A 69038-nucleotide genomic window follows, 5' to 3' on the forward strand; every position below is an offset into this window, starting at 1 on the left:
ACTCCATAAGTTTGATGGAGGGACCAAAGCTGAAAAAAGTTGGAAATGTATTGGATAAACTCTATCTTTCTCCACATCAGCCACACATGCAGGGCTTCAGTGACAAATAATCAAATTCAAAACAAAAAACTAAACCTGCAAATTAATCTCAGCCAGAGAGTTTAATGAAAATGCATTTCTGGGTTTGAAGCACTGTTTCAATGTTCTCTCTGTCTCTATACAATATGCTAATTCAAGTATTATTTGCATATAATATGTTACAAATGTCAACACCTAGTAATTATAGGATACTCTGACTTTCCAATATAAAATAAATAATCTTTGGGGTACCTTCATTTTGGAATATAATAACTTCTAGTTTTTTTTTTTTTTTTTTTTTTTTTTTTTTTTTTTTTTTTTTTTTTGGGTGATAAAGTTCCAAACTTCTTTTAGCCACTAACGTAATTGTTTATATACTACTGTTCTTGATGCTATTACCAACAATCAGTGCCGAAAGTGTTTTTAATAAATTTATATATTTATAAAGATCATGATCATGTTACGGACATTCTAGGAGATTATGGATTGTCATATTACAGAGAGGGTGGGGTGGTGATGGGGCGATGCTGCTTGCAACTTGTTTATAGCACATAGGGTCAGCATCAAGCAAATCATCGGAGGCATTTTTCTTATCCAAACAAATATCTAAAGGAACTTCCTCTTTCTTATCCGTTATATGTGTGTTTCTATTTTGTTTTTCCTTTTCTAGATTAAACAATTAGATCGACCACCCTCTCTTTTGCCCTTTATAAATAGGCTGATCCAATCCCATAATCCCACCATAACCAACGCTGCAAAGCCAATTCACACAGAAACAAACTTCCCAAGTTCCAAACTTCCACTCTGCAGTCTGCTTAATTAATTCCTTAGTATAGAAGCAAAGCCTTTTTTGTTTTTTTTTGGTTGTTGGTTGAAAATGGATACCATTAGAGACTTGGCATCAGAGAAGGCTGTGGTGGTTTTCACAAAGAGTTCATGTTCTATATGCCACAGCGTGAAGATGCTGCTGTATGATCTTGGAGCCAGCCCTGCAATCCATGAACTCGACCGCAATGCCAATGGGAGGGAAATGGAGTGGGCTTTAAGAGAGCTGGGGTGCAATCCTGCTGTCCCTGCTGTGTTCATTGGTGGAAAGCTTGTAGCTCGCTCCGCTAAAGATATCATATCCCTCCAGGTTAATGGATCTCTCAAACAAATGCTGAAAGATGCAAGAGCCATTTGGTTATAGTAATACAAGAACTAATACCAAAGAACACAAGGCTGCATATCAGTTTTTATGTCAAATATATACATACATATAAACATATATATATATATATATATATAAAGTATGTGGTCCGATACCATGTTCACAAATTTGTTGCTTCAGGCTTTGTTTTTACTCAACTTCCTGGCAACAAAATATGAAATGTACTTGACTGTATTGAATATAGCTAGTGTTACGAGATCTCTTAGTTATATGTTTCAATGAAAATGCATTACAAGTACTTTTAATTCCCTACGACCTTCAGAATCAGCAGTGAGTGAAGCTTCAATGAAATATCAAGTTTTTTGTATATCTGATATATTTGAATAAAGTAGGAAGCTTTGCTTTTTGTAGTGATCAGTTCAGATTGAATTTCCAACAGAAAACTTACCCACTTCCTCTATCAGAACCAAGAATCATATGAGGGAACTATCCCTTTAATTTCCACTATCTAAGGGTGGTATTATAGTGATCATATATAGCAGAATAATGCTTTAGATATTAAATCCAATTTTATTGTAGTTTTATAGGGGATTATAACAAGGCAGCAATCCAAGTTATGCTCAAGAATCACTTGGCTGCATGACGTGTTAAAGTTTACATGAGAGAATCAAATTGAAAGGTTCTGATAAGCTTTCTTGCTTTGTCAGACGTTAGTTTTTGACCTCTTATCTAAAGAAGTGCCAGCCTTACACTTGGCCACTTAATTTGACAACCACCAAGTAAATACTAAATATTATAAGCGAAGTGCCATTATTGCAGAGAAAAAGAAAACAAGAATGTTGGCATAAGTTTTTTTATGCTTCCATTTGGCTTTTATTCCTCCAAATCCAGAAGGCCAAAAAAGTATGTCTGTATTACTTTTCATGCAGATAAAGGATGAACTTGAAATATCCAATGTGCATAAGATACGTGTATATATATATACACATAGAGATCCTTTATCATAGCGCCAGGAAACCTATGTTTTATGTACATTATATATACATTGTTATGTATTCATGATTTTGTAGCTTACTGCAAAGAAGAATCATAGGCATTAGGCAGAATCTACTGCTGATGAATTTTTGCATTTGTAAATGGCTGTTGAAAGGAAGTGGGGTATTGAATGATATCATATATTCAAAGGGAGAAAATTAAAATATATGTTCTCTTGGAAAAAGATGTGCTCTCAATTCTCATGCTCATGCGCACATGAAGTGCCTGTTTGAACTACAGCAACTCGGTTGTTATACAAGATTAGTAATAGTACGTGGGGGTATAAAAAAAAAGAAAAAAAAAAGAAAAAAAGAGACTAATAAACAAATAGCATTACAAAGTTGGACAAGATTCTGATAGGGATGTCTAAACCTCATCACTCAAACATCTAAAGACCACTTTATTAAGAAGTAACCAAACACAAACTCGCGTAGGTCATAATTTCGTGTTTAGTTCCATTTAGTCCTAAAAGCTATCATTCTTGAAAGCTGGACTCAGTATGTAAACCAATAGAACAAGATAGATAGTTAACATCCTTCTCACCAAAGGACAGTATCCTCTCACAATCATTCAATCTTTTACAAATTGTTGGTGGTGGGGGTGTTGCCCCAAATCTCTATTGATCATAGGTGTGATAGGTGAAACATAACTATGAGCCTTTTCTAAGAGCCCGTTGACATGGGCCGAGAAGAGAGAAAAGAAGAGAAGCTTTTACAGAACATCAGATAATAAAATTGCACAATGAAAGCCACACAGCCAAAAGAGCAAAAGTGACGTGCACGTGCTTGTGAATATGAGAGGGAATCCTCCAAGATGGTGGGTGAAACATAAGGAATTGCAGCGCCGAAAGCCACTGTCTCATTGGCTGTCTTTCTGCACAAGGATTCAAAGATGGTGATTTTGAGAATCTTGCATGAATTGACCAGCCTTAAAAAAAAAGAATTTTTCTCACTTTTGTCGTTGTTGTGTCCATTAAGAGAGTATTCTTGTTTCCATAAAAACAGATATTCTGAAGGCAAAGAAATGTGGAAAGGCTTACGTATTCATAAATCACTTGTATCCATTTCAACCCTTGGATCATACTTTGATTCTTCCATCTAACAGAAACTAAATAGAAGTCCACATATATGATGGTTACATTTACATTCACTAAAGAGTTAGAGAGTGTGTAATCTATATGCAGAAAATACCTTTGACAACTTGTGCAGCCTATTAGAAACTGTAGTCTCTGTCATACAAAATTGCTTTATGATCAATATGAGCATCTAAATGAATGAAACGCATCATTTTTTGAATGTTCTTCTTCAAATAAAAGCAGTTCAATTTATTCTATATGAATAGGCTAGAAATGAGAGCTCAACTTCAAAACAAACCTAAATCTTCGAAACCTTCTCTTTTCCAACTCTCCTTCTCATATAATTCATACTCAGAATTTATTGACAAGTTGTAACTAGCTAGATATATAATTGGTTGTGACTAGTAATATTTGATCAATACTCTTTCAAATATATGGTAGTGCATATGAATATATGATAATATAAGTTAGTGGTACTGGTATTGGAACAGTCTCAGAGCATCATTATTATGATCCATTCAAGTTGCAATTATCGGAAGAAACAAGAAGAACCATCTTCCAAGCTACAGGCCTGTAATCAGAGCCCCATATGATGGAATTGGAGAAACAGCTAGAATAATTTTTATAGAAGAGAGTCCTCATACGAAGAGTTTCCTAGAACTGTTTTTATTTTCTCAGATGCTAAAGCTGAAAGCATTTCAGATTTGGGAGCAAGTGTACTCAAGGGATATAAATGGACATTGGTATTGGCTGAAAATGTCGAGGAATTTAGATAATGTTTCCTGAAAAGTAAAAAGCACCCCATTTTGCGTGTAATTGGAGCAGAAAATGTTCCTGGAAAACAACTTTTTTTTTTTTAAATCTTAATGGAAAACAATTTTTTTGGGTTTTTTTGATGAATATAACAACAAATTAGCAAAGAATATGGAATTCCCTTTACATATATAGAAATATGGAATTTCCATATCATACAAACAATTTTGAAGAAATTGGTGATCTTATTAATTTTACTTGATTCAATTGAAATGCTGTTTTGTCTCCAAAATATTGAAATTCTCGTTTCTGAAGAAGTTATATATTGAGGTACTATTTTTTTTTTTTTTTTTTTTTTTTTGGGTGTGTGTGTGTGTGTGTGTGTGTGTGTGTGTATTCAAATATAGCAGCAAAAATATGGTTGAAGATAATTTTGATTGTCTTATATAAAGAGGAAAATATGAAGAAAGAAGGTAACAACTTCTCTAATATCCTTCAAACTTGTGTCTCTCTATGGTGTTTCATCACTATATATGCACTATTGTTGGTTCATCACTATATATCGACATCCTTTGAAATGATGTTGTATTGTGTCATCACTTCTGTGTTTCTCTCTTCCACCCCAAAAAAAAAAAAAAAAAAAAAAAAAAAAAACTCTCTTTCTTTTTATAATGGTAAACCAGATAGAAGCAAAGAGAAAAAATAGAAAAGACCGAAAATTCAAAATTTATATTTTTGAAAACAAACAATAACACTTTTAAAACCAACATACCTTATATACGTTATACGTTATGAACTTGTCTATCTCTGGATGCGAATGAGAGAATTGCTCGTTGCCTCCACCTCTACCTCTGATGAACTTGTCAATCTCTGCAGAGAGGTATTGCAAAAGTAATTGTTACCCATCACCTACACCTAATCACCTCCATTTGAACTTAATATCTATTCTTGTGACTATAAGGGATGCACATCAAAGCAGATAGATCATGGTAACAGAGAAAAAAATGCTTTTATACAAATTGCTAAGTTACTAATAAATGATCCGCCAGTAAGTCAATCCCCACAAATATATTTCTTTCCTCCTTTTCTGAGCCCTCAAATATAACAATGTGATCGAGCAGATAGTAAAAAACTTGCACAAACTAATATTTGACACAGTCAAGTCACTCCTATATCATACCATTGCAAAATAGGCTGTTGGTAGCGTCATTTAGGGTACGAAATCAATGCATTTTTTTTTTTTTTTTTTGGGGCATATAGCTCATACACACAGTTTAGAGTTCTATAAAATGAAAGTTTAAAAGATAAATACGAGTAAAAGATCTATGGAGAAAGTAGTACAAGTGTATAGAAGAAAGTAAAGGAAGAAAATGGTGAAAGGTGTGAGATGAGATTAGAGTAAAGAGAGAAACTGAAGAGAGTATAGATAGAGAAGATGGTAAGGGAAAAAGCAAAGAGAAGGTAGAGTGGATCAAAGTAAGAGATCGAATATGGGAAGGAAAAGAGAAAATGGGAAGAGAAGAAGTGGAGAAAGAGAGTAGGGGAAGGGTTTTTTTGTTTTTTTTGTTTTTGTTTTTGTTTTTTGTTTTTTGTTTTTTGTTTTGTTTTATTTTGGCTTAAAAGGATAATATGAATTCAATTGCAATAATTTACTTAATTTCATCTTGTCTTTATTTCTAGCCTTCACTATTAGAATACAAATATAATTCCACCACCGGAATGTGTGAACAATGTTGGGGTGGCTTCATATTAAATAGTCTCATTTCAGTAGATTATCTGAGCATTATTGAACTGAAACCAAAGACTAACAGAAGCAAATTTGCACTCAATTTCCTGTGGGTCACATAAAATCTATACGAATGAGCTTTGATCAAATGAACGGCCACTAAAGTACCAATAAAAAAGTGCGTCCTCAAAAGCCTCCTTGAAGTTACAAAAAATGCCTATTGGAGGAAGGGAAAATGACAACTTTAGTATTAGAAATAGACTCTCAAGCAAGCCATTGTATATTTTGCAATCTTGGTAAACTTTTAACATCTAACATCATTGATCAAACAAGTAATAGGGGAACGAAAAAAACTTCCATAATCCTGCTCTTCCAACGCAATTGCATATCAAGACACAATAAACCCAGTCATTTCTCAACATCAAGTCGCTTTTATTAGCTCTTACAAGAACAGGACACTAGTCAAACAATGGTCTTTATAATATCTTGAATTTATATTTAACATACAGAGAAACACTGCTAAATAAAATATATTTCAGTTATAGCCTTAACAGTATTTGGAAACCTCCTCAAGCTCCTCCAATCCATGTGCAAAAGAATCACTTGGCTGCATGAAGTGTCAAACCTTACAGGAGAGAATCAAATTGAAAGGTTCAGATCAGCTTTCTGGCTTTTTTTAGAGGTCAGTTTTGACCTCTTATCTAACAAGTGACAGTATCACACTTGGCAATTTAATTTGGCAACAGCCAAATAAATACTAAAATATCATAGGCCAAACCATTGGTGCCATTTATTATTGCAGAGAAAGGAAGATAAAAAAAATGTTGGCATAAGTTTTTTATGCTTCCCTTTAGCTTTTATTCCTCCAAATCCAGAAGGCCAAAAAAGTTGTCCTGCATCACCTTTTATGCATATAAAGGATGAAATTGAAATATTAAATGTGCATAAGATACATAGAAACCTATTTTGTATGAAATTGAAATATTAAATGTGCATAAGATACATAGAAACCTATTTTGTATGTATCATATATATTCATGATTTATTATGGGCAGCATTGTGCAGAATCTACTGCTGATGAATCTTTGTACTTTGTAATGGCTGTTGAAAGAAGAGGGATTGAATCTAATACTCAAAAGGGGGAAACAAAAATATATGCTCTTTTGGAAAGAGATGTGCTCTCACTCTCATGCTCATGCACATATGAAGTGCTTGTTTGAAGCACATCAACCCTGTTTTTATGTGTGATATTGATGTAGAAATAGCGCTACAAAGTTGGACAAGATCCTCATAGGGAGATCAAGTCTGAAAGTTGTAGGATTACAAAACTTTCAACCTCTCCACTCAAAGCCCTAAACACCCTTTATGAAGTAACAACTAATATACAACCTGTTTGGGCTATGATTTTGTGTTTAGTTTCACTAATTCCCAAAAGCCATAGTTTTCGAAGGAATCGACTCAACTATGTATATCAATCAAACACAATAGATAGTTATCATCCTTCTCACTAATGGACAGTTTCACAATCATCTACAAGAAGATCCTTTAAAAATTTTTGGCGGTGGGGGTGCTGCCTTGATTCTTAAATCGATCATAGGTGTGCTGGTTATACATAAATATGAGCCTTTTTTTAAAAATCCCATTGACATGGGCCAATAAGAAAAAAAGGAAGAGAAGCTGTTGCAGAACATCAAATATAAAATGTTCAATGAAAGCTACACGGTAAAAGAGCAAAAGTGACAAGCATGTGCGTGTGAATATAAGAAGGAATCCTCCAAGATGGTGGGTGCAACATAAGGAATTGCAAGCACCGAAAGCCATCTTTCCCATTCGTTATCTTTCTCTATAAGGATTCAAAGAACGTGATTGTGAGAATCTTGCATGAATTGACCAGCCTTAAAAGAATTTTTACCAGCCTTAAAAGAATTTTTTTCACTTTTGTATGTTGTGTCCAGGAAGAGAGAGTATTCTTGTTTCCATAGAAACAGATCTTCAGATGGAGAAGAAATGGTGGCAAGGCTGTACACGTATTTCGTAAATCAGTTGTATCCATCCCACCCTTGGATCATACTTTTCATTCTTCTATCTAATGGAAACTAAACAGAAGTCCACATATCAGATGGTTATCTTTACATTCACTCCAGAGATAGAGAATGTGTAATGTGCATGCAGAAAACACCTTTGACAACTTGTGCAGCCTATTAGAAACAGTAGTCTCTGTCACAAAAAGTTGCTTTAACAATATGAGCATCTAAATGAAAGCACATTGTCTTTTGAATGTTCTTGTTCAAACTAAAGCAGTCCAACCTATTCTGTCCCTATAAATAGGCCAGAGATGAGAACTCAACTTCAAACTAACTTAAATCTCCAAATCCTTCTCTTTTTCAACACTACTTCTCATATAATTCATACTCAGTTCAAACCATTGGGTCGAATTCAATTGGTTTGGATTCGATCTGATGGTTTTGAGGTTCTTTTAGTGAAGTATTCCAAGTTAATCCTCCAAGAAGTATTTTTTTATTTAGCCATCTCATTTCCTTTTTGGTTTACTACTTTCTTTTTCTCTTTAAGAAGGTATTTTAGCCACGCACCAAGCAGATATTCCTAAGCAAAGCAAAGATTGTTGAGATGGACAAGGTAATGAGATTGGCCTCAGAGAAAGGAGTAGTGATCTTTAGCAAGACTTCATGTTGCCTGTCTTATGCAGTCAACATTTTATTTCAAGAACTGGGTGTGAGCCCTGTGGTTCATGAGCTTGACCAGGACCCTGAAGGAAGAGAAATGGAGAAAGCCCTTATGAGGTTGGGCTGTAATGGACCTATACCAGCTGTTTTCATTGATGGGAAGCTTGTGGGATCCACCAATGAAGTCATGTCCCTACACCTAAGCGGCAAGCTGATTCCTCAGCTTAAGCCTTATCAGAATTTATCTTAAATTAGATGAAATCCAATTATCATGGTGGACAAATAAATTGGCTCAAAATTAGTAGCTTAGTGTGAGCTCTCTGTATTGAAAGTCTATATATATAGATATGTTTTTAAATATATAGCGTTTAATCTGTCAAAGTACCATGTAGCATTGAATTAGCTATAGCATGTAATCTGTTTCTGTTTTCTATTCTTAATGAAGTTTGCTTTATATACTTTGTGTTTTTAACTGTTGGATACAGTGACTGTGTGTGTATATAAAAATATTTAATTTGGACAATATGATTCTGGAACCTGCACTGTACTTCTGTTGAACATATTATATTCCTTGCAATTTTTTTAGCTTTTTAGTGTACTAATGTCTAAATATGAATCATACATTTATCTGAAGAATAGATTCTAAATGTTGCATCATTGTCATAAGCATTTAATAATCACAAAATGCTATCCATCAATCACCCCCGCATAAGAAAATTTATTAAAAAAAGATCTGAAGAATAAGATTCAAGTGGGATGATCACCATAGCATTCCAATGAACATGTAACAAATGTTTTATAGATCCTTATACCTGTCAATCATGTACAAGATCCTGTTCTCAAACTGTATCAGAAAATTATAAAACTCTCTGAAAATTCGAAACCTTATCAACTAAAATATTATGAATTTTGAAAACAATAAGAAGAAAAGAAAAAGAAAAAGACTCAGATAAATTTCAAAACATTCCAGGAAGGACAGAATATTGAGATTTTAACTTTTGATATTTTGGTTGCCTCCCTCCATATGAAAAAAAATTTGAAAGGAAAGTTGGTTTGATTTTTCTAGGTGGTTTGGATTCTTCAACTTTATCTTGGATAAAGAAAGGCATAACATTCTTTCCTTTTTGGCCTTTTTTCCATTGAATTTTATTCTCTTGTTTGCCTCCTCCCATCGATGGTAAGGCATAACATTCTTTCCTTTTTGGCCTTTTTTCCATTGAATTTTATTCTCTTGTTTGCCTCCTCCCATCGATGGTCTAGTTTTTGGTAGTCAGTGTCAATCCCATCATATAAAAACTTAAAAAGCTCCACATATCAGGAAAAGCTTCCCTTTTGACTATATTCCTTTCCCCACAGCCAAACATCTTTTTCCCATTTCAATCATTTATAGCTGCCGCTATTTACCATTTAAACACTGCTTCATCACTTGACCTTGGCTTTGATCTCAATCAAAATCGAAAGTAAGAAAAAAAGAATATATTCATTCAAGCATCAATATTAAAAACCTTGCACCTTGTGACCACAAAATATAAGGTGTAGAATCATCAGCCAATTGTTATTAGTTGCTTCATGATTTTGAACAACTTTTATTAAACAAATTTCAATCTTTAAGAACGAAAATATTACCATAACATGAACTGTAACAACATGATTGTAAAGTTTACTTACTTGACCATCAATAGCAGTTATAAAAGTTTGTATTTAAAACTGCTTCATCTTATATGTTAAGATGGATTTGCTTGTAGTAAACCAAACCCAATTAGCACTTAATTTTGAAGAACATATATGATAAATAGAATATCTTAAAGTCTAAGAAAAATCTGTAGTGGGTTGAGCCATTGATGCATATATTAAGAACAGGACCACTTAATGGCCCCATTGCCACCTGATCTCGAAAGGGGAATTGGTCCACACCCTCTCTCAGTGTCTCTCATGCTAGTCCAATATTATGTGATGCAGGGTTGACAATTCATCTTGGATTTGAACCAGTTGGGATAATGACCTCCCTCAAGAAATATTAGAGAAGGAAATATGAATGAGAAGTGAAACCAAAGCTAGGAGATGACTGTGAAGAGATTCCTTCAATGGAGAAAGGAGACAAAGCACATGAGAGTTAATTTATAAAGGAGAGAAGCCAAATCATCTAGGTGAAGCTGACTGAATAATCAAAAAACACAATAACAATACTAATTGTCGGCTTCTACTGATCGATCTCCATCAATCTTAATCCATAATTTTTACAAACAAAGAACAAAAACTTAAAAAAGACTTTCAACAATATATCCTGATATCTTCATTGTTTCATTCATGGAGGACTGAAGTAGAAGCAACTTGGACAGTGTCGTTATATGCATTTTGTAGTCTTTCTGGCAATGGAAAAGTAAATGTATATGGTAAAAATTGCCATGTTAATGGTGTTATATAATATGTATAGAATTCATCATATTCCGAGAGTCGAATGAATGGTAAAAGAACAATTAGTAGTATGAATACCTTGGGACTTTGTCTCTGTAATTTTTGGCCTTCTAACATTGGTTTTCATGTTCTTAGCTAGAATTGGATTCTCACCACCTTCCAGCAGCAACAAGTTGGACATTAAGTTTTGGATATGCTCCTGCGGAGCATGCCGCATAAATATTCTGACAATATTGTTTTTGAAGGCAGAGTTTAGAATCCATTAAGAAAAAAAAACGAAAATGAAAATGTGAAGGGATTTCAATTTTCATTTATTTGGTCAAAGAAAATGTTGTGGAATCCATTAATACAAACATAGGGTCACAGTGAATCAGTAATGGATGGTGCAACCGTGCAAGGATTTGACCACGAATCCATTACTTGTAGAATCCATATTAAGGCATGTTGCTCATTGGCACATATCAAGTGGGATTCGTTTGGGTTTTTAGGATCGGATATTGCATTGGCTTTGACATTAGGGGTGGGTATGGATTAGGTTAGTTCGGTTTTTTACTACAGTATAATCAAATACATATTTTTCTATTTACCTAATAAAAAATACAATCCAAACCATTAAAACTTTAAATCCAAACCAAATCAAACTCTTTATGATCGATTTGATTTGGATTCATTAATCAGTTTGAAATTTATTAGTTTATAAATATACACTATAAATTAAAAGTCTTCCAAACATAAAATATAAATAATAAATTGTAGTTATCCAAACATAAAATATTATTAGAATAATCCAACATAAAATAAAATATAAAATTACAATCTATATATATGCAATCTATAATATTTAGCAATACTCATCAATGTTAGAAAAAAAACACTCTTTAATGGAAAATAAAGAAGAAAAGGTAGCAAACGATATGCATCGTACACTTCGTCAAGTGACAAACATTAATAATCATCATCTCACTCCTACAAAATTAAATTAAAATTGTTAGAATAAATAATGTACAATAATACATTCATCAAAATTCTAATACTCAAGAGTCAATGCTTAATTCTTTTTTTTTTTTTTAATCTTAAAACTTTGATAAATCATAAATCAATTAACTTTGACAAGTTCATCAATTTCATTTGGAATAGGGGATATGTTAAAAAAAATTAAAAATCAGTGTATAGAAAAAAAATCTATATATAAATATATAATTTTTTAATCATATAATATAGGATTTTGGTTGGATTGGATTTATATTTTCAACCTAATAACTGATTTAATTCAAGCAATTTATGATATTTTGAATCCAATCTAATCCAATTTATATAAAATTCATTCGAAATTGCTAAAAATAAATTGAATTAATCGGTTTAGAGGGGTTGGATTTTGGATTTTATCCATCCCTACTTTGAAACCCTCTCCTGCTTACCTTGACAGAGAGGAACAAATAGAGATGACAGGGTATTTTCAGAGCCCATGTGCTATATGTTGCTGTTATTGGTGATTTAGTCATTGGAGGAGAAAGATTCAATCTTTTATTTATATATATATATATATATATATATTATTTATGTATACATATATATAATACCCATTTAGTTCTATAATCTTACCGTTATACTAAGGTCCTTAATATACATATATATGAGTTGGAATTTCTTTCTTTGCCAATTAATATATTCTTGTTTTATGCCTTGCCTGAAATTCTTTTTATCAAGCTCCTTGAGAAGTTAGCCTTTTTTTTTTCTTTCTTTTTTTGTTTCTTTTAATTGCTAAAACCTTTAGAAGTTACCTTGTGTCTTTGATATTTAGGTATTTATGCATATATGAGGGACAAGTGTGGTTCAAAATGCAGCTTCATCTGACTAATACACTCCTTACACATGCTTTGCTTTTTTATATGCGAAGTTTCTTTTAAGTTTTGAAGCTTCTAAGGTAGGGGGATTTAGCCCTAAGTTGTGCCTCTTATAAAACTGTTTGGGATTACAGTTTTGTTTTATTTTTTATTTTTCTGAGATTATTAGTGCATCTAAATTTGGGGGGAAAAAAAAAGAATTATTTATAATGCCCTAAAATTTTAACATCATTATGAGTGCACTTAAGATTGGCTCATCTTAAGAAAAAAAACAAAAATGTAAAAAGTTTGGCTCATCTTTAAGCAATAATTCCTGAGTTCATATATTCAATACCCTAATAAAAAATTAAAAAATAAAATATTTATCACGTTTACAATATATTTTAAATTAAATGGATGATATCTACTTCGTTGTAAATAATCACCATAATTATTACCACTGCCACTTGATGATAACTTTATTATGATTGTAACCAAAAAAGAAAAAAAAAAAACATTACTATTTATTATAATTATTAGGGAATGTCATTAAAAAGAAAAAACAAAAAAAAATTCCTCGTAGAAATCCTTTTTTACTTGTGTAAACAAGTTTTCTAGGACGTCCAAGAAGCAAAGATTTTTATATATTATGGACCTTCTCTACCTGCTAGCCGCCATAATTAAACAGATAAAAGAAAAGTAAAACTTAGAAAGAAAGAAGAAGAAGAATAAGCCCAAAAAAAATAAAAAAAGGTTTGCGAAACAAATAAAAGAATCACGGACGACTCTTTCTCTGTGCGATCGAGCACGCTGACATGGTTGAGCTAAACCCTAGCGACGGTTGTGCATTTCTCTCTGAGCTTTGACCCAAATTCCCTATTTCCAATGGCTTCTTGATCAGGTACCTCTTTCTCTCTCTCTCTCTCTCTCTCTCTCTCTCTCTCTCTCTCTATGTGTGCAATGTCTGTAAATTCTCCTTGCCATTTATTTCTATTCGTTTCGAATTTCGTCTCCTTAATGCTCTTCCTCGTCATAAGAAGCACAATCGAAGATTATGTAAATAATTATTTTCGTTTCGCTGCTGTTTAGTTAATTCTGGTTCTGTACCAGTGAATTTCTAATCCTGATCTGTTTTATAAAATAGAGATGGAGAGTTTTTTTTTTTTTTTTTTTGGTAGTTTCGCATTTTCTTTTTAGATTGTTTGGTAGTTTGAAGATTCTACTTGTTGCTTTCAATCTTTTTGGAACTGATTTTTTTTTTTTTGTTTTTTCTTTTTTTTTGCTTTTTGTTGTTTTCGATAGCGGTACGAGCTGAAGCAGTTTGGTCATATGATGTTCTTAGTTTGTTCGATTGGTTCTCCAGCCATAGAGTCAGATGTACAGCTATTGCATGTTTCTGCACAGGAAGATCTTTTTGGCATATTCGGAGAGGCTAGTATTTGATTTTTTTTAATAGCATTTTCATATTTAGATTTTTTACCTTGCTGATTTTGATCTTAGAGATTTTTAAGTTTTGTTACCGATGGATTTTAGGAATGGTTTATTTCGTCTATTGATTGTTGTCAGCTGTTGCTTACAAAATTTCTGCAAAATGACAGAGAACAAAAGCTTGGAGTCTTTACATGTATAAATATATAGTTATTATGAGATTAAGGCTGTAAACTATTCTATTATAATTTATCATTGAGTGCGTACTTTGGCCTGTTGTTTCAATTTTTTTTCTGAGGTAACATAAGGATTTGCTGCTTCTTCCTTGTGTTTTTTTGCTTTATCCTCTTTCCACGCCACAAAGTTGTATTAGAATGGCTCACTTTGCAGGTGGGTAGCACAAGATTGAATTCTTGGGCTGGAAGTGTTGTTTTGGTATCGGTTGGATTTTCCAAGTTTGGAGAAGGAGGATAAACGCTATCATGGCTGATGGAGAGCAGAAACTTGAGCTTAAATTCCGCATTTATGATGGAACAGATATATGCCATGGTATTTATGCACCATCTGCAACAGTTGCAACTCTTAAGCAAATACTAGTAGCAGAATGGCCCCAAGGTTATTCACATATTTCTGTAATTTCACTCTATCACTTGTATTTGTATTTTCCACTGAATTTCATGAGTAGTATAAATTGTCAGTATTCAGGCTCAATGGACTTGGACTTAGTTGTATGAATTGATTTACACTTTTTGAACTGATGATGATTTAATATCTTTTCCAGTGTTTGCATTTGGATTTTCACTTTCAATTTCTGTTTTTAGACTCTATTACCAACGTACCATGTATCAGAGTGCTGCCTGTGTATGTGGCTAATTCCTGTGTGTCACTGGCTCCATGCATGGATTGATGTATGTTTGGTAGTGTTGACAAGATATATTTATAAAATAATCATATTGACTGTATGTCGGGCACATAGTAAACACTGAGAGCAGTTAGTTCCAGAAACTCGTTGAATATGGTTTTTCTTTTAATTATTATGTGCTTTTTTTTTATTTTTTTTATTTATCACACTTACATTTTGGTAGTTGTTATTGTAGCATTCGGAAAATTTTTCAGCTGCATGTATGTATTCATGCCATGACTATGTATCATCATGGAATTTAATTGCTTTTGACTTCTCTTGTTACAACAATATTATCTAATGGAGCCTTTTATCTACAGATAAAGCGACCATACCCAAGTCGGTAAATGATGTAAAACTCATACATGCTGGTAGAATTTTAAAGAATAGTGAGACGCTGGCTGACTCCCAAATGACATTCAGTAACCTGTCTGGTGAGGTTAATACCGTGCATGTGGTGGTACAGCCCGCTATATCTAAAAAGAAAACAGGTTTGTCAAATTCTTATCTTTGGATGCTTGTACGGGGATCACATAATTTCAGGGGTAAATTATTTGAAATTGCCACGGGCACAACAATTTGACTAGCACTATTTTAAAGTATAAAGTGTGCTTATGCCAATTTCCATAGGGAGAGAGCCAGCATTTAAACACTCAAGAGTTTCTTTGTTGAGTTTACCTATTGTGGTGCTATCAAGTATGAAATCCCATAATTTTTCCTGTGAAAATGGGACATTATGTAGCTGTGTTACCATTCAATTTATAGCGGCATAATATTCAGATTCTAGTTTTTCTATGTTTGGCTTTGCATGGGTTTCAAATAGCGATTGAATTCTTTTTTTGTCGGCTTGCTGCATAGATAAACAGGAGGAGGAGCAAAAGTTGAAGTCATGTCCGTGTACCATCCTCTAATCCAGGGAAGCGCAAGACTTTATGGATTATGGCTGCCATTACAGATAGATCACATTTTCTCACCCTTTTCTTCTTTTGGGTTGTATTTTCCCTCAAATCTGCAAGGGAAATATTAACTTTATGCAGCGTCTCCCATAATGGGATTGCTTCTACTGTTTGCTCATTTTTATTTATTTATTTATTTATTTATTTTTTGTGATTCGTTCAAGTGAAATCAATATGTCAACAAAGATCAACCTTTTATTTTCTCCGCCTGAACTTGTTACTTTCTGGAGCACTTAATAGCCCTCATTTACTTCCAAATGGCGTAGGATGCTGTAAAATATATATCTTTTTGGTTTCTATTTATTTGATCAGCCAATGCTTTTGAGATGGTTAGCTGTTGTTGGATGATCAAAACTTTGCTTATTCAGCGTTTTAGTACAATTGAATTGAAAAGAAAAATCTATAATTGAATTGATGTGGTTCTATTTCTATATACACTTTGTTGAATTTCCAAATTTAACCCACAAAAAAAAAAAAAAAACCAAAAAAAACAAAGATCCCTTATTAGTTTTTTTTTCAAAAACAGGAAAAAAAAAACTCTGAAAAAAAAAAGAAGGTAAATTTACATAAAAGGTTCATGTAAACAGAAGGGCAATATATATTCTCCTTCATTAATCTAATTAATAAATCTACCATCAAGTGGTACCGTAGGGAAAGAAATCCACTAATTATTCTACCTCCATGCCTGCTGGTTCTCTTTTATTTTTTTTTTTTTGATAGAATCCTATACCTGCTGGTTCTTATGGTCTTAGAAGGCGGTATGCTGCATGGTGCAAAATTTCTGACCCCACACCTATACTAAGGTGACATCTTTTTGTTATTACCAAAAAAAAATCTAATTAATAAATTAAAACGCTAATAAAAAAATTTTCTTGAAAAGGAAAATTACTTTTTTAATAAAATATAATAGTTTAATAAATATTATATATTTTATGCGTAGACATAGATTTTGTTTTTTATTTTTTTGGGTGAATTATGCGAAGACGTTGATGGAACTTGAAGAGTACCACCGACTCCGACGCAATTATTGGGTTTGTTTTGTGGAGGCGGAATTGGTCTGAATAAAATAAATTGCTGCGATTACATTACAGATAAACCAAAACCACGCCAAACCCACCACCAATGGAATCAGATTCAGCTTCTCATAACAAACAAGATTTTGGAAAGTTTGAATACGGGTACAAATTATAAAAAAGAAGACTCTTAATACTTTCTTCTTCTTCTTTTTTTCTTGTATTCTCTCTCTCTTTCTCTGGTTTTATTTGTTTCATACGCAGACGGCTTTCTTGTTTTATTTTTGCATTGTTTTGGTTTTCTTATTATAATGGGGTGGTGGTATATAATTATTTAAATTATAGATGCGAGCACTATAGGAGACGATGCAAAATTCGTGCCCCTTGCTGTGACCAGATATTATCCTGCCGCCACTGCCATAACGAGGCCACGGTCTCTCTCTCTCTCTCTCTCTCACCACCTCTTATTTACACATACGCGTATACATAAGAATTTTTATTTTTTTTTAATCTATTCAACCGTATATATAATTGGCTTTCGAAATTTTGAGGTTTTTTTTTTTTTGTTTTTTTGATGTTTAGTTATTATTTTGTGAATTGCAGAGCTCTCTGAGCAATCCCAAAGAGAGGCATGAAATTGACAGGATATTAAGCAAGTATGTTCACGGCCCAATTTGTGTGACATTGTCATTTATATTGCTAACTTCGATGAACCTCATACTTTGTTTGTTTCAGGTTGTATGTTCAATTTGCAATACTGAACAACAGGTTTGATTTTCACCATCTGGATGAATTTTTTGTCCTCGCTTGTTCACTTTATGAAACATTGCAAGTGGGTTTGTGGAGATTTAACATTATTTGTTGGTTTTCCAGGTTGCTCAGATTTGTTCTAATTGTGGTGTCAAAATGGGAGAATATTTTTGTGGCATTTGCAAGTTCTATGATGATGATGTAAATATCCTAGAATATTTGGATGTTTCCTTTGTTTTTAGTAGATTTTCATATTTTCATATTTTCTCTTTTTTTTTTTTTTCTTTTTTTTCTTTTTTTTTTTTTTTTGTTTTTTGGGACCAAATTCAGAGTTTAACGTAAGGTACTAATCGTAAAAATGAAAATTGCAGACACAAAAAATGCAGTTTCATTGTGATGAGTGCGGAATTTGTAGGTTAGTGAACTCATTTTATGTCAATTCGTTTTGTATCTGTCTCCAGTTGATGTTTGTTGTATGTATAAATTTATTATGTCAAATTGTATCATCTGTTCAAGTGTAATATGATTTTCAGAGTTGGTGGACGAGAGAAGTTCTTTCACTGTCAGAAGTGTGCTATGCCCTGTTGCTACCTTGCTGTAAATTCTGTACTGTTAGCGGTGTTCATTACAGTTTGATATCATTTTCAGTATACTTCTTGAAGCATCCCATATGCTGATGAAAAAAATGACAATTTAGATGTTGAGGATGACCTTTTGGATATATATTTATACATAAAGCTAGAGCTGAAAGAATGCATTTTTAGCTGAGCTACCTTGAAAATTGCTCTTCCCCCCCCCCTTGGTTTCATGGTATTGCTTTTCTTTGGGTCTTCTTAAAAGGGGCAGGGGTGGGGTTCCCTTGATGAAGCTTCTTTGCCTTCTCTGATAATGCTGCTAGTGTATAGGTTCTTGCTACTCTTTGAACCTGCGTGATAATCACTCGTGTGTAGAAAACTCTATGAAGAATTTTTGCCCTGTCTGTTATGAGGTTTGTGATCCCACATTCACTATATACTCCTTTTTTTCCCCCCTTTTTTTCTTTTTCTTTTTTTTTTTTTTTAAAAAGGAGAAAAAATTATGAGAAATGCTATGATCTGACAACTTGTTTTTTCTTCTAACAGTATCTTTTTGACTCAATCAAAAACACAAGAATTTTGAAGTGTGGACACACAATGCATGAGGAATGCTTCTGTCAAATGCGTGACCAAAATCAGTTTAGTTTCACTTGTTTCTGAAATCACTCTATTTATTTAAGCTCTAGTGATTCGAATAGCTGTGAAGCGTTTGTAATTTTTGTTGGATACCTCTTCCAGATATCGTTGCCCATTTTGCTGCAAGACGATGCTTGACATGTCTGCAGTATGGAGATTGTTGGATGAGGAGGCATGTTTCTTTCTGCTTTTTCTCGTTTCCCTTTCTTTTGGCATTCTATTTCATGTAAAATCCATATTCTGTGATTGATGTAATTATATCTACTGCCTCAAATCACTAGAACCGTTTCGCTTTCAAATCTTGGTAATGATTTTCTTTGCATAAAAATGTTCAAATGATCTTCACCTTCTATATTTTGCATTATGGTGCATCTGTTGAATATATTCCTTTTGTCTCCCTGGCTACTGGATGTAATCATGCTGTAATCATATGCTTTAGCAAACTATTTAAATCCTACTTCTTTGTTATATTTCCTAGTGGGTTATTATGAGTCAATAGCATTATTTGTTTTATTCCTTTAGTAGCAGTACTCTCCTACCATGCCTCTCTGCCTCTCAAATGGTCACATGCACAATGTGAGTGTTGGTACTACGAAGCCACAAAAATATCAGGTCATGAAGATATTAACCAAGGGATCTGAACTTCATTTGATTTTCTGGAGTATAGGGGCCCACTTTATGGCTTTGTTTGCTTATACCTCTTATGCATTGGCCTAAAAATAGTGTGTGATTGAACCTGTTTTATTAGTTGCATGCTTGGTCATATTTGTGGAATCTGCCATACAACATAGGGTAAAAATAGCTTAATTTGGTCGTTTGACTTTTGTAACCTTCTAATAGATATTAATTTCTCTAAATGAAGTTATTAGCCTTCATTAATATCTTTTATTTTTTATTTTATTTTTTTTCTTGTGGTGACAGATTGAAGTTACCTCCATGCCTTTGGAATATCAGCATAAGGTAGTTTCTTTAGCCGCTTTATTGTCTTTTAGTTGGGTTTGCCATAAGTATGCCAGATGGATCACGCCTTTTTATCATATTCTTCAATCTTTGTATACAAATTTGTGGCCTGGGTTTCAGATGCCATCCCTAGTAAATATGATCTCTAATGCTGACTAAAACTCCTTCATAGTAGTCCATTAAAAGCTCACTCCTTCACACTGTCCGTGGTGGAGAGTCTCTCTCATCAATATATTTCAGTTTATTTTTTCAGTTTACCTGGTGAATGTTTCTTTACTGCAAGCAAAATGCTTCAATAGATAACAATATATAGAATTGGATGGGAATGGTTTACAGGTTTCGATCCTATGCAACGACTGTAACAGATGTAGCAATGTTCCCTTTCACATCTTAGGCCACAAATGCAGCAATTGCAATTCATACAACACCTGCAGAATCTCAGCACCATCCCATGAATGAGAGTTTACTGATGCAGAAGAAGGTTACTTAATATTTTTATCAAGCTACACAGTTCAGACTAGTTTCCTCTCAAGTCTGAATTTTTGAATTTAGAGCGTCCCAAATGAATTTGAACTATATATCAGAAAGGTTGACTTGTAATATTGAACACCTCTGGTAGTATCTTCTTATACAGTTTATCATTAACCATAAAGCTATATGGGAAATTTTAAGGGTTTTATTTTATTTAATTTTTTTTCTTTTAAAATTTTTCTGGTTGATACTTTTTGATGCATGATTACCAATCTTTGTAATTGTAAAGTGTCGGCAATGATTTGATTTGTCTTGGATCACCAAATGTAGTCCTAAAGTTTTACAAGTTAAAATTAAATTTGGGTATTTCTTTTACAAGTTAAATTAAATTTGGGTATTTCAGGAGGATTAAGACTGAATGGGCAATTCTAATTTACAAGTTAAAATTAAATTTGGGTATGTCGGGAGGATTAAGACTGAATGGGCAATGCTAACTTTTCTTTTATGGCAATTTGATCCCGATTTCAGAAGACAGGTTAAAGGGCCATTCCTGTAGTGAGTGGAGCGGACCCCCCATCTCCATGCATGGGACCTGTGATATTAACACCGCAGATGAGCCATCCTTGTTGGATATTATTATTCATCTAAGACAAACACAAAATCTTCTTTACGATTCGCTTCCATTTTTCCACGCAGACTTTGGACACTTTCCAGCAGCTTCTTTAGGATAGAGGCGGTGTTTCCCTCCCCTCCAGAAATATCATAGCATTGTTGAAAAGAAGCTGATAATGAAATGTCCGTGAGCTCTTTGTTTCTTTCTATTTTTACAGTAGTTTTCATTTGTCAAGAAGCTAATATTGAATTTATCAATATCCAAATACTCAGGATAAAAGAGAGCGAGATAATCTTTTTTCTTTTTTTTTTTTTCTTTGGGTGTTTTCTACTCGCATCGTATGCAATTTGTTGAGTGTTATAAATACAAAAAACGTATGAGTAATTATGGTTGCATGGAAAATTTTTTTTTTTTTTTTTCCAGTGGGATTTATTTTTGGTTGGCTAATTAAGGAAAAAAGCTTAGATTGAATTATACGAGATTGATTAACGTTTTACCTAATGGGTTGTTTGAAAGAAACCCACACTTAATGATTTTTTTGAAAAGTATAATATAAAAGTAAAACGGCAGCTCCAAATTATTCTTCTCCTTCTACCCACTTGGGAATTGGAAAAAGGGTGAATTTGTTGCTGCCCATCTTCTTCTCAAAAGTTAACTACTTTTTTTTTTTTTTTTTAATCCGCTTATACGTTGTATAAGGTATAAAAATATGCCAACCACTTATTTATGCAGTGAAAAAGAGCTCCAACTACCAGTGAAAAAGATCGCTTTCCTCACTCTCTGGAAAGAATCCATATTTCAAGATACTTCTTGTTCAACAAGCAACAAGATAAGATTTTTCTTCCTCTCTCTCTCTCTCTCTCTCTCTCTCTCTCTTTTCCACTTTGCGCTACTTTAAAGCCAAATTCATATTTAACCACCAAATATTAATTACAAAGAAAAAATAAAGGGACACTTTTTTTTCTTCTTCTTGTTCATTCTATGACGAGAAATAGAGCCTATCCAGAAAACAGAGCAGGAAAGAAATGAATGGTTCTCCACCAAGAGATATTTCATATAAAGAAGAAGAAGAAGAAGAAGAAAAGAAGCAGCAGATGGACCATAGCATGACGACCCAAAAGCGCCTTTGCGATTATTGTAACGACTCCACAGCCCTACTATACTGCCGAGCTGACTCTGCCAAGCTCTGCTTCTCTTGTGACCAAGAAGTTCATTCTGCAAACCAGCTCTTCACCAAACATGCTCGCTCACAGCTCTGTGATGTCTGTGACGACTCTCCTGCTTCGATTTTTTGCTCCACTGAAAGCTGTGTTTTGTGCCAGAACTGTGACTGGGAAAGGCATAGCATTTCTTTATCTCCTGTGCATGATAGGAGGCCTCTCGAGGAGTTCACTGGTTGTCCTTCTTTGACTGAATTGCTGACCATTTTTGGGTTTGAGGATGTGAGCAAGAAAGCTCTGCTTTTGAGTGAGGAAAGTGGAGTTGCTGATGGTTTTGTGGAATCTGGGCTTGACGGTTCGCAGGATTTTGTTGATGGGTTTTCAGATTTGGTTCTTTGGAACACTCCCTCTGTGGTTAGTCTTGATGATTTAGTTGCTTCAAATTCGGCTCACAGCTTTCAGGCTATGGGAATTCCTCCTCTACCTAAGGTATATATATATTTTCATATAGCTTTGTCAATAATTCTTATTTTTAAGAACAAAACGGCTATGGGAATTCCTCCTTTACCTAAGTTATTTGAATATTGTTGTTAAGAAAACAAAAGAACAAAACGAAATTTTGAGCGTTATTATGTTTATGTTTAAGTTGCTTTGCCTCTCAAAAAGTGAGATACGCTGCTTTGTAATTGAGGGGCACCTTTTGCTGTGTCTGACGTCGATTCCTAGCCTTGAGAGAAGTTTGCAGGTCTTTTCGGCTTATTGGATTCTTAAGCATCAACTTTTTCATATTTAAAATCTATTCATTGTTTTTTATGGATTGTCTAGAAAGGCGACCTAAAGTTGAAAAGGGTTTTTCCTTTTCTTCCGTTTGTTTATCTATTGCTAGGCTTATGCTTTTACTGATCCAATCAGATTAATTTGTAATATGATCTTATCTTGAATGGACTTGAGTTCTTTTCTGGGCTTGGCTTGTTCTGTTTGTCTATGTTGTGGGGAGCGTTACTGGATAACTTTCTGTTTGCGATGTTTAGTAGACTTAAAAAAACGATGATGAGATTTTTTTTTATTTTTTTATTTTTTTTTTTTGGGGGGGTACAATGAATAAATGGCTTCTTGAATTGTACATACATATTGAAATTACCTGTCGACATTGAAATTTTGACTTGGTTCAGGATATTGTTATTGAATCAGAATCGTAATGCTGCTTGTGGACAACACAAGGCAGAAGTACTTAATCAGCTTCGAAAACTGGCAAAGATGGAACCCAACTTGAGTTACGAAAATGTGACGGATTTTCAGCCTCTGGTGTCTGAACAAAATTTGCAGCCGGGGAGTGTGTGTACAGGTTTTGAATATGATGCAGAGCCAAATTTATTTCCTCGATATGAGGTGAAACGCTTTCTTTTGATATCTGGAAATTGATTTCCTATGTCTTTCTTGATTTTCTGTCATGGTGGTTTGCTTCGTTTCATTGTTATTTTATTTGATTGTAAATACACTTCAAATCAAGTTGTCAAATTGGATTATGTGGCATTTTCTTCTTCTTTGGTTCCTTATGTCAATCAAATAAGACGTTGCTTCCTTTTTTTTCTTTACATGCAGACACGTCAATATCAGCCGTGCACTGGTAATGGTGACACTGCAGTTGAAGAGTTTAATCCTGAAACATCATTAAGGAGCTTTGTTCAGGAAAGTCATAATGATTGTGACAAACATTCAGATACCAGTGACACTGTGTATCATATCAGTGATGGTCATATTGGAAATTCACAAAATCATACGGGTTCCAAATTCTTGCCAGATTACCTGAAAGTTGCTCCACATGAGCTAAGAACCCAGGATAGGGAGACTGCAATCTCACGATACAAGGAGAAAAAGAAAACAAGGAGGTATATCCTACTTCTTGCCCACAATTCTCAGAAACAATCTGCAGTTCTTTTGAAAATCATGTGCAAAAAAGTGAATTTGTTTGTTGCATAGCTGAGATTTGAACATTTACAATGTACCATTCACTATGTGGAAAACAACAGGTATGAGAAGCACATCAGGTATCAATCAAGGAAGGCTCGGGCAGAAAGCAGGATAAGGATTAAGGGACGTTTTGCTAAGGCTGATCCATGAAATTCCGGTATGTGGTTCTGTTCGCTTATGTTGTTTGTTTATATTGTGATCCTTCAGAAAAGGAACACCATAAATCTTGGAATTAACAAAAGAATTTACATAAAGGTTTCACAAAAGCAATCTCTGTGATTTCCAAAATCACTATCAATTGCGAAAATCTTGTACTCTTTGAGGTCTTATCTGTGCTTCTTGACAACAAGTCCTAGCCAACCCTCTGTCTAGGGTGTAAAATGATGAAAGGTTAAGATAGCAACAAATTGTAAACAAACATGGGAAGGATGCATCAGTTAGGAAATGATAAATTCAGACCTGCAAAACCGCCAATCTTTCCCTCTACCGTTAGACTCACCATGAGATACTCTTCTCCTCTTCAGATGTTGTCTCTGGTTGATATAAAGAAAATTATAGAGCATATAAAATCCAAAATGACCGACACTTTTAGGTGACAGTTAGAATACCTTGTTGGAATGAAAGCAATAAGCATGGTATATTGCTTTATATTTTACCTTGCAAGTCACAAACCCATCCTGTTTCAATTGCATTGCTTGAAATGAACGAATATGCTATAGTTTGATGTCCTCGTGCTTGTCAACATCTTTGAACTTTAACTGACATTTTTTTGGGGGCAATAATCAACAGGTTTGACAAGAAAATGGGGTTAAAAGAAGGACAAGGATTGGGAGTATTTTCTAGCTAGGGTCATCAAAACAAGGGTATGCAGCCATGACATACATATCTACTTTGTGTAGATAGTTACAGAGTTCTATTTTAAGAGATTTGTTTTTTGCTTCCATAATTATTTATTGAGTACTGTAACAGCTTTTGTAGCTAAAAGTATGCATATTACATGGATTGAATCATTCAGAAAAATGTTACAGTGAATAGGCTTATTACAATACAATGGTTTTCTGTATATATTATTATCAAAGTTAATATCCATATAAACCCTTAATATGTTCTGATTAAACTAAATTGACCTTAAAATATAGTTACATCAGAAAAATCTTGGTGATCTCTTATGTACTTTGGTAGAACCGAGTTAGGAGTCTTAGGACTCCAAGCATTCAAAGATGTATCTGTTTCCCCAGCTTCAAACTTTATATGGTATTAAATGACATCATAATTGGGATGGTGCTGGAAATATGTATAGAGAGAAAGAGAGAGAGATTTGACTATGAAGTAACGTGTTTAGGAGCAATTCCTCCCTTGACTTTGTAAAACAATTTGAAATAGCAGCCTCATATCTACTCTGATATGGATCAGATTCTTATTATTGAATGAATTGTCAAATTTCAGTGTATTTCCATTCCACTTTTCTCCATTGGAAAATCTCAACCAGTTGAATTATAGAGAAAGGGTATGCTGATAATGGTATAAATATGTGTCATCCTTTCTTTTAATGTTCTGGGGTGAGTTATTAGGATCATACACCCAAATCCATTCTCATGATTCTAGCTGTATATTTTGTTGCTATTCACACGCTAAAGTAATTAATTACTTCTTGCTTTTAATTAAATGCATCTTTGTGTTTTTTTCCCTTTCATCAACTATAAATGTTTCTCCCAATTCAGCCTGTTCCTCAAAATAGAACATGGCGCTTACTGGGCAAATAAAATTTCCTTTAGTCTTCTTCATCCTTTCAAGCTACTTTTTCTCAAGCTCACACTATTCTCTTGTACTCGCAAGCTCCATTAATGGCTTAACCATCAAACTCGTTCAAAGGGACTCCTCTGAATCACCACTATATGCAGGCAATCTCAAAAGGCGAGAGAGAATAAATCGCCTTGTTCACTACTCAATAGCTCGAAACCACAACTTTGCTGCCATTCCTGACACTATACGTGCTTCAATGGCTGTCCAAGGTACTATGTATATGACGCAAATCGGAATTGGAACCTTTGATACGCCTCCAAACCCACCATACAAATCCTTCTTTCTTATCGTAGACACTGGCAGTGACATTATATGGACCCAGTGCCAAGGTTGTCTTCCAAACAATTGCTTCCGTCAGAAGCAACCACCTTTTCCATCTAGTCTTTCCCGTACCTACGGTTCGCTTCCCTGTGACAGACATCCATTTTGCTTCCGAGGACAATGCATTGGAGATGCCTGTTCATACAGAGTCAGATATGTTGATAACTCAACCACGCACGGAATTCTAGCCACCGAGAAATTCACTTTTGGTTCGAATAACAACAGCACCGAGACCATTAACAATATGGTATTTGGTTGTGGGATTGATAACAAGAACTTCCGCTTTGCAGCGGAACAACGGGAAGAGAATCAGATTGCTGGTATACTTGGTCTTGGATGGGGAATTAGATCATTCACCAATCAGATAAAATCTCAGAGCCAAGGCAGATTCTCTTACTGCCTGATGCATCTTCTGGATCCCCATTCCTCTTCCATGTCTCTAAGATTTGGTGCTGACATTCCCATATCACCAAACATGCGTGTAACTCCAATGTTTCCAGAGTCAAGAAGCAAACCAGAAGGATCTTACTACTTGCAGTTGGATGCCATAACCATTGACATGTCCGGACTTGGCCTTCTCAAGAACTCGTCGAGAATAACACACGGTGGGAAGTGCATTATTGATTCAGGGGCAGCAATATCACATATTGATAGAATTACCTACGGTGTGCTGAAAGTGGAACTTATGAGGGTGTTCAGGCGTTTGAATATGACAAGGATCGGAGCGAAAGAAGGTTTGGATCTTTGCTATGAAATGCCAGCAGGAAGGCATATTGGTTTTCCAAGATTCAAGTTCAATCTTCGAAATGCAGATCTTGAGGTTAAGGCTGATGGGAGTTTCATTGTTTTCAATGATGAGTCTGGGAAACAGGTTGTTTGCTTGGCAATGCTGGGGAGTAAGGTGCCTGGTGTGAGCACCATTGGAGCATTCCAGCAGGTTGATAACCGATTCATATATGACACTAGTCAGTCCAAATTGTATTTTACTCCTCAGGATTGCTCTAGCTCTACTTCACGTGCATGAGATTGCTTTTATTTTATATGGAATAAATTTCGTCTCTTTGTTTTGTTCATTACTCAAATGTTTTGTCACTAAAAACAAAAAACAAAAAGACAAAATTGTATAACTTTTATCAGCAAAACTTTTTGTTATGAAATTTTTTATTATTATTATTTTTTTTAATCCTTGTGGACAATATAGTGTGGCCCACTTGGTGGAATTTTGCAATAACCAAATCGCAGTATTAGTGGAAATACTATTGGGCCTCAACACAACGAGACTGGCCTAAATCAAACTCGGGACCGAAGCCCATAAGTACCAAGAGTAATATTGGGCTAGAATAATATATGAGCTTTTTTTAAGATATTAATTCTCATTCTTATATACATTTTATTTAAATATTTCCTGATGCATATGCAAACTCCATTTTTTTTTTTTTTTTTTTTGAATTTCTCTGTTTTCTGGATATTTGAAAATTGAATAGAGAATCTTTCTAACGGCTAGTTTCAAATCAAGCTCTCGCAACAATCTCCGATACTCATCCCCTTTCCAAACCAAAATAGGCCCTTTACACTTCCCAAACTCTTCTGAAGCAAATTCCAAGTTTCCTAGAAACCAGTCACTCCCATGAAAGCACAAGAAGCAAAAGGGGGTTCAGAAAAGCAACTTCCTTTTAAGGGCAATCGGACGCCTTATGCCCAAATTCGCCGCGACGGCCTCACAGCCAAATCGGGGCTCCTACCGCCAGTTATTGAACTCTTCGGTGACGCTGAATGGCTTTCGTGGCTCCTCTGAAGCCGGCTTGAGGTTCGACCTCCAGAGCCGCTCGATCTTCCTGGTGCGAGGCAATCGCTGGTTATGAGACTGTGTGAGCCAGAGCCGCCCCGCTCTGGTAGTAAGCGGAGATTGATATTGGTATTGATAGGGTTAGGGTTTTGGATGATTTGGGGGGTTGAGAGAAAGAGAGAGGGATTCAGGTTTTGATGACTAAGAGGGGTCGTCTTGCCGTTGCTTTTCAAGAATGAAAGAGGTTGATCTCCACCACGTTAATATCAATTTGGAGAATATTCGTAGGGCTGCGTTAGACGGGTATGTTGATTATGCTTTTGCTGAATTTGGGGGTGTTCAACCACCAGTTTATCCTGGCTTGTTCACTGTTTGGGGAAGTTTGGCTACAAGCAAGGTGAGAGTGTTATTCTAGTCATTGACATTTGTAAATTGATGTTAGTATGTGCTTGTTTTCTATGATTTTGCCAATTCTCAAACAATTGCTTTATTTATTTTTTACTATTCCTTATACGTATATGGAAGATGTGGACAAGAAATGCCATATTTTTAAGTGTGTTTTTGTTCTGTGGTTATCTTTATATTCCAAACTTGTTTCACTGTGTGACATTATTTTTCAAGCTTAATGCTTATCCTGTTGGACCAGTGTATGTTGATATTCTGGTTTTGGCCATGGCCTGGTTTTTCCTCACACTTATTGTCAAAGACATCATTGTTTTTTTTTTTCCTACCATGTTACTCCATTAGGCAAGCTTTAACAAAAAAAGAAATTTTGGGAGTGTGATTGATCTTTTGGAATATGTTTTGTTTCCACTGTCTAATTGGATTGCATATTGTTTTGATAATACAATATTGCTGGTGATAAAAGAATGATATAATAAATTTTGGCGCTCTTAAAGTTGATTATGTGGAATGACTGGTGACAGAAAATGTTTCAAAGCAATTCATTTAAGCAGCCTTGTTTATATTAGTTTCTTTTCCCACCTAAGATGCCTTATATGCAGTTGTATCATGGTCTGCTGACATTAGTGCATGAGGTTTAAGCTTAGCAAAAATTATACGATTATTGAAGTAGAATTACTTGTTTTACTTTTCTGATTATAGTGCTGAATTACTTATTTGCACAGCTTGGTCTCAGGTTTCCCTTTATACTACCACTTAAGCTATCTTGAGGGCAGGCCATGTCTCTCCAAGGGAAAGCGCAAAGACTGGAGCAGCTGAGGATAGAAATTTTTTGTGTTTGTTTTTGTAATTTTGTAAGATTCAGTGTTGGTTAGGATGAAAGAAAGGACCAAGGAGGCTCTGATGGAACACTTGTTTTAATAAAAGATATATGATTTTCTGGTTTGAGGGAAGAAGGGACATCTCCGGATCGCCGAGGCTCTCTTCCCTCTGGTGAATGGTGAGCGGTGAGTGGTGTGTGGTCTGCTGTGTTGTCTTTCTTTTTCCTTTCTCACTTCCCTTCTTTCCCTCTCTAATTTTCTTTTCTCTGCATGCTTTCTTCAATCTTTATCTGCTTTTCCTCTCCTCTTTCACTATTTGCTTTCTCTCTTGATTTCTCTTGTGATTTGTCTCTCTACTTTATCTCCCTGTTTTCTTTCTCTATTTTATTTTTTCTTCTTTACTTTCTGTTTTTTATGTATCTCTACATTTCTTGTCCACTTTTTTCTATACTTTTGTCCCTGTTTTTTTTTTTCTCTCTTAATTTCTTTGTCTGCATTTCGTATATTTCTCTTTTTAGTTTTCTGCTCTATTTCTCAGTATGCTTCTTATCCTTCTCTTACTATTTTTCTCTCTTCAAAGTTTTCTCTTTGCTTTTCTCTCACTGATTTCTAGAAGCATTTCTGTCTAGTTTTTCTCTTTCAGATAAATTGTTTAATCCACATGCTATCACTGCCCAATTTATGTGAAAATTTCTTTTATGTCCCTAGGAGGCTAAAAAAATGCCAAAAAAACAAAAATTACAAAACGAAATGGAAAAAGATACATTATTACTATTATTTTATTAAAATCCTGCATACAAAAACAAAATAGAAAATATGATTACAAATATATATATATATATATATATATATTAGAACACAAGAGAGATGTGTTTACCCAAAAGTAAAAGGTTAAATAGAGAAAATTAGTAAGCACTCTTAATAAGAAATGAAATTTTATATAAAATATAGTATTATATAAAACATTGCATGTATAAGATTATATATAGACAAGAATTGCATGTAATAAATAAAAATAAAAAAATCTGTTAAGAAACCAGTAAACCTAAAATAAGAAATTCGAAAAAAAAAAAAAAAGCCTAACATATTTTTAAAGCATTAAACAAAGTAATATGTTTTTTTAAAATAATAAGATACAATAAAATTAAAATATAATAATTACGTTTAAAACATTTTACCTAATATATAAAAATTATTAGTATTATTCATTATTACAAAATTTAAAACACAGATAAGAAACCAGTAAAGTTTAAAAAACACATTTTTTTAATACTTCAAAATTCTATTCCTATTTGCTAAACCAAAATAGAATTTTACCGTAGTTTGTACTAATTATCAATAAAACAGTACTAAAAAGTTTAAAACATAATATAACTTTTGAAATAAAAAAACTAAAGCAATTAAAGCATAATAATTACTTTTGAAAACATTTTATATACATAAAAATTATTAATATTATTCGTTTTTTCAAAACATTATTAATATTATTCATGTACTATATATATAATATTTCAAAATTATATTATTATTGCAAAACTAAAACAGAATTTGGCTGTAGTCTGTAATAATTATAAATAAATTAGTGCTAAAAATATCTTAAAGGCTTAAATTATGGTAGAGGGACATAAATGAAATTTCATTTTATTGGGCATTAATAACATGTGGAATAAATGATTTACAAAGAAAGATCAACTAGAAAGAAAAGACTAAAGAAATTAGAAAGAGAAAATGTAGAAAAAGAGAAAGTGGATATAGAAGGTATAGAGAGATAGGGAGATAACTATGGAGAAAGTATGAATGTGTAGAGAGAAATTAGAGGGAGAAAGCAGTGAGAGTGTAGAGCTAAAGTAGCAAAAAATGTAGAGAGAAATGAAAGGATAGTGGAGAGAAGATGTAGATAGAGAAGGAAAAGTGGTTGTGAGATAAAAAGTAGAGATATAAATTATATAGAGAAGATAGTAGAGGAAAAGAATAGAGAAAGAATGGAGCAGAGCGAGTGGGAAAGTAGCGAGAAAGTAGAGAGGGATAGGAGAGTAAAAGGGAAAATAGAAAGACGAGAGAAAATGGAGAGAAAATAGGAGGGGTATTTTGCATCTGTGTAAAAAAAATTATGTTTATATAATTTTGATTTGCATCTCTTATAATTGAGCTTGCTAGCTATTCTAAAAACTCAAATCTAATATAATTGTATACAAATATTCATTCATTTATATATAAATTTTTTTTTTTCATTTAAATTTGTTTCAAATCTAATATATTACGAATACTAGATTATAAAAAATAAAAAATAAAAATGCATTAACAAAAAGATAGATTGTAAAGAAAACAAGAAGACCCATAATAGTTAAGGGAAAATGCTTATGAACATTAATATATATTTTTGGTGAGCAAGACATTAATATATATATATATATATAATAAGCAAACTTTTTCTTTGACTTGATATATAAGAAAACTAAGATGATATAAGATTTCATGTATGAGAGATCGTTCCCCAAGAATCAATTGAACCTAGCTAGCTAGCTAGCCTGGTAGGACAAAATTTACACGTTTGCTAACTTAAAAAAGGTTTCTAGAAACTTTCAATTTTTTTGGGAAAAAGTAACGATAAAAGTGTTCAATGAAGAAAAGTACATTATATCAAAAAAAATTAACAAACTAAAACTTTTTCAGCCATAGAAATTGTAAGGTTGATGAAACTTTCTTTTGTTGTGTACATGAAACTTAAATTTCTTTTCTTCCTCTTAGTTGTGCTAGCATTTAATTAGTATTATTACTGTTCTAGTTACTGAAATAAGCATAACCATTTCAAGAAAAATCAAATCAAGCTGGTTTTTTCAACATTACGGTAAAGAACCGCGTGAACACAATTGTAAAGTTTCATTGATTCATGTTTACGGTGCTTAATGATGAGGAACAACAAATTTTATCATATGCTTGTTTATAATGCTTAATGATGAAACTTTTTTTTTGCCCTGTACATGAAACTTAAATTTCTTTTCTTCCTATTAGTCGTGCTGCCGTTGAAGTAGCATTATTACTCTTTTAGTTACTGGAATCAGAAATGCCATTTCAAGAAACTAAGCTGATTTTTTCAACGTTACAGTACAGAACCAGTGCTAACACATTAATTAATGTAAAAGGTGATCAATTAGTGCTTAATGATGAGGAATAACAAATCTTATCATATGCGTGTTTATAGTTCATAAATTCCAAGTAGAGTTTCAGATTGTTTATCAAGCAAAGAGAAAGTGAAAAGCAGAGTAGTTTTATGTATTTATGTAGTTTTCTTGGGAAAAAAATATATATATTGTGTTTAGGATTGGAAACTCGGTAAATCTATCACACATAATGTGTTGGAGATGTATCATATAATATTCAATGTTTTTTTGCATGTGTGATGAATCAACCCTTTGGTCTCCTGCCTCATAGTTTGTTTTCCATACTAAGAATAAATAAGAAATTTAGTGATCAGCAAAACAAACGCGGTATTAAAAGGAGTGCAAAAACCGTTTGAACGTAACGTTTAGTGGGCTACCACGTCTCACATAGTCACATGCCAATTCCAACCCCCTTTGTCTAAAACGCCACAAGAAAATAGAAAAGCCAAAAACCTCCTCATCTTTGGCAAACGTAAACAGAGAGTCTTGGCCACCACTACTAGTCATATTTGGCTTTTAATTCATCAATCATTTGCTTCACGTCACCTAATAGGCTTTGTACTCCAAGAGCTTTCATCTGAAGCTCCCTTCAAAACGCCATATGATACAGAAAGAGGTTTTCCCCAAAACCTCATTTGTTTGTTTGTCGAACTAGCTCCAAGCCAAAAGCATTCTAAAGCAAACCACATCCATGCCAGTGCCACCATCATATTTGAACCTTTTCCTAGTGGTATATACTATATATTCACACCCCCCTTACCATGAACCATTCCAAGCTCTCTGTCTTGATCAGCTCCACTCATAGTATAATAGCTTTTGATCTCAACAGAGCTTCATAGCAAGAATGGCACATTTGGCTCCTCATCAATTGGCTTTTGTGTTTGGCATTCTTGGTATATCATCAACCAAACTTATAATTTCTTAATATTTACTTTTAGTTCTTTGGTTTCCTCTATCTGACCCTTTTCTTTCTTCTATCAATTTTTTTAACACAGGCAACATTGTGTCCTTCCTTGTCTACCTAGCACCAATGTAATCTCTTTCTTTCTATATCTACATTATATACATAATGGGACTTTTTAAATATTGATGTTAACTGATATTAGTTTTGTTTTCCATTTGGTATTACATAGACCAACATTTTATAGGATTTTCAAGAAAAAATCAACAGAAGGGTTTCAAGCTATTCCTTATTCAGTAGCATTGTTCAGTGCTATGCTCATGCTCTACTATGCTTTCCTTAAAAGAAATGCATTTATGCTCATCACCATTAATTCCATTGGGTGTGCAATTGAAACAATTTACCTTACAATGTACGTGATTTATGCATCGAGAAACACCAGGGTATTTACTTTGTCTCTCTTCATCTTCTTCTCTTTTCCCTCTTTTAATCTTATAAACTACAATAACTTTTTGACAAAAATTTGTTGCAGATTTATACAATAAAGCTGCTTAGCCTGTTCAACGTGGGAGCTTATGGTTTGATTCTACTTTCTACATCCTTTATTCCAAATCATTCTGAGAGGCTTGCGGCAGTCGGATGGGTTTGCGCTGTGTTTTCTGTTAGCGTTTTTGCCGCCCCTCTTGCTATCATGGTAATTAATTATTAACTCAAATCAAAACTATCTGAAGGTCTATTATATTTCATGCATTCATAAAATCCATTAATTTCTTTGCATTGATTTTACTGATTTACTGTTTTCTTCAGAGGCAAGTTATCAAAACGAAGAGCGTGGAATACATGCCGTTCTCCTTGTCATTCTGCTTAACTCTCTGTGCCGTAATGTGGTTCTTTTATGGCCTTCTAATAAGAGATTTCTTCGTTGCGGTAAAAATAGTCAACTCAATTTGACATTCTTGCTCATAAATTGTAAAATTTAGATAATCTGAGTTCTAAACATGGTTGTAAAATGTTCCATTTTTCAGACACCAAACATTCTTGGATTCACATTTGGAATTGTTCAAATGGTGTTGTACATCGTCTACAAGGATGGCAAAAAGAGTGTCTTGCCAGAATTCAAGCAAGCTGATTTTTCAAATGGTGATCATGAACTGAACAAAGAGAAGATTATAAAGGAGTTAAGTATTGGAGGTGAACAAATATGCAGAGAGAACATAGAAAGCAATAGTGAAGCTGTTGGCGATGAATCTATTATAGTCTGAGCATACATAATGCACTGAAAATATGAGGAGCATCTTACATTTCTCAAGTATATTGGAATATAAAGACCAAAGGCAAAAAGCCTATAAAGCTAGCCCCTACAGGAGGGTACTTCAAACAAAGAGCTATATTTATATATATATATATATATATAATACAAGAAGGATTACATTTTTGTTGTTGGTTACTATGGATCTATAACTTCTATATTACCGGTTTTATAAAATAATTTTTTGTATAATTCTTTCCATTTGCTGGCATATATAGTTTAAGGGGATGGAGTAAATTCTCCTCCCGATAGCCGGTAACAAATTATGACTTGGTGACCAAGTCCATATTATGCCATTCAATTATTTATCTTTTCTCTCTTTTTCATGGCAGTGAATAGGAAGGAAAAGTAAAGAGTAGCTTTAGTATTCAATTTAAAAGGTGAAACAATTCACTAATTTGCTAAGAAACGAAATAAAAAGATGAACCAATCCAACCCTTTCAAATTATATTGGATAATATGATTCATAATAAATTTATATTCTACATGTATGGTTTCTATAGAACTATACCCATCGGTTATTAAGGATTTTTCGTCTTATAACAAAATAAAAGGAACTGAAAAGTAAGAAAAAATATATCTAATTTCATTTTAAATTAAAGTATGAATCAGAATTATTAATTTAAAAAATAATCCGAGTGAGAAAAAAGAAGGCAAAAGTTAAGGTTAGATTTTACCCCAAAAAAAAAAAAAAGTAAACAGCTAATAATATCAAGACACGTGCACAATTTAATGATGGGATCCTAATATCGGCCGTAGACGACCAGTTTTCCCTGATTTAGCCCCGCCGAGTAATTGGACACTGCTCTGCAAATTAGGGTTTCCAATTTCGTGCTCTTTTTTCTCTTTGTCCCAATCTAAATAATACTGAATCAATTTCTAACTGGTTTTCAAATTCCTGTCAAACATGAAGAAGCAGACCACAGAAGGCGAAGGAAACAAAGGAAGAAGTAACGAGGGCTCGAAATCGATAAACATGAAGAATAGGAATTGGAAGCCCAAGGAAAAGAAGAAGATGAGAGGCCTCTCACTTGAAGCTTTTGCTAATGCCAAAAGCGGCTGCTACAACCCATCAACGATAAGTATAAAAGCCTCATCCTTTATTCTCTGTTTTCAGTTTTTTAATAAAATCGTTGTTCCTTTTTTGCTGATTATAATTACTTCACTGTAATTGGGGTTAATTTATATGGATTTGTGGAATTTGAAACTTTGTTGAGCTTGTAAGAAGTCTTAGTCAATTGTTGAAAATATATACATTTATATATTAGGAATTTACAATTCATTGAAAGCTTAGTCCTCCAATGCTAAATTGTTTTGTCGAATTCTAGCTGGGGTTAGTTTTTCTCTCAGAATTATATAACGAAACATGTAGAGTTCTTTTCTTTTTCTTGAATATTATATGTGTATTGGACAATTCCTGTCATATTAGTACCCAAAAATTGTCAGATACGAAAATTCTGTAGCTGTATTTGTAATCTGGTCCAGAAATGATCATACCAGTAATAGATAATTAGATAGGAAATTCTATTGTGTAACTGAATTGGAGGGAACTTTTTTAAGTTTTTCTTAATTATGTTTGCTATATTCTACCATTTTAAATGACAGGGTTCTCTCTTTTTTCTCAGAGAAGCAAAGAGAGTTTTATAAGAATGCCAAGTATGTGAAAAAGTATAAGAAGTCAATAAAGCAACAAAGTCAGCAAAATGAGGTTTCCACAGCTATTAGACCCTACGAGGTTTGCTACAATACTCAATTTTTCTTTTTTTTTATTGTTAGCTTTTGTTGGTTTATCTTTGGAAAACAGGTTAACTTGAATTATATCTCAAATGCTGAGCTTTCTATAAATGTTAGTTTTTGTCACTGGTTTTCTGTCTGTTTTTAGAAAGAATTTGAATCAAGCTTTAGTTGAGAGGCTCAGTCTCCAAGCATCATATAGTTTCTTCTATGTCTGTCTTGATTTAGAATTTAGCATACACTGAGTGATGTTGCTTAGAAATTGATACTACAATTCCTTTTCAAGACCTACTCCTAAATGGATATTAATCCGCAGAGATCATAAGTTGCATATTTATTCTTGGCGGTTGCAGGATGATAAGAAAACGGAAGATGGTCGTGAAATGGATATGGAGAAGAAGAAGAAGAGAAAGAAGAATTCACTTACTTTGAGACAATTGTATGAGAAGAAGCATGAAGAGGAAGTCAAGAAAAGGAGGGAGAGAGAGGCAATTATTCAGGCAAAGAAAGAAGAGAGGGAAAAAGCCCAAGCACGGAGGAAGGCTACAAGGGAGAATATGCTCAAGAAGACAAGGTCAGGTCAGCCTGTTATGAAATACAGAATTGAACATATCTTGGAGAGTTTACAGGATGCAACAAGGAACGGAGATGGAAAAACTCACTAAATTGAACTTAAACCTCCTAAAAGTGTCTGGTTGCCGCATCTTGGCTATCACAATGGGTCTTGTTAGTTCCAGTTGTGATCTTTTGGAGATGTTTATTGCTTGAAGTACTCGTGTTAAATTACCCAATTCACTGAAATTTTCAATATTACATATGTAAAACCTTAATGCAATTTTGATGCTTTGATGAGCCAAATTTTTCCTTGTATGTTTCATGCTTCTGCATTAGTTAGAATTTACATTAATTAATATTTTGTGTTAAAAGAAGCATGTTAAACTCTTAAAATAATCCTGATTATCTTTATGCCATACCTGCGACACCATCCCCTCTAGCCAATCAGGAGATGAGGGGGCTAATAATCAAGTTCTGTTAGAATAATTTTTTATTTAACAAACAGAATAAATTATTCTCATACTTAAATTCTCATGATCAAGTTTATTATTCTCATACTTAAATTCTCACGATCAAGTTTTGCAGCTATGGAAAAAGATGAATCTTTGGTAGTAAATAGAAATGATTTTCCGTACTCTGTTGCGAAACCATGAATAACTAATGAAATACATGAGAATAACTAAGCTCATCTCATCATGGTTACACAATTTGATCGAACATAAAGCTGAAAGCAAACAACAATATATTCTATTCAGGCACACAGAGAGTTCTTGGGCAGGTTTGGAACAATCCAATCCATTCAATCAGAACAAAACTGTCAAGTCATGCGATACACGATGAAGACCCTGCGCCTTTGAGGTGGTTTGCAGATTATCAAAAGAGTAATAGCTATAACAACAGCCATTAGAAGTCCCATGAGACTCAAATTTCCTTCACTTAGTTCAGTACAAACAACTTTTCCCATCTCCGACGCTTAAGCACCGAGTTCTCCTGCAATTTCTTTTTCAGTCAAAAATGGCGAGGAGAAGACGACTAAGAGATGGTGGAAACTTGGGACGCTATTTCACTTAAAACTGTCCAGGTCAAGTGTATTGGTTGGGAAGTTCGTATTATTAGTCTTGCGTTTATTTTACGTGGAAGCTTTTTTTCTAAGTTTGTGGGCCGTGGGATGTTGATTTTATAGCCTATAAAAGCTGAATTAACAACAATGAAAAATATCCATCTTCATTTTATTATTGTGCATTTGATTTACCGGTTTCACTTAGGAGACCTTTTCTGGTTTTCTCACTATTTGTTATGTTGAAGATTGAAAAGACCCAATTAGAAGCTCTACATCTTTGAAAGTTCAACTTCCCAACCTAAAGGGGTTAGCTCATTTTTGGATCATCAGATAGAGGCCCTTAGCCCATTTGTGGATCATGATCATAACATATCGGCCTCGCCCATAAACCCCTACACTGGCCTAGCCTCTTTTTTTTTTTTTTTTTGGTTGTCTTCCTGCAAAACGCTTATCCACAAAGTCCTGGTTATTTTTCCTTCCTTTTGTGTTGGTTTTGCCTTTTGAGAGGATTGAGAGTAAATGAGAAAAGGGAATCCAAGTAAGAAGTCAGGAATCCACAATCATGAATTTACAGTGGCAAGTTGGTCACCTTGGCCCACTAAACCATATTAACAAAAAAGGGCCAGTGAGAAAGTTAATAATGTGCTATATACATAATGCATCAGAAGTATCACTAATTTTGGTACAACAAAGAGACGATGGCCCACACACTGTAGACTAAAGGGGGATTGTAAAACTTTTAACTGACCCATTTCCAACTTTGTGATGATGAAGTTTCATGCCGTTTGCTGTGAAATCATGATAAGGGTAAGGATGAAACAGTAGGGAAAAAAAAAATATACACACACACACACACACATATATCAGAGTGATGAAATCAGCAAAAGAATTACAGGAAGGAGAACATAATTGCATCAAAATGATGATGATGATGATGCTGATGATGATCAAGATCAAACGTGTGGCCATCATCAACCAATAAAAACGCCTGCCAAATTTTGGGTGGGCCCACTAACTTCTACTGTTATCACTTACCTTTCTCTTTAATCTCCTCAAAATGTGTCAGTATCTGGTGGGGGCCTGTGAGGACGTGTATATGTAATGTTACTTTCAGCCTTACCTGTCCTTTTTTATTAATTACAAATTATTTTGTGGGGTTTTATTAAAAATTGAGGGGGTGTTATAATCAGACTGAGAGTGGGTTTGTATGCGGTATAATTTCAAAAGGGATTTAAGTACTTTGGTTGCTGGGTCATCAGGTGGTGGTGTGGACTAGAAAAGAGAGCGTGAATGAAGCAAAAAGTTATGGACACTATCCAATGTCACCGAATCTATCACGTGGCTCAACAGTCGAGGTCTCTCTCTCTCTCTCTCCCCCCTCCCAATAAAATTCAACAAAAAGTTGAGGTTACCATGCACACCTGAAGACGAGAACATTTTCCTTTTTTTTTTTTTTTTTTTCCTTTCCTTTTACCAAAATGACCTCTCTTTCTCTCTCTCTCTCTCTCTCTCTCTCCATTTTACTGCCCCCAGTAAATTTTAGCTTTTTTTACTTTCCATTTCATTAGATTGCTTTCCTCTCCTATCCCTCCAAATAAACAGTTTATGATTTTTTATGTCCTCTTATATTAATTTTTCAGTCCCAAAAATCAATTAAGTTTAACCCCATTGGTAAATATTTCTCTTTGTTGTTGTGGCTATGGAAATGTAGTATCATTATTGGGAAGGCTTTATTTTTTATTTTTATTATTTTTATTTTTTTTGGGTAAGAAAAGGGCCAGCTTTGATTTAAGTCAAAAAAATTGTTGAACAGGGATAGGGGCATCCCTCGCGGTATGAACAAAGTGCGACATCATGGATCAGCTTTTAAACAATTCTTTCCCTCCTTTACACACACACACACACACACACACATATATATATATATATATATAATGTGTGTGTGTATATTTTCGTCAGAAGAGACCAACCTTCTATAGGGCAGTCTCAGATGATTGAAGCCTTTGTCAATCCAAAAACAATTGCTTTTCCTTTTTTTTTTTTTTTTTTTTTCCTTAAAGAATGTTGATTTGATGAATAGAACTTAAAATTTAACAAAAAGATAAGAACGATCATCGTGATGTAGTTCTTCAAAGGGTAGTGACAGAAAAGATTATCCAGTTCTATGATATCTCTGGCCAAATTCAATTTGATTTTCCGATTATTCTACAAAATAAAACACAAAAGAAAAGTGAAATAAGAATCAGAATCAACAAAATGCCTACAGAGGTAGATAGGGCAAGCCTGTAAAGACTGTTTTGGATGAATTTGGTACAGGCAGAAAACATATAATGAGGAACAAATGCCCAAAACGAATGCTACCGGAGACGAGTGCAAATCCCAACCAAAACCACACTAAAATTGCTAACCTGCATGGAGTCATTTAATATAAATATTGTGTTGATTGTCGAATAAGATGGATAGATTTACTTTCAAGGAAATTCAAATTTTCAATGGAGAACGGCAAGGAGAAATTTGCCATGGAAAGACATATTTTAAGGGGTCAAAATTTGAAAATTCACAAGACACAATCAGTTTGACACAAAACCGACTGTCAAATACATCAGGATTCAAAGCATTAAATATTAATCCGGCACTTTTCAGCTACAATATATAGATTTGCGTTATTAGTTATATTAGGTAATTTCTAGTTGCAGCAAAAAGTTCAATCGAAAATTTTCTCCTCTAAACGAGCCTTAAAAGGAAGAAAAACAAGGAGGCATATAAACATTACCAATCTGAGTGTAATAGAATATGAAACTTTATTTCCTTCGTGAAGGCTAACAATGATACAAATGGGTCCACAAGATAATTACTTCCTGCTGAAAACAAGGCAGCATAAATGCATAAACATGCAAAAGTCTGCAGTAGTATACAAGGTGACTATGCCGAATAAAATAACTCTGTCCAATATCATATGACAACAACAACAGCAGTCTAATCTCTTTATTAATTTACTAACTGGTATCCCATAGCTCAGCCAACGAGTAAAATGAATGGCAAGAGAGCTCTTGAGCCTCTGTATACCCCTCCCTCCCATACCTCTTGTCGTTCCCACTCTCAATCAGAGCTGCAACTATATTAGGCTTACATAAAATCAAATGCAGAACAATGACTACCATATAAAGCATGCACCTGCCTGTACCCACTTCAGACATCAGATGATGTTTAATTTATGGGGCTTGAAGTCAGAATCTCCACCCATGGTCCAAACAAATCCAGGCATGTCGGACCTAGGACCAGCAACAGACCGATAAATGTAGAGCTTCTCAACAGGGCAGCTTTCTGGCCTAGTATCTGGGTGTCCCCTCTCATCAATAACTTCAACATTAAGCCTGGGCATCTTCTGACCTAGCAGCTTACATGCTCCATAACTCACTGAGCAAGAAGACATCCAAAGGGATCGCATTGTCTCCAGCTTTGCAGCATTGGCCAAAAGAGCCTTATCACCAAAAGGGCAGTCCCTAATCTCCAGTTTCCGAAGATTTTCACACCCAGATAACACATGATGAAGCCCCAAGTCACTGTCTCCCGCAAAAGCCAAAGAAAGCATCTCTAGCTTTTTACCATGAGTACCGATATACTCAAACACACGATCGGTGAGGAGACCAGAGACTGATAACCGCCGGAGATCCTTGCAGTGCTCAACAATGGCACCAAAACCCACATCAAGCGGCTGACGAGTAAGATAATCAGGAGTATGCGGCTCAATAATACAAAGGCGAAAACATGTAAAATTAGGTTGGTTCCTGGCAATGGTCAATAAGGCAGCATTTGACATTTGACGGCAAAAGTACAAAACGGAGTGGAGTTTTGGGCAGCCTTCAGAAACAGAGACAAGGCCCTGTTCTGTCAATGCCACATTTGGTTCCATGCCAAATGGGTCAGATGGAAACACTCTTAATTCTCTTAAATCCTTGCAAGAAGCTGCAAGGGCATCGAGGCCAACATCTTCAATGTAATCCAATACCTGTAGTCACGTCCTTAATTAGCAAGAGAATGGAAATAGCAAGGGGAATATAATTGCATCTTTAATCTGACAGTCAAACACAAACGAGATCCTAACTCCATAAATGGCACAGCTTGGAATAAATAACATACCCATAGGCACTGTAAATTCTGACACTGGCTAACAAGCTTGATAAGATCAGGGCTTTGAATAGTGGCATAGCTCAAGTTCAATGTTGTCAGCCCGGGGCAGGTAGAATAAACGGCTGGAAGGTATGCTGGGACCACATCCCAGAACCCAGACAAGCTCTTCAGTTCCTTGCAGTCCGAAAGTGCTCCTGCTAGGTTAGAGAAGACATCTGGTCGTAACTCAGCTGAGTAAGCACCTGTGCCTAACTCAACCAGTTGAGGTGCCCGACGAAGAAGGTTGGCTAGCCTCTCAAGGGGCACAGCACGGTTGAGCCGAAGACTCCTCAAGTTGGGACATCGCCCCACAAGACGTTCAAGAGCAGAGAAACTAACCTCTGACACTAAGCAAGCAATATTAAGAGAAACCAATGAGGTATACGTATCAGGAAAATGGCTAAGCCAATGCCCACTCAGGTCATCCACTTCACTCTCCCGCAAGTCTAGCTCTCGCAGATTCCTGTATCAGCAAAATTAATTTTATTGGTAAATGTATCAGCATATTACGGGATTGAGACAGTTTCATCAGCTTAGCAACAAAACATTTTTAACTAATAAAGCAGTAAAGTAGATGGAAACAAAACGGTAAATATGAGATTTTTCAACAAATAAACAGCTCACGACTATCACTGTCATTGACAACGACTGGACTGTTATATATATATATATGCTATTTTCTAAAAAACCAAAGATTTAAAAGAAAAGTCACTATATACCCCAGCTGTTGATACTTTCACTCACCATTATCAGACAAAGTTTACACCCTTTCACAGATAAAAGAATCCAGAGTTCGCAATTGAAAAAGAAAATCAATAAAGGAAGTTATTCTTAAATACTCAGAGAAAATGAGGAGCTAGATCCATGGAATTTTCAAGTAACAATCTAAAAAATACTCAAACTAGACTGGAGTTATTTAAAAAAATAATTCTCATACAATAAAAGCAAATGGTAATAAAAAGAGAATCTAATTGAGAAACAGAAAACAAATCCACACTATCCAAGGAGGAACCATCCAAACATTTGAAAACAACCTCACATCACAATTGTCGTGGACTAAAAACAACCAAAATCATCTTAATTAATTTTTGCACATTAACCATTCAATAGCAACAAGTCAAATCTATAAGACATTACAGCAAAAGCTAACAAAACCAGCCCAACTATCGAATATTCACCTCCATTAGTTACCAAACTATAGGCCAAAACCATTCAAAACAAAAAAATGGCGAAAATTAAAATTCAATACAGCGAAGAGCTCGGTTAAGGGGCCCAAAAAAAGGTTGAAAAATAAATCAGGGAAAAATCTAAATGTAACAAAAGTAAAAAAGAAAATGAATCACAAATCCTGTAATATGTTATCAGAGACCATGAATGAAGCTCAAAATGAAAAGCAAATCAGATCTCTTAAAGCAATCACTAAAAATGCCAGTCAAAACACAACACCATCCATAAATGGGTTTAAAATACGAAATAAAGAATGCTTTTAGTAAGAAATGCGAAGGAATTGAACATCCAAATCATGGTGTTCCAGTGTCAAGTCGACTTAGCTCAGCTCAAATGGTAAGCCCAGTGAAGAAAATGTACCCATTTTCCCAAAACTAAACCAAGAAAACGCACAGGCGCACAGACAAAAAACGATCCAGACTTGAAGCCTCTATATTCCTTTCTAAACATTCTAAGTCATCAGAGAGGAACCCCTGGAGTTAAAATAACCAACAAATTCAGCTTGGAATGCACTACATTGACATCCATGTCAGTAAAGGTCCAAACTTTCATCTATTTTCCCTCATTTCCCAGACCACCCAAGCAAAGTTAAAACGAAGCAAAATCCAAAAAAAAAAAAAGGAAAAAAGGCACAACCAACTAACAGACCTGCAATTGGCAGCAATGGCGGCGAGCCCATCAGTACTGAATCCCTCACACGAGGAGAGGACCAAGACCTTGAAATTCTTGAAAGACTTAGCTATGAGCTCCAAGCTGTCGTCGGTGACAACCATCCTCTTGAGCCTGATCTCCTCAAGCAAAGGGTAAGCACCAATCATGGCAACGATCCAAGGCTGAACATAGCCTCCCCAGCCCTCAGGGACCAGATTGAAGTCCGCGAAGTGGGGCTTCCCTTTGAGCTCAATAGATCTCACCTCCGGGAACCGTCTGATCACCATCCTAGGGCTGACGGCATAGCAGTTGCCGACGAATATCCTCCTCCTGCACCACCTTTCTATCTCGTACCATGACTTGCACACCATGGAGATCGAGTTCCGGTCCTTATCGGACTGTATAAATGAGAACACGTGCTCCAGAACCTCTTCTGGGAACGAGTTCGCCATTCTCAGCATTACCACTATCCGAAGCTTTCTCAAACTTAGTACTCCACCAAAAGAAAAAAAAAAATTTAAAATTAAAAAAATTGAAAAATTCTTATAACAGCTTCTAATTTTCCAGAAAGTACTTAAAAGACGATGTCGTTCCCGAAGTGTGCTTCAGATTTGAACTGTGGGTTAGATCTGAGACTCCATTGACGAGCTGCTTATAGTTGCAGAGGAGAGAGAGAGAGAGAGAGAGAGAGAGAGAGAGAGAGAGAGAAATAGGAAAGGGGGGAGGGAGTGAGTAAGAGAGAGGATAAGGTTTTTATGTCGTGCTCGGTGAGGTTAGTTTTTAACCATGGTTTAATAGGTGTGGTGGGGTTTACGGTAGTGATGGTGATTGCCTGATGTGATTTAGACACGTGGGACTGGGTAGATGTGAACCGTTGGATGGGCGGTGGGAGTGGGGTGCATCTTATCCGCTGGGCGACGAAGAAGAGCCGCATAAAACTGGTGTACATAAGAGCGTGGAGCCGGGAGGCGGAGGGAGGCGATATTTTCGGCTGTTCGTTTCGTTTCGTATCGTTTAGAATTTACCGGGAGAAAACGATATTGGTGGCGAGAGGAGGGTGTTAATAAAGTGTTATAATGTGTACCGAAGTGGGTGTCGAGGGGAATCTCATGATTCGCATTGCACGGCTGGATCTAAGGGAGAGATTGGGATATTGCGGGGACCACCATATGGAGGAGGGAGAAGATGGGGAATAAATCAATTAAAAGTGTAAAAATAATAAGGAATGATTTGATGTGAAGTCTGGTTATCATGACATCATGGCCGTCCAATCATGTGTGACTGTTTCATTCTAGCTGGTACACTTATCAATCTAAATTTCCCCAAAAATTATAAGCCAAATAAATTTTTAACATATAAAATTTACAGAGCCAAAAAATAAATAACAAATAAAAGGTGCACTTTTATCAATTACATGTGCTACCAGCGTACCACTACCATTTTTTTTTGTTTGTTTTTGCTATCCCCTTACCCATTTCACAGCGGCCCAGATCTATTTTCATTATTATTGGTCATACAATGGACCATAAATGAGATTCACATTTTGAAATTCAATGCCAAAATCTCCTACATAGAATGAGCTGTATACTACTCTATATTTTCTATAGTGGATCTTTTTTCCCTCTTATTTTGGTCTCGATAAGCTGACAAGCTTCCAACCCATTTCCTGTTGTGTTACAAACCCTATTCAATCTTCAATGCCTGACAGCCCTGAGGGTTTTTTTTTTTTTTTTTTTTTAAGGTAACATTGTTTTGAACAAAGATATCTATATATGTATTTATCTTCGTAGAAATTTCATCTGCAAATAGAAAAAAGAACTTCTAAATTTAAATAATAGCACACAAGGCAGCTTTAATAATTTACAATATGAAATTTGAGTTATGCTGTTATGTTATATAGTTGTTTTTTCTACATATCACTATTTGGATACCTAACCAAACGACTCAAAACCTTCTTACTTGTTATTCAATTGGTTTGGTGTCTTTATCTTAAAGTCCAACAATTTTGGTTGTCTTTGTCTTTAACGAAGATGGGGCGAGAGGGAAAACTTTCATGGCGTGCTTCTATGTCAAGTACATGTTAATATTGCATGCACCAAAAGTGATAAAAATTATGGTTTTTGCACCTTTGCACTGATTTACAATTTGCTCTATAAACTTTGCATTTATTATCTATCCCTCCCAAATTATTAAAATTTGAAGCTACATGGTTTTTGCACCTTTGCACTGATTTACAATTTGCTCTATAAACTTTGCATTTATCATCTATCCCTCCCAAATTATTAAAATTTGAAGCTACAATATCATGCCTTAAATATAGGTGTCAATTTCCACGAAATTCAAGGAGTAAAGTGCATACATCTGTAAACTTAAAGAGGAATAAATAGCAAATGACAAGCTGAGATGGAAAATTGCAAATCATATAATATTATTTTTGCGGAATTTTCGTGGTTTTTATTTTTAATTTGTTGGTTTTTGAAATGTCAATTTTACATTTTTTAAGACATTATAAAATATATTTTTTTAATTGATATGGGGGATTGTCACCTGATAAATCCAATCCGAATACAATAATATGGAGTATATTAATATAATAATAACCGTAATAATAACGTTACTTATGAACCCAATTGAAGGGTCATGATGGGGTGAGAGATTGTTCAAAAGTACAAACAACTGCACGTTGCATCTTAATCAAGACCGTCAGATGAGGAACTTTTTTACAGTGTACGGATGGATGATGGAGAGCAGGAATTTAAAGAAGAAAAAAAGCTCCAGTAAATAGTAAGTTTTGTTCCTACAAATGGTAAAATTTCAGACAAAATTGTAAAAATACTATTCCCTAATGAAAGTACGAAACTACCCATTTTGGACCACTTTCTTCTACTTGCATCGTTACGTTCAAACCAGGGGTACATTAGTCAGTCACTGAAAAGGACATTGTATCATGGGGTTCCACTGGTTTCAGCATGGAGTCCATGGACCTGTCCCTTTATGTCTAAAAGCTGCGAGAGTTTAAGAACCAAGGGTCCAGATTTAAAGATCATAAAGTCAAGATCTGGACCGTCGGTTGGGCTTGCCTTGGTAGGCGTCCTTATCGAAGGCAACCATAGAGCTTGTCTCTACTCGGTAGTTGTTCTGAAAAACATTTGTAAACCAAAATATATATATATATATATATATATAATTATTTTAGAAAACAGCAAAAAGTGTTTCCAGAAAATAATTTAGAAATATCGCTCAGAAACTGAGGTCTTAATCAGTTAAACTAATTAGTTTATTTGGAATTGTTAATTAAGGAGCTGAGTTGGCTAGCACGTAAAGTTGCTTGTTTTATCGGTGAGAAATCGTGATTAATAGTATTTTTATGAAAATAAAATTATAAAAACACTCTGATCAAATTAAAAATATGTTAAAAAACGAATTAATTATTAAGCCCACGCACGGTCCTCCGGGAATCTCTCTTCCCCTCGAGTGGAATGGCTTGGACTTTGCTGTATATATATATATATATATATATTGGTGGCGATACTCCCCGCTCATCTGTTAATTTTTTAAATAAGTTTTGTTACTAGAAATTAATTTTATAGCAGCTGTACTTAAGCAGAGCAAAAAAAAAAAAACACAAAAATCAAATAAAAATTTGAAAACCGTAATCTTTGCCTTGTATAATGCTAACATGCAATTTAGTAACAAAGATGTTGGACAGCTTATTATGCCATTTTAGAAGTTTGTGAACTTATTTTACTTGATCGTGGATGGTAGATCTTCTTATGGCATGGGTTTGGTAGCAAATTTAATTTAATAATCCAAATAACAAAATTCAATTTTTCTTAATTTTTTGTAAAATCCACAAGAACATGATAATCATTTTTATTGATTTGCATTACACAAAAGGTGGCGACCTAAACTAAGACATTCATTATTTGAAGCAAAAGGGTAAGGCTTAAATAGGGATTTAAGTCTCTTTCAAGTGGAATTATCAATAATGGTTGAGACATATATATATATATATATAGACATGTAATTGGTCAATACTACTATTTAAAAGTTAAACTGTCCTCACGGACTTGATTACGTTTGTCTTTTATGTTGCAACTTGGCTATAGTTTTCTTGCAATTTTATTTTTTTTCTCTATTTTAAATTTCAAATGCTTAATTTGGTTGAAACATAAATTAAACCCAATATATTAATTTTAGTACTAGGAAAGGGAATATGACAATGCGGAGCAAAGGTTTGGAATGATTAACGAAAGCCCATTTGAGAGAGTGAGAGACGTTGAGTGTGAATTAATTGTGACTTTAATGAAATAGAAAGTCATGACAACCAAGGCCCCTTTTGCCAATCCAAGTGATTTAAATCATAGAAAATACAGTGTAAACGTGATGAAAAGCTGTTTTTTATTCTTATTTTTTTAAACGTGGAAAAGATACAAAGATTTTAACCTGAATCATTATTCGACAAACAATATATTTACCATAAGATTATCCCAAAAGATAATGAAAAGTTAAGCCAGACTATATTAATGAGAATGTTCATATAAATCTGGATTATTGGCTATGTTAGTCTATGAATTACTCCTATAGTTACTCTAATTTTTAATTAAACTTCATTGTTTGATACACTTTGATCTTTAAATTATTTTTTAATCTTGTTTTTAACACTTTTGAGACAAAAAGCAATACATTTACTACAACAAAGAAATACTAAAACTACAATTTAAGATAATCTCAAAAAACTCTTGCATGTTATATTAAATAAACTGTATATCTCTACAGTATTAAAAAACGGTAGGCAAAAAGAAAGTTTAAAAAACAAAAATACACTAAAAATTGAAGTTTAAAAGCCAAAATGTCAAAAAAAAAAAAAAATCAACACCAAAATGCAACCATAAGTATTGTTCAGTACTAATAAAAAATTATAAATTATTATTAATTAGTGGAAAACTTTATCTTATCATTAACGTAGAAAAAGCGGGGGGGGGAAAAATGGAAAAAGAAAAAGGAAAAGGGTAGGCTCTCTCTGTCTCTCTTTCTTCTTGTGTGTGCACCTACTTCCAAAGCTTGAAACACTATGCCTTCTAAACCACACTGAAACCAAGCTTCTAAGCTTTTGTAAGGAGAGAGAGGGTGAATGTGGGCATCAAATTAATAGGAAGTGTGGCATACTTTTGTTGACCACAACTTGGAAAATAAAAATGAATAAAAAATAATAATAAAATGGAATAAGAGAGTACTTGACCACTTACACATTAGATGGCTCCCACTTTGGAGAATCTGTACAAATATCATATTGCATCATTTACAGATTATACATAATCATTTTTTATATATATCAAGCATTATTTATTATCATCACATCTACAGATTAACTAATTAAGAGATAAGTTAAAAACAAAATTAAAACCCACCCAATTATTATGCTTATTGCTACACACCAATCTCATGACTCTCTGCAGATTCTCTTTGGGCCATAACATTCTTATAGAAAAAGTGCAGGGGAAACATGTCCCTAGCCTTTAGGATTTGGTAGATTTGGATGACAAAATTCTATATAATTGACAAACACAACACACCCTTTTCGGCTGGAAATAATTAGAATCAAAATTTTCAAATTTTCACCCATTTGAAATTATTATACTCACTATTCATATCACATATTTCTTTGTACATATTTTTGTAATTTGTGGTCGAACCCCTAAACCTGAATTTAGAAGCAAAGTGACTTTATGACTTAAATTTGTCTCATAGAGAGTAGGACTATTTATTATTATTATTATTTTTTTTGGGGTAACTCCATAGAGAGCAGCACATGATCCATTTTGTGCATGTCTTTGCACGAACTTTTTCTTTCTCTTTGCTTAAATTTTTTTATATGTATAATATAAAAGTTTGAAAGCCTACAAAAATGAATTTTGCCGTGGAGGGTGAAGAAGAAGAAGAAGAAGAAGAAGAAGAAGAAGAAGAAGAAGAAGAAGGAGGAGGAGGAGGAAAATGTGGGGACCCTGAAATTGAAACAAGAACTGGCTGGAGCAATAGAGGGGTGGCCAAAGTCTGCCTGGCCTAGTGCCGGCCTGCACTGTCCAATCAAACTTGAGTGACACTGCCTTTTCCTTTTAAAGCCCTTTTTTCTTTCTTTCTTTCTTTTTCTCTCAGCGTGAGCTTTATATCTCTTTGTACAATGTGGTTTTGACGCAAGAAATAGCTAAAAAATTAAAAAATTAAAAAAGAAAAAAGAAAAAAGAAGAAGATAGCTTTACAAAAGTAATACTTCTGATATGATTATCACCGACAATAACCCATCCTTGCCTTTTTACGTGTATTGCTTCTTGCGTGTCAATGTTTCATTGGCCCACCATTTCTTCCTAATCCGACTAGTTGACTGTGATTTTGATTTGGGTGTTTTAGCACCATCATTGTAAACGTTGTTTTTCTTTTTAAAATTTTTTTTTTCTTACCGCCTACTTATTTTTTTTCGCCACTTTTTAACAATTACGTAGGCTTTCTGCAAAGGATGCAATTTTACCTAATTTTTCGGCCTTATCATATATGATGACACGTGGCAAGATGGGTATAATTGCGGCAAGCCGTGTCAAAAATGATGGGCAGATTAGAGTAATCCCCAAATTTAATTGGATTGACATCCTCTAATACACTTTTTTATTCATACGGGAAAGAAAAAAAGAAAAAAGAAAAAAGTATGCGGTATAAAAGTTTATCTTATTAAACAAAGAGCATAAAGATACATGTGAAGCTTTTGCCATTGGGGGTTATACCAAATCCTGGACCCCACCATGAGCTTGAGTGTACCTCCTTTTGTCTTGATTAAGCAGACTTAATTGATACAATAAACTAACTTATAATTAACATTTTTCAATTCATATAGAAACTAGAAAAGTTCTGTTTTTTTTTTAATTACTATATGAATATATTTATATAGAATCTTTAATTCGAATGACTTCTATCACTTGAATTGCTAATTGTATTGATAATTATTTTTCTTTCATAATTGTTACATACAGCATAAAATTCGAATCTGATAACTTTTGCAACTTGAATTGTTATTTGAAACGAAAATATTTCACTATTTTGTAATTGAACTGTTACCTATGGTGGAGCAGTTTTTTTCTTTTCTTTTTTTTTTTTTTTGGGGGTAATAATATGGTAGAGCAGGTTAGTTATGGATATGTATGTGCCTAAATCTATGTTGACCTTAGCAAAACAAAAAAAAAAAAAAAAACGAGATGGTCAACTAATGTTGGAAAGACAAAGGCAATTTGAAAGCAAATAAAAAGCTATGAACATTATATATATATATTAAAAAAAAAAAAAAAAAAAGAGCTTGTATTGGGATAAACACAATGCTACATGTATTTTATTTATTTATTTATTTATTTGAAGAAGTAGAGCATTATATATATATATATATAGATATATAGGGGTAGAGCAGAGCAAAGTATTTTAAAAAAAAGGCATGTGGCTAAGCAGTAGCTGCAAATTTATAGGCTTAATAGTATTGTGGAGGCAATATTGGCATGGGCCCATACGTCGTCGTGTTAAAATGACTATGTACGCGGCCACTGGTTTCTAAAAATGATGGGCAACTTTTTAAGGAATATTAATTGAAAAATGTAAAAAGGATTAGAATCCTATAATGTTTTTGCATGCGCAAATATGAATGCTATGTAAAAGGTTAATAAGTCTTATCCACAAAGTAGCTATAACAAAACCTCTAATTACTATGCTAATTGCACTCAAAAACTGTCCTATTAGGCTAATCAGCACAAAAGTAAAAAGGACTGAAACTAAATGATTGGGAAAGGAAAATAAAACAAAAATCAAATCGTATTTTCTTTCCAATTACTTTGAAATATGATTGAAGTTTTATCGTGTTGATTGAGAAAGTGCTTTTACAATAGAAATTAAATTTCGTACATAAATTATTTTCAAAACGAGTTCTACCTAAGTTCATAGCTGTTGAAGATATTTCAACTTATTTACAACTTTAATCAGCAAAATTAAAATGTTTAGACCAAGTTCCACCATGTGAATGGAGGTGGTTTGGTAAGCTTTTGGGTGGGGAAAGTGAAATATTCATATGATTTGTTTAATATATATATATATATATATATATATGAATTTTTTGTGCATAGAAAAAGATCAACCAAACCCAACTAATGTCACATGGACAAATAGGAATGGCCATGTCCAATTTTCAGGGCATTTCCACTCGTGGTTCTCGTGTGCAAAAAAATTTTGAATTTCTATCATGAAATTTTGAACAGTTGTGCCAGATGAACCAATTAGATCTCATTAATGCAGTCAAGCTCAATATTTGCGGAAATACTAAAAAATAAAATAAAATAAATAATAATAATAAAAAAAAACCTTGTTTGAAAGAGCATTTTTGCTTAGAAACAGAGGCTACACTTGGGCCAATCTTAGACCAAAATCCAGATCCAAATCCAGCTATCACCACGCATCTTAAATAATTGAATCCCCCAGATTAGATTGTTTTTGTTGAGAAAATCCAAACCACAATAAATACCAAAAATGCTAGCTGCTTTCACTCATCTCTTAATTTTGCAGCACTGAATTTACCCACAAAAGTAGAACAACTACCACGTTCCATGGACACTCTTTTTGAAAAACCTTTTTCTACAAGTTTCTCTACTAAATGACAAAGCAAGATTCGCCAATCTAGAGAGCCGATTTGGTAAATACAAATTCCATATTTTTCCACTTTGGTTTTGTTAATTTGGAAATATGAAAATTGGGTTTTGTACATTTGGGTATTCTCTATGAGGTTGTATAAGATCAAGTAGTACTACTTTTAAGGTATCTGGGTTCGGTGAACAATTTGTTACTAATTAAGGAAAACCCTTTTTTTGACAAATTTACTCCTTAGATTGATGTGTCTACTTAGACCTGTCAATTAAACAGGTGAAATTTTTTTTAAGCGGAAGAGCAAGAAATAGACATTGAATGCAAATGAATCTTCTACCGCCAAGTGGCGTGGGGGTGCACAATAGTAAAAATGGGGCAGCATCATTTGCTATTATGATAAGGCAGAAAGGGACCACCAGTTGGTGAACCCTCACACCGAGATGTTAAAAGCTTTTGAGTTATCAATTCTATCTGTAGGTTTTGAGCAGTTGATATCATGGGGTTTATGTAACACTTTTTTCTTGTTTTTTTGGGGTTAAAAATAAATAAAAAGCCAAAATTTTGTGTGGTCCTAATGGTCAAATCCCTCATCCTCGGTTGATCCGATGGCTGTAGTTCATTGATTAAGCGAGTCTAACTTTTGGCCATAATGGGTCCACCTAAGAAAAGGTGGACCACTGATCCAAGGATTAAAATGTGTCCCACAGTTTTGCCAAATTGGGGACCAATTTGTGACATTGATTCTAAATGTGCCATGCACAAGAGGCTGACATTGATATCCTCCATGTAGGTGGAGGCCCATACCCAGGTGGTGGTACTACCAATTTTTCCTTTGTATAGGGTTAAATGGGTGGTCTCTACTAGGATTGTTTCTTTCAGGCGTTATCACTTCTTCCTTTCAATGTATTTCGACCAGTCTTTATTATTTTATTTTATTTTATTTCTAATATTGTTTTTTTAGTGGGTTAAATCTTTAAATTATTCATCATTTAGGCTATAAATTTGATTAAAAACACAATTTAAGCCCAATATTCTTTATTTATAAGAAATTAATGGAAAATAATTTTATAGATTAGTATTAATCGGACTTTTTTTTTTGAAAAACAGAATCTATCTCATAGACTCATATTCACACACGACGACAAGATCAACTCAAATGGCTGTGGAATGAATGAGGGGCGCGGGGGGGGGGGGGGGGGGGGGTGGTTTATTGACAAGGAGTTGTTCATACAGACTGAAATTTTACTCTTATTTTTTTATTTGTTCTTTTTCCTTTAATAAAATATTAATGTATTGAATATATATGGATTAGGTAGAAAGTACAGGGTCATAAATATAGATTACCACTCTTTAAGCCGGTGACAGTTCATTATAAAATGACCATAGTGTTTGTCAACGGCAGGTAATTTCCACAAAACACGTGGTTGTGGAAAATTTAAATTTTTATATCAATTATTTTATTTTATTTATTTATTTTTAATGATTTTAGTCAACTACACAGCTACCACCGCCAAGCCATGTATGATGTACGGACTTCAATTGTTTATCATATAGAAATTATTATCCTAGCCCACCACACCATTCCACACTCACGTTGTATAAAAATACACTCCAATTAGTGCTGCATTAACTTGGATTCCAATTATTCACAAAAAGAAAGAAAAAAAAAAAAAGAAAACTTGGATTCCAATATACACAATTGTAAATTTCCATATAATGTACATAAATTTGTCCGTATAAAGAAATATATTTGAAATAAATGATATGGGCCATTGCCATAATAATAGCGTGGTCGTTGGTTCAGTTAATTGATGTCAAACTTTAGGCCCACTAATATTGCCTCTCTTATTAGCCATCACCTTCACATGATCAAATCCATGGCCTTGAACGTAGAACTGCAATGACATTTAGGGCCCAAGACCATCAATGCCGTGTTAAAGGTAGTTTTGTGAATGGTTTCAACAAAAAACCCAAATAGCAAAATTCCTGACGAGATTAGGACAACAAAGTCCCATCTCATCCAAAACCTTTTTTTTATAAGAAAATGTGGGATTTGAACCTTCAATCTTACACTACAAACACAAAATTGTTAGTTTGAACACGTTGTTGGTATATATTGTACATTTCATACTTGTTATTTTAATTTATTTTCAAAAAAAATTATTACTATTAATATATTACTGAATTACTGTAATTTTATTACCAATTGTGAGAAAATAGCATTTTCATGTATCATTTGGACCCTTTATTATCAAAGTGTCTACCGTATTCTATTGGGAAAACTTTGCAGCTTTTATAACTTTCTGATTATGCTTATGGTAATGGCTTGTCTATCATATATAATCACCATGAAATAATATTAGAAAAGAAAAAAAGATTTTATGTTATACCACATTACATGTTATTTGTTTATTTTGATGGTATATAGCCATTACGACTCGTCGTTTGTGGGTTTCAAGAAGAGCGAATGGACCAGTGGTAGTGGATTGCAACGCACCGTTTTGATGGAACTATAAAGTCGTTTACTTAATTTCTCGCCGCCCCTGTCTCACAGCCAAACCCTAATCGGATTCGGAGTACACAGGGGACGCTGAGGCTCCACTTGGAGAATAGCGCTCATAATGGAAAACAAGTGCCTTTTTTTCTTTAAATTTTTTTTTTTTATCATAATAGAAAATAAAATTTGATCATTTTATGCTGTTCTTCATCTAAAAGCGAACCCAATCGATGTGAGATTTGGTAAGGAAGCTGCCGATGATGACAGATTTTGGACCCAGAGGAGCGGCGACAACATCTTGCGCTTCCATGTTGGATTTTTTCTACATGGGTTGTTTGCCGCAATGAGGAATGTGCCAAAATGCTAATCTGAGGCAAAATATTTAGTTTCATGAATATATACGAATCAAAATAATAAAAAAAAAAAATGCTTTCTACTTTTTACTTCCAATCTGCGTTTTCTTTGTGTTTGCGTAAATATATATATATATATATATATATAAATTTTTTTTTTTTTGGGGCAAAATGTTGGTTTTTATACGTGAATAGGATATTTATTTCAATTCTTTGTAGTTCATTTGTAGTTTGTACTAATTCAATTTTCACTCCCTCAATTTAATCACTGGGTTGGTTTTCAATGCTGGGTTTTGCTTATATAGGTTTAGTATTTTTAAAAACCTCAGTATTTAATTGGGTGAGGTTTACTTACTCTGTTTACTATGTATTATGCTAATTTGCTATTTTCATTCATCTTCTCCTTTGTATGTTGCATGATTTTAAGCGAAGCGATATGTAGGCGTTGGTAGAGGAATAGCTCTATGAATAGATTAATTCAGGATTGTCTTGTTTTCATGATTACATAATCCCGGCCGAGCATCAGATAAGCTTCCACTAGTTGGTCCTTTTATGGTTTATAGCCAAAATGCTATTTCGTATATCTTGATTAAATACGCATTCGTTTCTGAATTCTGGGCAAAAAATTATAAACTGACCAGTGATCTCGGCTAACTGACAAGCATAAATGCCCTGTAAAAATTTTCAAGAATCAGAATGGCTTCGATCGTTAGTCTGGTAAGAAACTTGTAAATGTATTGTTTGGTTGAGAAAAAAATTGAATGGTAGGTTGAGAAGATAGTCTTCTGGTTTGACTGGCTGGTTTCTGTGAGAAGTTGTTTTAAGACTTGTGAATGCTTACAGTGCTTTCTCTTTATACCTTAGCCAACAAGATTCTCAACTTTGATATTTTCCTGAGGATCTAACTGCATCTTTAGGCTTAAAAGTTTCTTTGCTTAGATTGCTCTTGAAAGGCTGTGGCAGTTTAGTGTGGTGCCGATTTGATAATCTGCGAGGGATGGGACCTGGCGGACCTGGCGGACCTGGTGGACCTGGAGGTCCTGGAGGAGGACCTGGAGGACCCGGCCCGGGACCTGGAGGACCTGGCTGGGGACCTGGGGGACCTGGCTGGGGTCCTGGACCCGGAGGACCTGGTTGGGGTCCCGGACCCGGAGGACCTGGTTGGGGTCCTGGACCCGGTGGACCTGGTTTCGGACCTGGTGGAGCTGGTTTCGGACCTGGTGGCTTCTTTGGTGGTTTTGCTGATGGTTTATGTAGCATGATTTCTTCATGGTATGTGCTATAACTAGCTTTTGGGTTTTTGTTCTTTAGTATTTCTTTATGGTGCTAACCAATCAATAGTCTTATTTATGTAGAACTCTCACATAAAATGCTATCAAATTTAGGAAACATGGCTGCCAATTTTTGTTATATTCTTGTTGGTTCTTGCAAAGTGTCTCAAAAGGTTGCAAGCTAAAGTATGTTATATTTGGTGAATTGCAGCTTCTACTGCTTGTGCTGTTGTTGGTTGCTACAGGACTGCTTTGGTGGACCCCGTGGTGGTCCATTTGGTCCTCCTGGTCCCGGTGGGCCCCCGCCCTACTGATCACTGTTCTATGTATTGATATGGTGGTTAGGAAAATAAGTTCTATGCTCATGAGATGGGGAAGTATCCTGTTATCCAATTTATATGTGTTTCATGTTGTTAGGTGTTTATGTAGAACAATGGATAAAGTTATATCTGTTTAAGCCATCTTTGTTCCTGCCTTATGTTTTTTTTTTTTTTTTTTTTTAATAGAAATAATTGATTGTATGAAGTCCATGGTGAATGATTCTATGTCATTTATTGCTATTCTTCCCAGTTTTCCTGATTGAGAATTCCCTGAACGAGTATGATTTATTTGTTAAGGAGAATGGGAAGAATACGAAATATTTATGGTCATGGACATAGTTGAATTTATCATAATGTTAGCTATTGTTGAATTGTCAAAACTTTAGAACTTTTATTTTGGGTGGTGATGAGGAGGACCCAAGGGTTCAAAACCAAAAGAGAGACGAACCAACAGTTCTCAGTTCAACACCAGGCTGATCTTCAGCAAGCATATTAGTAATGATAGGGGAAGGCATTTCTGTCAAATGCAAACCACCTGCTTTAAATTCTATACCAATCCATCAACAGGATTGCACTTCGGGTTATGGAACAAGACCAATTTGTTTAAGATAAAAGTGACAGCCTTTCGAAGCCGACATAAAAAAAAAAAAAAAAAACAAAAGAGAAAAAAAAAAGAAAAGGAAAAAGCCTTTGATCAACTCTGAAAGACGACTGGGGGCCCTGAACACACCCAGCTGCATGACAAAAGATTTCAAGTTTCAAAAAAATTGCTTCTCTTTTTGGGCCCGGAAGCTGGTAGGATGACGATAAATCTGGAACTTGATAATCAGTTACAATATTTAGAACTTCAGTGTATATGCATAAGTTGTTAAAAAACAGAAAAAAAAAAAAAGAAAGAAAAAATGATAGGTCAACAAATAGCAAGACTCAAAAATTACGCGAGGGAAAAAAAAATCATAAATAAATTGCATTTTTACTTCAGAGATTTTTAAACCGTTTATTGAAAAAAAGAAAAAAGAAAGAAAAATGGCCTCTTTCTCCGATTAGGTTTTTTTTTTTTTTTTTTTTTTTTTTTTTTTTTTTTTTTGTAAAATAAAAAAAACATGTACAAATTAGGCTTTGCAGCCTCATGATTCATTATTTTCGATTTTTCTCACAGCATAGAGAAGGAGCTTTTTTATGGAAGGAGCGAGGTGCATAAGGTAATCAACAAAGCATGCTCTTTTCATTTATAATTTAGGAGAGGTGGGACTCTTACAGTAGGTCGAGTTTTGAATCTGAACAAGTATATTTTCAATAGTTTAATCACATATTCAAGCCTGCAAATGCTTGTTTATTTTTTTCTTTTCAAAAACAAAAAACTATTTGTGTTTGTATTTTATCAAAAAACTAATTAGCATCAAAATTGAAAAAAATTAATTATGACTAGGCATGGGTAAATTACCAAATGAAATTTTGGTATAGGTGGTTGATAAATTACCCTTGAAAATGGCAAAATTGATTCTGATCAACGTTTCTTAATTGCCATTTTTCTTCGGCCAAATAGATGGAGCCTCCTCCTTATAAGAAATGCTGCAAGGTGCAGAAAGTATTTGACTAGAGTCTTGCTCTTTTCTCATTTTCCTTTTTTTTTTTTTTTTTTTTTTTTAAATTATTAGTTTTCGTATTTTAATTATCTTATCAGAAAACTGATTGATATCAAAATTGAAACAAATAATAATAATAATAACAATAACAGCAATTAGGAGGAGGACCGCATCAGTAAATTTCCAGATGAAATTTTGGTATCAATTTTGTGTTTATTGTCTATCAAAGAAGCAGCAAAGACGGGTGTGGTTTCTCGACGATGGGAAAAGCCGGTGGTTGAACACGCCTAGCTTGGATTTATATAACATGAGGGTAATGAAAAACCTGCCTGGGTGGCCTCTTGACCCAACTCAAGTAAACCATAGTGAAACTTATGGCTATATTAAAAGGGTGAATCAATATATTATGTTGCATCAGCTACCAATTCTTGACGAGTTTACAATTGGGTTTCCTTTGTATTCAAAGCATTCTGATGATACAGATAGATGGGTTTGAATTTGCTACCAAAAAGCAAGTTAAAAAGCTCAAATTGGAATTCGTTTTTAGAACATATTAAAAATCAGGTTTGTCCTGATACAAATCAAAACTTGCATAGCTTTCTTTAGAGTGTGCGGAGCTACAAAAAACCCATATATGTTTTAATAAGTTAGATATAGTTATAATTTACTATTAACTATAATAGTATCGTCTAACTAAAAAAAAAAAAAAAAAAAAAAGGTTGTTGCAAGGTTATATTTCTTTTAGATTTTGGACGTCTTTGTTGTATTGTTATGTTTTAATTTACTTTATGTAACTTGAAGTCTTATTGATAACAAAATGTGTTTTGTTCTTTACGAGCATTGGTTCAAATGGATGCTTGCAATTCTTGATAGTGTCCAAATTGTAAATCCAATGAGTTGTTATAATTTGTCAACAACTCCCTTACTCCCTTATGGGAATGTAGATTTATATAAGTGCTTTAAGATGCGGAAGGTATTTGACTAAGTCTTGCACTTTTGTCATTTATTTTTTCTTTATTTTTTTTTTTATAAAAATAATTATTTGTGTTTGTATTTCAATTATTTTTATCACAAAACTAATTAGAAGCAAAATTGAAAACACTTAATTAAGAGGAGGAAGGCATCAGTAAGTTACCACATGAAATTGTGGTATCAATTTTTGTTTCTTGTCTACCGGAAAAGCAGCAAAGACGAATGTGCTTTTTCCACGATGGGAAAAGCTTTGGTTGAACAAAATTGTGATTACACATAGCTTGGACTCATATAGCACGAAGATAATGAAAAGCCTGCCTAGGTGGCCCCATGAACCAATTCAAGTAAAAGATACTGAAACCTATGACAAGTTTACAATTGGCTTTTCTTAAAAAAAAATTAAAAAAAAAAATCAATTTTTTTCTAAAATGTACAAAATTCATAAAATATGTTTTTAATTAATAGTCATTAACTGTCATCAATCGCCTTTTTGCTGAGTATGAAAAATAATTTTTGATATAACTGTTTATATGTCAATATTGTCAAATTTTTTATAACATATACAATAATTTATATTTACTATTCAAAATCTTTAAAACTTGTACATTTTTAAATTTAAGGAATAACATTTCAAAATAATAGAATATCCTTCATTTAAAGGAATTGTTATTCCTTTCTAAACCTTAAATTGCTGTTATTATATTCATATCTACATAAATTTTTAGTATATATTTATTTTTTACCATATCTGACATATATAAATTCAAATTGTTTATCACATTTTAAACTACATAAATAAATATTTATATAAAAGTTTACTTTTTATTAATTTTAGCCAATTTTGGTATATCTTAATGCGAAACTTTTAAACTTTATTGTTATCAAACATATAAATAAAAATCATTATTCCTTTCTTTTTATTTTTTCTAATTCCCATGAATATATAGCTATTTGTTAGAGTTTGGACCTAGACTCATATGCGTGAATGATTTGGGCTTTGGGTCCTTTTTTGGTTGAGTTTTGATAAAATAATATTTATTTTAATTAATAAATAAAATAATATTTTAAAATTAGTGGGAGAGAGTATTACGGTGACACAACTCTTTTGGTGAGAGTTTGAAGCTTGCACGTACTTGAAAACGTTCTTTTCAGTTTTTGAAGTTTCACAGAGAAAAAATTGATTTTTGAAAAATATGTGAAAAACAGAGAGAAAACAATGACAGTGGTATAGTGAAGGTACGCTGAAAGTTGGAAGAGAAAAAGCTTCTGAGGTGCTAGATCTGAAAGCTTTTGCAACCGTTCTATCTTGGAAGACGTTCGTCACAAAACTCCTGCACCGGTGGGCGTAAAACGTTTTACGGACACTGTGGTATCACACATGCCTCGGTTAAACTTCCAGAAAGCAGATCAATTAAGGAAATACAGGTTCTAAATTCTCTGAATATCTATGTAATTTTATTAGACATTATTATGTTGTATCCACATGTATTTACATATATATTCATATATTATTTCCAACAATCTTAAGACGTTCTACTGATTTTTATATATGTATATATATGTGGAAATTTTATTTTGTATTTACTATGCGTTTCCTGTTGAAAAAAAAAAAAAAAAAGGTTCATACCCATGTACTGTTTATGTTTGGGCATGTATATAATATATATATATGTTTTTAATCAAAATTGATCTACCTAAACAGTTACATGCCATGTTTCTATTTCTTGTTTATGTTATTTTATGTCTGTGTGCTTTGGTTTTTGAAGAAGGGAAAAAAAAAAAATCATCAAACCCATGAGGTTTAAAAATTTTTAGGCAATTATTAAATTTTGTTTTAAAATAAAAATTGTTTCCAAAATTGATTTGCCCATGAATTTCTAAACTTTTTGGTGATTTTTTTTGGAATTTTTTGGTCGCCGGAACAGTAGATTTTGATCGGAAAATTGAACCGAATTAGAAAAATCCGTTTATTAGTAAAATAGGTCAAGAAAACCCGTCTTCAAGAGGTTGAAGATGGGTAGAAATTCGGGTTAACTTGGAAAAACGGGTTTGGGTAAGAATCTGGGTCAGTGGGCCAGAATTTTAAATTCTATTGGGCCTGGCCCAGTTTCACAGTCCAGTCCGCGGTTAGAATAGGCTACTGTTTAGCCCAATACCCAAGCCCAAGAGAAATGGCCCGATTGCAAATGGGCACGCCACGTGTCGCGAAGAGAAATCGCCACTTGTCGAGACGAAATGTTGACAAATGGCGCACAATGGCAAAGCGACGTGGCGGCCGTGGCGAGCCCACGTGTCTACCAGATGTTAAGCCACGTGTTGCGCAATGAGGGTAGACACGTGTCTACCTGTTACAGGTGACACATGTCGCTCTCGGAGAGCGCCATGTGTCGCCTCCTGGATACACCACGTGTCAACCTGATACAAATGACACGTATTAGTCTCTGGTGGTGACACGTGTCAGACAATGGTGGGAGCTTTATGCCACATGACAGCTCGCCACGTCAGCACGATGATGATGTGGCAATGTGCTATGTCATCCAAATGATGACATGGCCACGTGCCATGTCAGCTGGGTGTCCACATGGCAGCATGCAATGTTAGCACAATGCCACGTGTCAGTGAACAGTAACATGTGACAGTATTTTTTAGGGTGTATATAGTAATTTTTGTAGTATATTCATAAACCCTAAAAATCACATTTTTGTGTATTTTCCTTTTGGAAATTGCTTATACTTAGTTTGTTGGGATAGAAATAACATCTAATTGATTTCTGTTTTGTGATGATACAGAAATGGCAAGTGGAGACAATAGGATTGTGTCTACTCAGACTTCTGGGATTCAGATGCCTCTTTCGGCAAGTCATGCAGAAAAGCTTGAGAAGTTTAATGGAGCAAACTTCAAGTAGTGGCAGCAGAAGATGCTATTTTACCTGATCACCTTGGGACTTGCGAAGTACTTAATTTAAGATGCGCCACCCAGTGATGAAGAGAGTGATAGGGAGACACTCATGGCGGTGGATGTATGGAATAATTCTGATTATCTATGTTAGAATTATGTCCTGAATGGTCTTTCTGATGTCCTGTACAGAGTATACTGTGGCACAAAGTCAGCTAAGGAGCTGTGGGAAACACTGGACCGCAAGTACAAGACTGAGAATGCTGGATCCGAAAAGTTTATTACAGGCCGATTCTTGGACTATATGATGGTAGATACGAAGCCAATAATGAATCAAGTATATGAGTTGTAAGTGCTGATTCAGGAAATGCTTGCTGAAGGAATGATATTGAATGAAGCCTTACAAGTGGCTTGTATGATTGAGAAGCTACCTCCAAGTTGGAGTGACTTCTGGAATTATTTGAAGCACAAAAGAAAGGAGATGGATATGGAGGCTCTTATTGGCAAGCTTTGCATTGAAGATGACGACAGAAAGTCTGATAAGAGAGCTTCAAAGGCCGGATTGAAGGCTAATGTTATGGAGCATGGTCAAGGCAGATGCTTTAACTGTGACAAGATGGGTCATATAGCTACAGAATGCAGGCTTCCAAAGAGACAGAGGAACCAGGCACAGGTGATGGAGGACATTACTCGAGATGTTGATGACATTGACCTTAGTGCTGTGATCTCTGAGGTGAACTTGGTGGGATCCAATCCCAGAGAATGGTGGGTAGATACTGGTGCGACCTGCCTTGTGTGTTCAGATAGGAGTATGTTCACTTCCTTCGAACCTAAGAAGAATGGGGAGAACTTGTTCATGGGGAATTCCGCTACCTCAGAAATCCAAAGTGAGGGCAAAGTAATCCTGAAGATGACCTCGGGAAAAGATTTGACTCTGAATAACGTACTATATGTTCCAGACATTCGCAAGAATCTGGTATCTGGATCGCTACTGAGCAAACATGGTTTTTGCTTAGTGTTTGAGTTAGATAAGGTTATTTTGTCCAAATTTTGGGATGTTTATGGGAAAGGGCTATATAGTCAATGGTTTATTTAAACTGAATGTAATAATTGTAAAGCCTAAAGAAATGAATAAAGCTAGTACTTCTTCTGTTTACTTGCTTGAGTCTTTCGTTTTGTTGCATGGTAGACTAGGACATGTTAATTTTAATTCTTTACGGAGGTTAATTAACTTAAATCATATTTCCACGTTTGAAATTGATTACAATAATAAGTGTGAAACTTGTGTGGAAGCAAAATCAACAAGGTCATCATATTAAACAATTGATAGAAATAATGAACCTTTGGATTTAATACATAGTGATGTATGTGATTTGAAATTCACACCTACTAGAGGTGGTAATAAGTATTTTATCACCTTTATTGATTATAGTACGAAATATTGCTATGTATACCTGGCAAAGAGCAAAGATGAGGCTATAGAGAAATTTATTCTCTATAAAACGGAAGTTGAGAATCAACTTAACAAAAAGGTTAAAGTGATCAGAAGTGATCGTGGTGGGGAGTATGTGACTCCATTTGGAGAGTATTGTGCTCAGTAAGGTATAATACATGAAGTTACTCCACTATATTCACCACAATCAAATGGTGTGGTTGAACGAAAAAATAGAACTTTAAAAGAAATGATGAATGCAATGCTGATAAGTTCTGGAGTACCTCAGAATTTGTGGAGGGAAGCCATTTTATCGGCGAATGACCTTTTAAATAAGGTGTCCCAAAAAGATCAGGTAAAAACACCCTATGAGTTGTGGAAGGGAAGACAACCTTTCTACAAATATTTACAAGTGTGGGGGTGTCTAGCCAAAGAAATGGTACCTATACTTAAGAAGGTGAAGATAGGTCCAAAAACTGTTGATTGTATTTTCATAGGATATGCACAGAATAGTAGTCCGTATCAATTTCTTGTGTATAGGTCAGAAATTTCTGATATTCACAAGAACATAATAATGGAATCAAGAAATGCATCATTTTTCGAACGTATTTTTCCGTATAAAGTGGAAAAAGGACCGAGTTCGTCTAAACGAACTTCTGATGCTATCAGTGATGATGATAATACTAATAGTGATCGAGGGCAAGAGAATGAAGATGAGACTGAGTGTAACACCTCGTCGCGAACGACATCAGAATTTTTCTTCACGTTGACCGCAGTTGAGCGGGTTTGACCGCCATTGACCGAGAGGGGTTAAAAATTTGACTTTTTGATCCGGATGGAATTTCTCTTTGACTAGGATATCGTTGCAAAGTATGTATTAACCCGAGTCCATAGACTAGTAGCACATTGAAAAGATTTGAGCAAAACAAGTTAAGGTCTGAACTGCCCAAGAGTTGCCTAAGTTGACTTTTTGTTCGTGTAAAGTAGAGCTTTGACTCATGCATGGTTATGAAGTACTCATCGATGCGAGTTCATAGATTAGTGGGATGTCCGAAATGGATATGTGGTTTAAAAGTTATAGATCTGTAAAGTTTTTTAATACATTATTATTTTATTATACATTATTTTATTAATTTCTTTTCCTTTTCCTTTTCTTTTTTCTTTTTCTTTTTCCTTTATTTTTCTTTTCTTTTGGGCACGTGAAAAAGAGGGGGGAAGGGGTACTATTCATCATCACCTCCTTCTCCCTCTCTCTCTCTCTCTCTCTCTCTCTCTCTCTCTCTCTCTTCCCTGTCAATATCTCTCTCTCGGTCTGCACCATTTCCGACCACACATGTCGGCCATCGATGAAGCCTAGTCATCGCCGAGCTTAGCTGCCAAGTTTGGCAGTCGGTCAACCGTCGACGCGCCCAGATCGACGGATGTATCCGGCGGCGGCCTATTTTGATTCTCTAGCGATTTCGCTGTTTTTTGGCCAATCCAGTCCGATTTTATACTTTTTTCCCCCTATTTTGGACCTCCTGAGCTCGATTTTGAGGTCCATTCAGCTCAATTCCCTGCCGTTTGGGAGACACGACAAGTTAAAGTCGGTCGAAACCTTCCGTGTACTTTCCGACCACCTCTGGTCGAGTTGAGTCTAACGGAGGAGCACGTGTGAGTCATAGAATTGATCCTATGGAGGATCTTGGTTGGATTGCGTGCTTGAGGTGAGTGACCCACCTTCAAACTTATTTTTGGGTGCTTAATTATATGTATTTTGTGATAATTGATTATTTGAAAATGTGATATTTCATGTGTTAATTGTTTAGTAAAATTATATTTGGAATTTTGATGGCACAATTTAAATAAATTGAAATGTATATGTGTATTAAAGCATAATTTGATTTTGACAAATTATGGAGATTTTATTTTTATGAAATTCAATTTTAAAGAAATTGTGAAATTTTATGCATTGATTAATTAATAAATTTCGATGCCAAATTTGGAGTGAAGTATATATATGTGTATGAAACCCACATGTTGAATTCTAAGAAATGGTGAGTATAATTTTATTAAATTATTGTTGATGTCAATTGCGGGTTATTCATGATTACTTCAAATGTATTATATGAGTTTATGCACATGTGGATTTCTATGCGGATTTCAATGCGGTTTTATCTGTATTAAATTGGAGGATGTAAGGAAAATATTTATTTAAATGTTATCACGCATTGAAACAATGGTGAGAAAATTATTTTATGGTATTGAAAAATATTGGATATATATGTATATATATACCTTTGGATATTAAGATGATGGATTATTTGATAAATTGAAGTTGTGGGTGTTATCCTTTGTTTTATAAACAATTGAGAATTGGTTTTTTTTTATATATATATATATATATGGTTTTTAGACGCACCCATATAATACTGGTGTTCTGTAGTTGTGGATGTGATTAGTGCGCTGGTGGAGTGTGATGAGCGCGTAGGTTTATACTTTCCCGTGGTTGCTATCGGACCGAAGGCAGGCAAGTTTGATATTGGCCATAGCTGCTCCTTTCGTGGCCGGGATTGAGTTTTTTTGCATCAGCGCTGCTAGGATACCAGGGCGGCCTGGATGCTAGTTTTCTCTCTATGACCTCCCTGCCAGACGGTGCCTTGGGACGTTGGGCACTGTAAGGCAGCACTGGTATATAATATGATGCATCAAGTTATTTTTCTCCCACCTGATTATCAAAGTTAAATATTTTTCAAAATGGTGATTGAAATAAAGAGTGTATATTGTGTTAAATCTTGCTTGGTTAATTTGATTGTGCTGAATTCTTCTAATATGAAATTTGTTATTTATTTATTCATTTATTTAGATGTGATCTTATTTATCCTGTGGTAATTTACTATAAATTCAATTAATTGTTATTAATATATTCTCAAGGTAAATTTCAATTCTTAATATTTGTTTCTGTTTGCATTTATTCATTTATGATGTCCTTACTTTTCAGGGTATATAAATGTTGGGTTTGTGAAATGCTGTAAAAGGAAAACTTTTCCAACTGAGTAAGTTGTGAGAATTTTGAGAGCAAGATCATCTTCAAATAATTACTATTATTATTATTCTAGCATTATTTAATATTATGGTATAGTAGATCGGATCACTCACTAAAATGATCAGCATCTCACGTTTTTAAATTCGTTCCCCTAGGCCCATGTTAGTAGACGTTGACGTCTGAGGCGAGCTCAACATATTTTCATTACAGATAATTCGAGGAGTTCTATCTTTCTTCATTTTCTTATTTCCTATCCTGTAATATTTCTTTCTTTTTCTATTGTCACAACTTTTATTTTCGTGTTGTAACTCAAATGCTCTGTATACTGTATTGGATATTTTTAAATAGTGTATTGCACAGATCTCCTGTTTTTTCGTACAAGGAATTTTATAGTAAGTCCAACCCTTAGGGGAGATGTTGCTTGATTTTCCTTGGAAGGTTCAGTAAGGTTCCGATGAGGAATTTTGGATGGCTCTTGACACTGAGGATGAGATTAGACGTAGTAAAAGAGTAAGAACCGAAAAATCCTATGGTCTGAGTTTTCTTACTTATATGCTAGAAAGTGAACCTCAAAGCTTCCAAAAAGCTGTAAATTCTCCTGAAGAAAATTTATAGAAAGAAGCTGTAAAAAGTGAGATTGATTCCATAATGCAGAATCACACATGGAAATTAGTAGATCTTCCTCTAGGTTGTAAACCTTTAGGTTACAAATGGATCTTTAAAAGGAAGATGAAAGCAGATGGAATAATAGATAAATATAAGGCAAGACTTGTAAAGTTGTAATTAAGGGATACAAGCAAAAGAAATGCCTTGATTATTTTGACACTTATTCTCTAGTAACGAGAATAAATTCTATAAGGATGGTGCTGACGATTGCTGCTTTGCAGGATCTTAAAGTGAATCAAATGGATGTGAAAACAGCCTTTTTGAATGGAGATCTAGATGAAGAGATCTACATAGAGCAACCTGAGGGTTTCATTGCTCCAGGACAAGAAAAGAAAGTTCGTAGTTTAGTTTAATCCTTATATGGATTTAAACAAGCTCCAAAGTAATGGCATAAAAAATTTGATAATGCCATGCTAAAAGATGGATTTAAAATAAATGAATGTGACAAATGTATCTATATAAAAGATACAGAGAATGGATATGTCATTCTATGTTTGTATGTAGATGACATACTCATAGTAGGTAGTGACGACAATATGGTCCGAATTATAAAAGCCATGTTAAATTCTAAATTTGACATGAAAGATATGGGGCTTGCAAATGTGATTTTAGGTATGAAAATCACGATGACTTCGAATGTAATCATTCTTAGTCAAATTCATTATGTAGATAAAATACTGGCTAAATTTAGTAATAATGATATTAATATAGCCAGAACGCCCATATATTTAAGTTTACACTTATCCAAAAATAAAGGGGAAAGTATATCTCAAGTGGAATACGCTAGGGTGATTGGAAGTCTGATGTACTTGATGAGTTGTACCAGACAAGACTTAGCTTACGCTATAAGTAGATTGAGTAGATACACAAGTAATCGAAATGATGATCATTGGAAAGGAATCGTTAGAGTACTTAGGTACTTACGATATACTCGTGAATACGGACTGCATTATACAAGATATCCTGCTGTATTAGAAGGATTCAGTGACGCAAATTGGATATCAGATATAAAGGATCCAAAATCCACTAGTAGATATGTGTTCACATTAGCGGGTGCAGCCGTAACATGGAAGTCCTCAAAACAAACTGTGATAGCTCGATTCACGATGGAATATGAGTTTATCGCATTAGATAAATGTGGTGAAGAGGCAAAATGGCTACGCCAATTTTTAGAGGACATTCCGAGGTGGCCTAAACCTGTGCCAACAATAAGTTTACATTGTGATAGTCAATCTGCGATTGGCAGGGCACATAATATTATGTATAATGGAAAGTCTAGG

The 69038-nt window shown here is 34.3% G+C and overlaps 10 protein-coding genes and 2 long non-coding RNA genes across 16 annotated transcripts; 9 read left to right on the forward strand and 3 right to left on the reverse strand.

The window, feature by feature from the left end:
• The first annotated feature begins 554 nt into the window (after positions 1-554).
• LOC107426046 (glutaredoxin-C11) lies at positions 555-1540 on the forward strand. Its single transcript, XM_016036134.4, has one exon. It carries the CDS (start codon positions 956-958, stop codon positions 1265-1267), a length of 312 nt encoding a protein of 103 aa, XP_015891620.1. The 5' UTR covers positions 555-955; the 3' UTR covers positions 1268-1540.
• A 797-nt stretch (positions 1541-2337) lies between these two features.
• On the reverse strand, positions 2338-5804 carry LOC107426047 (uncharacterized). Of its 3 annotated transcripts, none has more exons than XR_003057165.3 (4): positions 5272-5804; positions 4864-4961; positions 3216-3491; positions 2338-3136 (listed from the first exon to the last, which is right to left on the reverse strand). It is a non-coding gene; the product is annotated as an uncharacterized LOC107426047 (long non-coding RNA). The 3 variants fall into 3 exon arrangements; XR_007243038.2 differs by having other exon boundaries at positions 2339-3370; positions 3454-3491; positions 5272-5800; XR_007243037.2 differs by having other exon boundaries at positions 2338-3491; positions 5272-5800.
• A 2356-nt stretch (positions 5805-8160) lies between these two features.
• LOC107426045 (monothiol glutaredoxin-S11) lies at positions 8161-8959 on the forward strand. Its single transcript, XM_016036133.4, has one exon. The coding sequence runs from the start codon at positions 8446-8448 to the stop codon at positions 8749-8751; it is 306 nt and encodes a 101-aa protein (XP_015891619.1). The 5' UTR covers positions 8161-8445; the 3' UTR covers positions 8752-8959.
• Positions 8960-10556: 1597 nt separating this feature from the next.
• LOC132799532 (uncharacterized) lies at positions 10557-11284 on the reverse strand. Its single transcript, XR_009634248.1, has 2 exons — positions 10995-11284; positions 10557-10867 (listed from the first exon to the last, which is right to left on the reverse strand). It is a non-coding gene; the product is annotated as an uncharacterized LOC132799532 (long non-coding RNA).
• A 2076-nt stretch (positions 11285-13360) lies between these two features.
• LOC107426061 (membrane-anchored ubiquitin-fold protein 3-like) lies at positions 13361-16227 on the forward strand. Of its 2 annotated transcripts, XM_060811578.1 has the most exons (5): positions 13363-13640; positions 14042-14170; positions 14558-14782; positions 15389-15559; positions 15927-16227. In XM_060811578.1, the coding sequence occupies exons 3-5, from the start codon at positions 14650-14652 to the stop codon at positions 15977-15979; spliced, it is 357 nt and encodes a 118-aa protein (XP_060667561.1). In that variant the 5' UTR covers positions 13363-13640; positions 14042-14170; positions 14558-14649; the 3' UTR covers positions 15980-16227. The 2 variants fall into 2 exon arrangements, with proteins under 2 accessions (XP_060667562.1, XP_060667561.1); XM_060811579.1 differs by lacking the exon at positions 14042-14170 and having other exon boundaries at positions 13361-13640.
• A 739-nt stretch (positions 16228-16966) lies between these two features.
• Positions 16967-20647, forward strand: LOC107426062 (E3 ubiquitin-protein ligase MIEL1). The gene is made up of 12 exons (XM_060811580.1): positions 16967-17202; positions 17383-17470; positions 17641-17697; positions 17773-17805; positions 17911-17988; positions 18159-18202; positions 18321-18360; positions 18686-18775; positions 18909-19000; positions 19101-19170; positions 19920-19958; positions 20295-20647. The coding sequence occupies exons 1-12, from the start codon at positions 17147-17149 to the stop codon at positions 20415-20417; spliced, it is 810 nt and encodes a 269-aa protein (XP_060667563.1). The 5' UTR covers positions 16967-17146; the 3' UTR covers positions 20418-20647.
• Positions 20648-20915: 268 nt separating this feature from the next.
• Positions 20916-25277, forward strand: LOC107426060 (zinc finger protein CONSTANS-LIKE 13). Its single transcript, XM_016036150.4, has 6 exons — positions 20916-21224; positions 21775-22691; positions 23394-23591; positions 23805-24091; positions 24233-24330; positions 24963-25277. Exons 2-5 carry the CDS (start codon positions 22068-22070, stop codon positions 24321-24323), a joined length of 1200 nt encoding a protein of 399 aa, XP_015891636.3. The 5' UTR covers positions 20916-21224; positions 21775-22067; the 3' UTR covers positions 24324-24330; positions 24963-25277.
• Positions 25278-25421: 144 nt separating this feature from the next.
• LOC107426054 (aspartic proteinase CDR1) lies at positions 25422-29621 on the forward strand. 2 transcript variants are annotated; one of them, XM_048480849.2, is made up of 2 exons: positions 25422-28480; positions 29211-29621. In XM_048480849.2, exon 1 carries the CDS (start codon positions 25915-25917, stop codon positions 27319-27321), a length of 1407 nt encoding a protein of 468 aa, XP_048336806.2. In that variant the 5' UTR covers positions 25422-25914; the 3' UTR covers positions 27322-28480; positions 29211-29621. The 2 variants fall into 2 exon arrangements, with proteins under 2 accessions (XP_048336806.2, XP_048336807.2); XM_048480850.2 differs by having other exon boundaries at positions 29222-29621.
• A 3150-nt stretch (positions 29622-32771) lies between these two features.
• LOC107426053 (bidirectional sugar transporter NEC1) lies at positions 32772-34802 on the forward strand. Its single transcript, XM_016036142.4, has 6 exons — positions 32772-33360; positions 33463-33499; positions 33601-33811; positions 33901-34062; positions 34176-34295; positions 34394-34802. Exons 1-6 carry the CDS (start codon positions 33312-33314, stop codon positions 34628-34630), a joined length of 816 nt encoding a protein of 271 aa, XP_015891628.3. The 5' UTR covers positions 32772-33311; the 3' UTR covers positions 34631-34802.
• A 657-nt stretch (positions 34803-35459) lies between these two features.
• LOC107426048 (protein PXR1) lies at positions 35460-37281 on the forward strand. Its single transcript, XM_016036135.4, has 3 exons — positions 35460-35759; positions 36303-36412; positions 36765-37281. Exons 1-3 carry the CDS (start codon positions 35585-35587, stop codon positions 37074-37076), a joined length of 597 nt encoding a protein of 198 aa, XP_015891621.3. The 5' UTR covers positions 35460-35584; the 3' UTR covers positions 37077-37281.
• Positions 37282-40810: 3529 nt separating this feature from the next.
• LOC107426075 (protein TRANSPORT INHIBITOR RESPONSE 1) lies at positions 40811-44803 on the reverse strand. Its single transcript, XM_016036171.4, has 3 exons — positions 44072-44803; positions 42167-42659; positions 40811-42035 (listed from the first exon to the last, which is right to left on the reverse strand). Exons 1-3 carry the CDS (start codon positions 44533-44535, stop codon positions 41223-41225), a joined length of 1770 nt encoding a protein of 589 aa, XP_015891657.2. The 5' UTR covers positions 44536-44803; the 3' UTR covers positions 40811-41222.
• A 10964-nt stretch (positions 44804-55767) lies between these two features.
• On the forward strand, positions 55768-57545 carry LOC107426035 (uncharacterized). Its single transcript, XM_016036122.4, has 2 exons — positions 55768-56863; positions 57074-57545. The coding sequence occupies exons 1-2, from the start codon at positions 56589-56591 to the stop codon at positions 57174-57176; spliced, it is 378 nt and encodes a 125-aa protein (XP_015891608.2). The 5' UTR covers positions 55768-56588; the 3' UTR covers positions 57177-57545.
• Positions 57546-69038: the final 11493 nt, after the last annotated feature.

Source organism: Ziziphus jujuba, chromosome 9, assembly GCF_031755915.1.
Source record: "Ziziphus jujuba cultivar Dongzao chromosome 9, ASM3175591v1".
Lineage (NCBI taxonomy): Eukaryota > Viridiplantae > Streptophyta > Magnoliopsida > Rosales > Rhamnaceae > Ziziphus > Ziziphus jujuba.

Coding starts and splice junctions, on each gene's coding strand:
- LOC107426046 (XM_016036134.4), top strand. CDS start 956: ATGGATACCATTAGAGACTTGGCATCAGAGAAGGCTGTGGTGGTTTTC.
- LOC107426045 (XM_016036133.4), top strand. CDS start 8,446: ATGGACAAGGTAATGAGATTGGCCTCAGAGAAAGGAGTAGTGATCTTT.
- LOC107426061 (XM_060811579.1), top strand. CDS start 14,650: ATGGCTGATGGAGAGCAGAAACTTGAGCTTAAATTCCGCATTTATGAT. Junction 14,783..15,388: donor AGTAGCAGAATGGCCCCAAG/GTTATTCACATA, acceptor TTTTATCTACAG/ATAAAGCGACCATACCCAAG. Junction 15,560..15,926: donor TATATCTAAAAAGAAAACAG/GTTTGTCAAATT, acceptor CTTGCTGCATAG/ATAAACAGGAGGAGGAGCAA.
- LOC107426062 (XM_060811580.1), top strand. CDS start 17,147: ATGGAATCAGATTCAGCTTCTCATAACAAACAAGATTTTGGAAAGTTT. Junction 17,203..17,382: donor TTTGGAAAGTTTGAATACGG/GTACAAATTATA, acceptor TTTAAATTATAG/ATGCGAGCACTATAGGAGAC. Junction 19,171..19,919: donor GGAGATTGTTGGATGAGGAG/GCATGTTTCTTT, acceptor TTGTGGTGACAG/ATTGAAGTTACCTCCATGCC.
- LOC107426060 (XM_016036150.4), top strand. CDS start 22,068: ATGAATGGTTCTCCACCAAGAGATATTTCATATAAAGAAGAAGAAGAA. Junction 22,692..23,393: donor GAATTCCTCCTCTACCTAAG/GTATATATATAT, acceptor TTATTGAATCAG/AATCGTAATGCTGCTTGTGG. Junction 24,092..24,232: donor GAGAAAAAGAAAACAAGGAG/GTATATCCTACT, acceptor GGAAAACAACAG/GTATGAGAAGCACATCAGGT.
- LOC107426054 (XM_048480849.2), top strand. CDS start 25,915: ATGGCGCTTACTGGGCAAATAAAATTTCCTTTAGTCTTCTTCATCCTT.
- LOC107426053 (XM_016036142.4), top strand. CDS start 33,312: ATGGCACATTTGGCTCCTCATCAATTGGCTTTTGTGTTTGGCATTCTT. Junction 34,063..34,175: donor CCGCCCCTCTTGCTATCATG/GTAATTAATTAT, acceptor TGTTTTCTTCAG/AGGCAAGTTATCAAAACGAA. Junction 34,296..34,393: donor TAAGAGATTTCTTCGTTGCG/GTAAAAATAGTC, acceptor TCCATTTTTCAG/ACACCAAACATTCTTGGATT.
- LOC107426048 (XM_016036135.4), top strand. CDS start 35,585: ATGAAGAAGCAGACCACAGAAGGCGAAGGAAACAAAGGAAGAAGTAAC. Junction 35,760..36,302: donor CTACAACCCATCAACGATAA/GTATAAAAGCCT, acceptor CTTTTTTCTCAG/AGAAGCAAAGAGAGTTTTAT. Junction 36,413..36,764: donor CAGCTATTAGACCCTACGAG/GTTTGCTACAAT, acceptor TGGCGGTTGCAG/GATGATAAGAAAACGGAAGA.
- LOC107426075 (XM_016036171.4), bottom strand. CDS start 44,535: ATGCTGAGAATGGCGAACTCGTTCCCAGAAGAGGTTCTGGAGCACGTG. Junction 42,660..44,071: donor GCCATTGCTGCCAATTGCAG/GTCTGTTAGTTG, acceptor TTGCTGATACAG/GAATCTGCGAGAGCTAGACT. Junction 42,036..42,166: donor AGAATTTACAGTGCCTATGG/GTATGTTATTTA, acceptor ACGTGACTACAG/GTATTGGATTACATTGAAGA.
- LOC107426035 (XM_016036122.4), top strand. CDS start 56,589: ATGGGACCTGGCGGACCTGGCGGACCTGGTGGACCTGGAGGTCCTGGA. Junction 56,864..57,073: donor TGTAGCATGATTTCTTCATG/GTATGTGCTATA, acceptor GGTGAATTGCAG/CTTCTACTGCTTGTGCTGTT.